Source organism: Arachis hypogaea, chromosome 3 (assembly GCF_003086295.3).
Source record: "Arachis hypogaea cultivar Tifrunner chromosome 3, arahy.Tifrunner.gnm2.J5K5, whole genome shotgun sequence".
Classification (NCBI taxonomy): domain Eukaryota; kingdom Viridiplantae; phylum Streptophyta; class Magnoliopsida; order Fabales; family Fabaceae; genus Arachis; species Arachis hypogaea.
Genome location: NC_092038.1, coordinates 107,459,454 through 107,528,084, shown reverse-complemented (window position 1 = coordinate 107,528,084; position 68,631 = coordinate 107,459,454). Strand labels below are relative to the sequence as shown.

The 68,631-nt window shown below is 38.6% G+C and overlaps 4 protein-coding genes and 2 non-coding genes across 10 annotated transcripts; 4 read left to right on the top strand and 2 right to left on the bottom strand.

The window, feature by feature from the left end:
- The first annotated feature begins 8,738 nt into the window (after nt 1–8,738).
- LOC112792935 (small nucleolar RNA R71) lies at nt 8,739–8,846 on the top strand. The gene has a single exon (XR_003197652.1). It is a non-coding gene; the product is annotated as a small nucleolar RNA R71 (small nucleolar RNA).
- Nucleotides 8,847–16,659: 7,813 nt separating this feature from the next.
- Nucleotides 16,660–16,766, top strand: LOC112793810 (small nucleolar RNA R71). The gene has a single exon (XR_003198502.1). It is a non-coding gene; the product is annotated as a small nucleolar RNA R71 (small nucleolar RNA).
- Nucleotides 16,767–28,926: 12,160 nt separating this feature from the next.
- Nucleotides 28,927–32,259, top strand: LOC112790857 (probable polygalacturonase). Its single transcript, XM_025833453.2, has 6 exons — nt 28,927–30,147; nt 30,274–30,615; nt 30,690–30,810; nt 30,904–31,078; nt 31,216–31,286; nt 31,373–32,259. The coding sequence occupies exons 1-6, from the start codon at nt 30,088–30,090 to the stop codon at nt 32,077–32,079; spliced, it is 1,476 nt and encodes a 491-aa protein (XP_025689238.1). The 5' UTR covers nt 28,927–30,087; the 3' UTR covers nt 32,080–32,259.
- Nucleotides 32,260–32,532: 273 nt separating this feature from the next.
- Nucleotides 32,533–35,538, bottom strand: LOC112790858 (mitogen-activated protein kinase homolog MMK2). 4 transcript variants are annotated; one of them, XM_072233253.1, is made up of 7 exons: nt 35,096–35,538; nt 34,225–34,523; nt 33,982–34,111; nt 33,768–33,905; nt 33,342–33,674; nt 33,071–33,254; nt 32,533–32,981 (listed from the first exon to the last, which is right to left on the bottom strand). In XM_072233253.1, the coding sequence occupies exons 2-7, from the start codon at nt 34,443–34,445 to the stop codon at nt 32,806–32,808; spliced, it is 1,182 nt and encodes a 393-aa protein (XP_072089354.1). In that variant the 5' UTR covers nt 34,446–34,523; nt 35,096–35,538; the 3' UTR covers nt 32,533–32,805. The 4 variants fall into 4 exon arrangements, with proteins under 4 accessions (XP_072089354.1, XP_025689240.1, XP_025689239.1 ...); XM_025833455.3 differs by having other exon boundaries at nt 34,743–35,532; XM_025833454.3 differs by lacking the exon at nt 35,096–35,538 and adding an exon at nt 34,610–34,919.
- A 548-nt stretch (nt 35,539–36,086) lies between these two features.
- Nucleotides 36,087–38,951, top strand: LOC112790856 (heat shock protein 83). The gene is made up of 4 exons (XM_025833452.2): nt 36,087–36,545; nt 36,635–36,776; nt 36,859–37,139; nt 37,225–38,951. The coding sequence occupies exons 1-4, from the start codon at nt 36,408–36,410 to the stop codon at nt 38,779–38,781; spliced, it is 2,118 nt and encodes a 705-aa protein (XP_025689237.1). The 5' UTR covers nt 36,087–36,407; the 3' UTR covers nt 38,782–38,951.
- A 597-nt stretch (nt 38,952–39,548) lies between these two features.
- LOC112790860 (small ribosomal subunit protein eS10z) lies at nt 39,549–41,794 on the bottom strand. Of its 2 annotated transcripts, none has more exons than XM_025833457.3 (6): nt 41,679–41,794; nt 41,072–41,106; nt 40,942–40,990; nt 40,586–40,865; nt 40,350–40,482; nt 39,549–39,775 (listed from the first exon to the last, which is right to left on the bottom strand). In XM_025833457.3, exons 2-6 carry the CDS (start codon nt 41,072–41,074, stop codon nt 39,695–39,697), a joined length of 546 nt encoding a protein of 181 aa, XP_025689242.1. In that variant the 5' UTR covers nt 41,075–41,106; nt 41,679–41,794; the 3' UTR covers nt 39,549–39,694. The 2 variants fall into 2 exon arrangements, with proteins under 2 accessions (XP_025689242.1, XP_072089355.1); XM_072233254.1 differs by having other exon boundaries at nt 41,485–41,749.
- Nucleotides 41,795–68,631: the final 26,837 nt, after the last annotated feature.

Here is a 68,631-nt window from a genome sequence, read left to right as displayed (position 1 = left end):
AAACAAAAAAAAAAAAAAAAAAAAAACCGATAAAGGTGCAGGAACGATACTTATAAGGTGGAAATGAAAATTCAAGATACCCTCACTGATAATGTATGTACGCATCTAATCTCTAGTGTATAGGGTAAACACTCTATTCTTCTCTATCATGCTTTCTACTTTTGTTTTTCTCCTAACCAATCAACAACAGTTATATTCTATGCAAACATCATGAGGTCTTCAGGGTTTAATGGGGCCAAGGTGAGGTAAGATTCATTGGCTAATGAGTTTTAAATTGAATCTTTAATTACTAAGCCCACAATACATTTTCTATATCTTTTAAATTCATGCCTAGTTACCCATAATTCCTTTTTCAACCCATACCATGTTTCAACCTTGTATTTTTTATCATATGTCATTGATCTTGAATTCTGGTTTAAATTGGGGTAATTTGTCCCCTTATTTATTGAATATTTTTTTTTGAATAAATAAGCTTATCAATGCACATGATTTTTCATTTTATATTTCAATGAGCGGTTCAATTTCCTTTAAATTTTCATGGACACACTTCTAACAACTTCTGTTCCACATTTCCATACTTAATAGCACACACAATTCTATCTTAAGTAACCAAAGATCAATTGGAATGCAATTGTTTTCAGCTTAAGGTTAGTAATGTGGTGAAATATAGAACAAATGGGGTTTTAAAAAGCTCAAAGTGGTTAACCAAGGGTAATTGAAAAGGTAGGCTTGATTTGGATAAGTGAGTTAAACAAATAATGGCCTCAATCATGTGCAAGCATGTAAATATAATAAATATTGGACAATAAGATAAACAAAATGTAGATTACAATCATTAGAGAAGTAAACACACAAGAATAAAATAATTATGGTTAAATAGTGTAACCATACATAAAGGCTCAAATCTTTCACAGGTTGTGTGTTCTTTAGCTCAAACATCATGTTCCAAATACACCTCAAGCAGATTTATCATAAAAAACTTTGAAAAAATTTAGTGAAATTTTGTCCAAAGATAGATTTTTTAAAAGAACTTATTGTCTTTTCAATCAAGTAGAACATGCATGCAACTATCCTACCTATGCAATTTATTCTTTCTATAAAGAAAGAAAAAATCTAACTAAAATATCCTAATTATTGGTGTCAGAGAAGAGAATTTACCTCCGGAAGTCAGGTACTGACCAACCTCCCCATACTTAAGGCTTTGCACCGTCCTCGGTGCCATCTGTCAGGAACAGGGGTGGGCTGGTGGCAGTATCTCCACAGTCGGGACCAGTATGGCTCCCGGTGCTGGTAAAAGAAGTGGAGTCCCGGGTGTCTGAGGTTCTCTGAAGTGTCCCTTGAGTAGCTCCTTGGAGGTGTTTGAATCGGCGCTCGTTACGGCGCTCCCTCATCTTCGCTTTCTGTTCATGCCGATCCAACTTTTCAAGTATCTGCTGGAGCAATTTCTCATGGTAGATGCTTTTGGTGTTGAAGAAGGAATATCTTCAACCGGCTCAGTAGGCTGGCTTGTAGTAGTGGCCAAAAATCTGAGGTATTTCCGTTAGAACATATTGATCATCCCGTGGAAGCATGGCTTTGGTGTCCCCAGCTCTACAGGAGACTCCGGCTGTTGAGACAAGATTTGAGACCAAGGCGGGGAAAGGTAAGTTGCCCACGATTTGTACATGCTCCATAGCATTCCGAATGGTGTCTTGAGAGATTCAGAGGTTGGTCGTAAGGATGCACCATAGTAGAACAGCCATGTCCGCAGTGAAGGAGGACTCCTGAGTGCTCAGAAAGATGTAATGGACATGATCTGTGCCCATACGTGAGCTTCCAAGGTAAGTGCGGAAGCCAAGATTCCCTTAGGGCAGTTGCGGTGGTAATCCATAAATCCAACGGCTGCCAGGTAAAGCGATGACTCTGAGAACGGGAGTCCCAGTCAAATTGGTATTTCTGGCGCTGAAGGGTGGCTTCTTGAAAAGCGTCCAATCCTGCTGGAATAGGGGGAAGACTCAGAACTTGCTGAATGGCCTCTTCTGTGATGGGGACTTATTTCTGCCGGACATAAACAGACTGCAGGGTCGGTATGTAGAAGTTGGAGTAGAATCTAACTACCCAAGAAAGATTGACCTGCCTTGGCTGTCTCCGTAGGAAACCCATTGTCTTCGCTCAATTTGTGGCTCAACAAAGTGGCAATATTGGGCGGAGAGGATGAGAAGGTATTCATTGTTATAGTTCCTTTCTGCTAGGATAGGGAACATCTGCTCACAGTAGCGATTGGAAATGCCATGTCCTTGCTGGAAAGCTTTCTCTTTGTCGTCAACTTTATTTTCTTAATTTTTTTTGAGGCTTGACTGCGGTTGAAGAAGGCTCTGCACTAATGCTTTTTAGTGCCCTTTCTTGCTGGTGTTTGAAGTAGCTTTCTCTTTTCCTTTCTTGGTGGCCATCCTGAAAGAAGGAAGAAAGGAAATTAAATTCAAGGGATAGAGCAAGGAAGAGGGTATTATAAGTGATAGTCAATGTACAATAAAGATAAATGGCACTAACACATGGTCCGGAATACATGTGAAAAGCTCATCAATGGAAATATAGCAAGTTCATGTAGGAAAATTAAATGCAAGAGGTGTATTGGCATGCAGGAAAAGGCATGAGTAGCATATATCAAACATTCAATGTCCAAGTTAGGTTACCATTTGTAACAAACTAACTATCACGTTTGTATTGACAATTAAATTTAATTAATAAAATATGAAAGGGAATATGTGAAAGTTAAGCATTGCAGAGTAGAGTAAAGTAATGTAGAAAAGTGCATAGTGCTATATGGGCTTTTTCACAAACACATGGCATGCATGGTAAACAAGATATAAAAAGTAAGAAATTGAACATGCAAGCAATCCCTTAAATAGGAGAAAAATAATTGTCAAACAATTTGCAATAATCCACAAGCATATAATGAGGAATGATGACTCAAAAGGTTTCTAACACCATGTAAAAGAAGAAGAAGGAAAAATAAAGATGTGAAAAGAAAAAGAAAAGAAAAAGAAAATAATAATATATATACATACTATAATAAGAATGATAGAAAAGAGAGAGAGAGAAAGTGAAAGGTGAGGTAGGAGGGGAAAGGGTGAAAGAAGAAAGAAGGGGGGAAAGAAAAAATAGGGTTTGGAGAAGAGAAAGATAAGATAATTGGCTGATTGGGTGGAGCTGTGCGGCGCATGCGACGCGGCCGCGGAAGGCACGCGTTCGCGTGGATGCGCATCAGGAAGGGGGACGCGATCGCGTGACCTGCATTGTGCTGCTGGCGCGAGTGCAGCCTCGCTCCAGCACAACTCTCTGTTCAATATAATTCAATTGCCAAATTAAGGTGACGCGATCGCGTGGGTAATGCAATCGCGTGAGTGTGCATCAGAAGTTAATTGACGCGGCCGCATCGGCGACGCGGTCGCGTGACAAGGATTGTGCTTCCAGCACCAATCCAGCACCACTCTCGCACAATATAGCATTGTGCACCCTTTTACGTCGAAAATGCAGGGCACGCGGCCGCGTGGAGCACGCGGTCGCGTGGGAGGCCATGATTTCCATGCGACGCGGTCGCGTCAGCGACGCGGTTGCGTGGAGTAAATTGTGTCTCTGGCACGACTCCAGCGCTGCTCCTGCGAAACTTTCTGTTCATGTTTATTTTTCTTCACTCCCCCTGCCACGCAGACGCGTCGCTTGTGCGATCGCGTCGCGCGGCGAAATTTTTTTTTTTTAAGAAAGATAAAGACATGTAATTGAAAGAGTACGAAAGCACTAATAAGGAGAAGAGTTATTTAAAGAAGAAAAACTAAAAGTGAAGAAAAGAACGATCATACCGCGGTGGGTTGTCTCCCACCAAGCACTTTGCTTTAACGTCCGTAAGTTGGACGCTCCACTAGCTCAATCTGTTGCTATGTAAGGATCTTCCAGGCGGAAGATCTCAAGCTCGTTGCTCTTCTGCACCTTCTCACCATGGTATAGCTTCAGACGGTGTCCATTGACTTTAATAAGTGCAAAACTTGAAGGATGGCTTAGGTGATAAACTCCGTACGGTTCAGCCTTCTCTATTCTGTATGGACCTTCCCATTTTGATCTCAACTTGCCGGGTATGAGCCTCAGTCGAGATTTGTAAAGGAGAACAAAATCTCCAGGTTGGAACTCTCTCTTCTTGATGTTTTGATCATGCACAGCTTTCATCTTTTCCTTGTATATTCTGGAGTTTTCATAAGCTTCTAGGCGAAGGTTCTCCAGTTCCTGCAGTTGTAACTTTCTTTCAGCTCCAGCATTCTCAATCCCCATGTTGCACTCTTTAACTGCCCAGAAGGCTTTGTGTTCGATTTCAACTGGGAGATGACAAGCTTTTCCATAAACTAAGCGGAAGGGACTCATCCCAATGGGTGTCTTGTATGCTGTTCTATATGCCCACAGTGCATCTTGTAGTCTGGTGCTCCAGTCTTTTCTGTGAGGCTTTACTATCTTTTGCAAGATACGTTCAATTTCTCTGTTTGACACCTCGGCTTGCCCATTAGTTTGGGGATGGTAAGCTGTTGTAACTTTATGGATTATCCCATGCTTCTTCATCAATCCGGTTAGTCTCCTGTTACAAAAATGGGTTCCTTGATCGCTCACGATCGCTCGTGGTGATCCAAAGTGGCATATAATATGGTTTCTCACAAAGGAAACAACAGTGTTAGCATCATCAGTGCGGGTAGGAATTGCTTCCACCCATTTGGAAACATAATCTACAGCTAACAATATATAAAAATATCCACTAGAATTTGGAAATGGACCCATGAAGTCAATGCCCCAAACATCAAAATTTCACAGAAAAGCATATATTGTTGAGTCATCTCATCCCTCTTGGATATGTTACCAAATTTCTGGCATGGGTGACAAGATTTACAAAACTCAGCAGCATCTCTAAAAAGAGTAGGCCACCAGAATCCACAGTCTAAGATTTTTCTAGCTGTTCGTTGAGGGCCAAAATGTCCTCCACTTTCAGATGAGTGACATGCTTCTAAAATAGATTGGAATTCTAATTGAGGTATACAACGTCTAATTATCTGGTCAGCGCCACATCTCCATAAATATGGGTCATCCCATATATAATATTTAGACTCGCTTTTCAGCTTGTCTCTTTGATGTTTAGAAAAAAGTGGAGGAAATGTGCGGCTAACTAAATAATTAGCGACAGGTGCATACCAAGGGACTACTTCAGATACTGGTTGCAGGTTGTCAAAAGGAAAATTATCATCTATAGGAGTAGAATCATCCTTAATATGTTCAAGGCGACTCAAGTGGTCTGCAACTAAATTTTGATTACCACTCCTATCCTTGATTTCTAAATCAAACTCTTGTAACAGCAGTATCCAACGTATAAAGTCTTGGTTTGAATTCCTTTTTAGCCAATAGATACTTTAGAGCTGCATGGTTCGAATACACTACTACTCTAGTACCAAGTAAATAAGCCCGGAATTTATCCAGAGCAAAAACAATAGCGAGTAGCTCTTTCTCAGTAGTGGTATAATTGGACTGGGCAGTGTCTAAAGTCTTAGACGCATAGGCAATAACAAAAGGATTTTTACCTTCACGCTGAGCCAGTGCTGCTCCTACTGCATGGTTGGAAGCATCGCACATGATTTCAAATGGCTGGCTCCAATCGGGTCCTCTCATAATTGGAACTTGAGTTAGAGCAGTCTTTAGCTTATCAAATGTTTGTTTGCAATCCTCACTGAACTCGAACTCAATATCCTTTTGTAGTAATCTGGATAAGGGAAGTGCCACCTTACTAAAGTCCTTAATAAATCTCTTGTAGAAACCTGCATGGCCAAGGAACGAACAGACTTCCCTCACAGAGGAGGGGTAAGGTAAACTAGAAATAACATTCACCTTTGCTGGGTCTACAGAAATGCCATTATTAGATACCACATGTCCCAATACAATCCCTTACTTTACCATAAAGTGGCATTTTTCGAAATTCAATACAAGGTTTGTATTAATACATCTATCTAATACTCTAGATAATCCATCTAAGCAAAGGTTAAAAGAATCACCATAAACGCTAAAATCGACCATAAAAACTTCCATACAGTCCTCAATAAGATCAGAGAAAAGACTCATCATGCACCTTCGGAAAGTAGCTGGTGCATTGCACAAGCCAAAGGGCATTCTTTTATAAGCATAGGTCCCAAAAGGACATGTAAAAGTAGTCTTTTCCTGATCTTCAGGAGCTATATGAATCTGGAAATAACCTGTGTAACCATCTAAAAAGCAATAATGTGATTTACCTGACAGGCGATCCAGCATTTGATCAATGAATGGAAGTGGATAGTGATCCTTACAAGTAGCTTGGTTGAGACGTTTGTAATCAATGCAGACTCTCCAAGCATTCTGAACTCTAGCTGCTATGAGCTCTCCATGCTCATTTTTCACTGTAGTGACTCCGGACTTCTTGGGCACCACTTGCACTAGGCTTACCCATTCACTGTCTGAAATGGGATATATGATACCGGCCTCCAATAGTCTGGTCACTTCCTTTTTGACAACTTCCAAGATGGTGGGATTCAATCTTCTTTGTGGTTGACGGACAGGTCTTGCTCCCTCTTCTAAAAATATTCTGTGCTCACATATTTGAGGGTTGATTCCCACTATGTCTGCCAAACTCCACCCTATTGCCTTCTTATGCTTCCTCAACACATTAAGTAGTTGTTCTTCTTGTTGAGAAGTCAGTTCTCTTGCAATAATAACCAGAAGCTTCTGCTCATCCTCAAGGTAAGCATATTTGAGATGTGGAGGGAGAGGTTTCAATTCTAACTTTTGATCATGGACAGGCTCTGGGTTATCTGGGGCTTGTGAAAATGGCGAAGTGTCCTCATTGTCAGTTAAGAAGGTCCCCACACTTGGACCTTGTCCAGTGTGCCTCTCTTCAAACTCTTCCTTTTGAACTTCAGCCACACTTTCGTCTATGACATCACACTGGAAGATAGAACGATCTTCTGGGGGTTGTCAATGACTCCATTCAAATTGAAGATTACTATGCGGCCATCTATTTCAAAGGAGTATGTCCCTGAAAAAGCATCCAATTTGAATTTTGATGTCTTCAGGAATGGTCTTCCAAGTAGGATTGATGATGGCTTATCTGAATCATTATGGGGCATCTCCAAGATATAAAAATCAGTGGAAAATGTGAGCCCTTTAATGTTCACCAAAACATCTTCAGAAACTCCAGCAACTGTAATAATGCTTTTATCTGCTAACACAAAACGAGCTGCCGGCCTTTTTAAGGGAGGGAGCCTTAAAACATCATATATAGACAAAGGCATTATACTGACACATGCTCCTAAGTCACACATGCAATCATAAATTACTACACCACCAATAGTACAACTAACTATGCAAGGACCTGGATCACTACATTTTTCAGGTAATCCTCCCATTAAAGCAGATATAGAACTACCTAAAGGAATATTTTCTAATTCAGTAATTTTATCTTTATGGATACATAAGTCTTTTAGAAACTTTGCATATTTAGGTACTTGCTGAATAACATCAAAAAGGGGAACAGTTACCTCAACCTTTTTGAATATTTCTACCATTTTAGGATCAGGTTCCAGCTGCTTCCTAGGCTTCCTTGCAAGTTGTGGAAATGGAATGGGAGTAGTGTTTTTTGTGGTGCCTGCACCTTTTTGTGCCTCTTCCTGTGGTTGAGCTATCTCTTCTTCAGCTATGTCCTGTATATCCTCTTCCTCTTTAACATCTTCAATTTTTACCACCTCTTCAGCTGAGGCGTATTCTGGTGAGCTTGGTTCCTTCTGATTCCTCTCCTGCAGTGTGGTTCCGGACCTCAGGGTGATGGCATTAATTCCTCCCTTTGGATTGGGTAATGGTTGAGAGGGGATTCCAGTGGTGCTTGAAGGTTGGTTACTGGAATTTTGTGCTGAACCAAGTTGTGTCATAAAAGCTAGTAGAGTAGAGGTGAAACCATTTAAACTGGCATTAATACTGTTCACGATGGTATTTTCCATGGCCAGTTGTCTTTTCTCAAAAGCTTGTAATAATTCTTCATTAGAAGATACAGAAGAATGAGTAAATTGAGAGGTTTGCTGCTGATTGTTCGGTGGTCCTTGGTTTTGCCTCAGGTGAGGTGCTCGGTATGGTTGATTTTGCTGCCTGTTGTTGTAATTATTCCACCTCTGATTTCCCTGATTATCTCTGCCTCCCCTATTATTGTTATCCCTCCAATTCTGGTTTGAATTGTCCTACCATCCATGGTTATTGTTTCTACTTTGATTGTACCCTTGGTTGGGGCAGTCATAGAAGTTGTGAGTGGATACCACCATGTTGTCTTCTTATTGGAGCTACGGGCATTCATCAGTGTAATGGCTGTAATCAGCACAAATTCCGCAAATTCTTTGTGGAACTAGTTGTTGGTTTTGCTGCGGTTGAGTTTGCTGAGCTTGTTGATTTAACTGCATTTGCTTCAGCAGGTTGGTCATTTCACAGATGCTTCGATTTAGAGTAGCAGTCTCTATGCCAGAAGATACTTCTGCAATGGCCCTTGAACGGCCTTGCTTCTATCTGTGGTTCCGAGTAGATTCAGCTAAATCACTGATTAATTGCCAAGCTTCATCAGTGGTCTTGTACTTCTTCATAGACCCATTGCTGGCACTTTCTAATGTGGTCTTATCTTGGGGTCTCATACCTTGTGTGACATAGCTGAGTAGCACGATCTTGTCAATCATGTGGTGGGGGCATGCTTCCAGAAGATTATTGAAGCGCTCCCAGTATTCAAAGAGAGTCTCATTGTCATCCTGAACAATTGTAGAGATATCCTTCCTCAGTTTATCAGTAACTTCAGATGGGAAGAATTTCTCCAGGAACTCCTTTCTGAGTGTATCCCAGTTGGATACGTTTGCTAGAGGTTGAATGTAGTACCACTCTCTTGCTTTTCCCTCAAAAGAGAACGGAAAAGCTTTCAGTAGAATTGAAGTTTCATCAGCGCCATCACGCCTGACAGTAGAACAGGCTGCCTGGAAATCTCTCAAGTGCTTGATAGGCTCTTGAGCAGGTAGGCCATGAAACTTCGGCATCAAATTTAGCAGTGCGGTCTTTATTTCAAAATCCATAGCTACCGCTGGATGATGCGCTTGAAACGGTTGTAGTGTAAAATCAGGAGCTCCTTCCTCCTGAATGGTAATTCTTCTAGCTGCCATGTTTTCTACACGTAAAACAACCGAATCAGTAGAACGGGGACTGGTTTCTTCCTCAGATTCACTTTCAGATCCGCCCTCAGAGTGGACTAACCTACGCTGTTCTCGCCTTATTCGTGAAATTGTTCTTTCAATTTCAGGATCGAATATTAGCAAGCGCGGATCAGGAAGTGAACGTGTCATTTGACAGAAGAAACACGCAGCTCATAGTAGCAAAATTAAAGAAAATGCAAATAAATAAATTCTAATTAATAAAATAAGCACTCTATTGCAACTTCCCGGCAACGGCGCTAAAAATTGATGAGGTGCAGAAGCTGGTGAATTAAAAATTTATTAAAATAGTTACGTTGCAGGTATAGTTCTTAACTCACCAAAAATCTGCCTATCAATTTAGAAATATGTCACTGAAATTTTAAATTAAAATTACTGGGAGTTTTAAGTCCCAGGTCGTCTCCCACGAGTTGCAGAAAAATGTGCTGTTTTATTAATCAGATATTCCAAAAAGAGTTGAGCTAAGTAAATTGGGATTCAAATTGAGGAATTTTAAATAATAAAAATAAGAGGCCTTGACTGGGAATTGATTGGTTAAAATCTCTATCATTGATGGTGTAATTGTAAGATTAATTTATAATTAATAGTTGTTCTGTTTGGTTATCTCTTACTAGGTAAGAGAAAGTCAAACAAGTGGAAATGCTAGATCTGTTCACAAGTTGCAACCCACTTAGTTCAAAGGGATTGGCGTCGGTGACAGGATAGCAATCCAACTTTTAACCCAATTACAAATTTTTCTTTCAATCCTTCCAACTCAAGAGTTCCTTTTAATCAACTCCCCATCAAGTAATGAAACTACTCACGCATTGTAAATAAAGAATCCATGGCACATGAAAGGGAATTAAAAGAAGACATGATTATTGGAATGGAATTTAAATTAAAAAGAAATAATCCTTGCATTAATTAATCATAAAAATATCTGAATGACAAAATTGAACATAACAAAGAACATGGAAGAATAAAACCAAGTTAAGAGAACAAACTAGAGTGATGAAGTCTTGATGAGGAAAATAACTCTTCTCAATGTTCCAATGCTAAGATCAATTGAAAATTAAAATTCTAAAAACTAGAGAGAAAAACCTAAGAGAGTGAAAAACTAGATCTAAAACTACTCAATGAATGTGTCTCTTGTTTCTGCATATTCCCTGACTCTAGTCTGCTGTTCCGGGCCGAAAACTGGGCCGAAATAGGGTCCAAAGTCGCTGGTTTCAGATTCTGCAGTTTATGCAGATCGCGCATGTCACGCGATCGCGTCGTCCATGCGGACACGTCGCTGGCACTTTTCCTCTTCACGCGTTCGCGTCATCCACACTACCGCGTTGCTTGTGCTTTCCAATCCGCGCGGCCGTGCAAGCCATGCGGCTGCGTCACTGTGATTTACGCTCCTTCGCGCGGTCGCGTGAGCCATGCGACCGCGTCACTTTTCGCTGGTTATCTCCTCAAACTCTTGTGTTCCTTCCATTTTTGCTAGCTTCCTCTCCAATCTCCGTCTCATTCATGCCCTATAAAGCCTGAAATGCTTGACACACAGATTATGGCATCGAATGGAATAAAGGAGAATTAAAATTAAATAATTAAAGTCTCTAGGAAGCAATTCTCAAACATGTAATAAATTCAGGAAGGAAATCTAAATGCATGCTAAATTGATGAATAAGTGGGTAAGGATCACGACAAAACCACACAATTAAACACAATATAAACTATAAAATAGTGGTTTATCAATGGCCGAGAGGCCAGCCCCCAAAACGTTATCAATAGTCTCCTAAGATGAACAATAGATTAAAACTGAGACCAAAGATAAGACGCGGTCATATACTAAACTAGTTACTAGGGTTTACGAAAATAAGTCTTAGTGCAGAAATCCACTTCTGGGGCTCACTTTGGTGTGTGCTTGGGCTGAGTTTGAGCTTTACACGTGCAGAGGCTTCTCTTGGGGTTAAACGCCAAGTTGTAACGTCTGTTTGGCGTTTAACTCTGGTTTGTGACGTGTTTCTGGCGTTTTACTCTAGAATGTAGCATGGAACTGGCATTGAACGCCAGTTTGCGTCATCTAAACTTGAATAAATTATGGACTATTATATATTTCTGGAAAGCCCTGGATGTCTACGTTCCAACGTAGTTAAGAGCGCGCCATTTGGAGTTCTGTAGCTCCAGAAAATCCATTTCGAGTGCAGGGAGGTCAGAATCCAACAACATCAGCAGTCCTTTGTCAGTCTCCTATCAGATTTTTGCTCAGGTCCCTCAATTTCAGCCAGAAAATACCTGAAATCATAGAAAAACATACAAACTCATAGTAAAGTCCAGAAATGTGAATTTTGCATAAAAACTAATAAAAACATCCCTAAAAGTAGCTAGATCCTACTAAAAACTACCTAAAAATAATGCCAAAAAGCGTATAAATTATCCGCTCATCACAACACCAAACTTAAATTGTTGCTTGTCCCCAAGCAACTGAAAATCAAATAGGATAAAAAGAAGAGAATATACTATAAATCTCAAAATATCAATGAATATTAGTCTTAATTAGATGAGCGGGACCTGTAGCTTTTTGCTTCTGAACAGTTTTGGCATCTCACTTTATCCTTTGAAGTTTAGAATGATTGGCATCCATAGGAACTCAGAGTTCGGATAGTGTTATTGATTCTCTTAGTTAAGTATGTTAATTCTTGAACACAGCTACTTTTATGAGTCTTGGCCGTGGCCCTAAGCACTTTGTTTTCCAGTATTACCACCGGATACATAAATGCCACAGACACATGACTGGGTGAACCTTTTCAGATTGTGACTCAGCTTTGCTAGAGTCCCCAATTAGAGGTGTCTAGAGCTCTTAAGCACACTCTTTTTGCTTTGGATCACAACTTTAACCACTCAGTCTCAAGCTTTTCACTTGGACCTGCATGCCACAAACACATGGTTAGGGACAGCTTGATTTAGCTGCTTAGGCCTGGATTTTATTTTCTTGGGCCCTCCTATCCATTGATGCTCAAAGCCTTGGATCCTTTTTACCCTTGCCTTTTGGTTTTAAGGGCTATTGGCTTTTTCTGCTTGCTTTTTCTTTTCTTTTATATTTTTTTTGCCAAATTTTTTTCACAAGCTTTGTTCTTCACTGCTTTTTCTTGCTTCAAGAATCAATTTTATTATTTTCAGATCATCAATAACATTTCTCTTGTTCATCATTCTTTCAAGAGCCAACAATTTTAACATTAATAAACAACAAGATAAAAAATATGCACTGTTCAAGCATTCATTCAGAAAACAAAAAGTATTGTCACCACATCAATATAATTAAACTAATTTCAAGGATGAATTCGAAACTCATGTACTTCTTGTTCTTTTTGTATTAAAAACATTTTTCATTTAAGAAATATGAAAGATTCATGGAATTATTCATAGCCTTAAGACATAGACACGAGACACTAATGATCATGTAATAAAGACACAAACATAGACAAACATGAAGCTCAAAAACCGAAAAATAGAGAGATAAGAACAACGAAGTTAAGGAATGAGTCCACCTTAGTGATGGTGGCACCTTCTCCTTGAAGGACCAATGGTGTTCTTGAGCTCCTCTATGTCTCTTCCTTGCCTTTGTTGCTCCTCCCTCGTAGCTCTTTGATCTTCTCTAATCTCATTGAGAATGATGGAGTACTCTTGGCGTTCCACCCTTAATTGGTTCATGTCATGAATCAATCCTTCTAGAGAAATGTTGAGTTGTTTCCAATAGTTGTTTGGAGGAAAATGCATCCCTTGAGGCATCTCAGGGATTTCTTGATGATGAGCTTCTTCATGTGTCTCTTGAGATCCATGAATGGGCTCTCTTGTTTGCTCCATCCTCTTCTTAGTGATGGGCTTGTCTTCTTCAATGAGGATGTCTCCTTCTATGACAACTCCAGCTAAGTAGCATAGATGGCAAATGAGATGAGGAAAAGCTAGCCTTGCAAAGGTGGAGGGCTTTTCGGCTACTTTGTAGAGTTCTAGAGAGATGACTTCATGAACTTCTACTTCCTCTCCAATCATGATGCTATGGATCATGATGGCCCAATCCACAGTTACTTCGGATCGGTTGCTAGTGGGGATGATGGAGGGTTGGATGAACTCCAACCATCCTCTAGCCACAGGCTTAAGGTCCAGTCTTCTCAATTGAACTGGCTTGCCTTTTAAGTCTCTTTTCCATTGAGCTCCTTCCACACATATGTCCATGAGGACTTGGTCCAACCTTTGATCAAAGTTGACCCCTTCTAGTGTAGGGGCGTGCGTCTTCTTGCATCATGGGCAAGTTGAACGCCAACCTTACATTTTTCGGACTGAAATCTAAGCATTTCCCCCGAACCATTGTAAGCCAATTCTTTGGGTTTGGGTTCATGCTTTGATCATGGTTCCTAGTGATCCATGCGTTTGCATAGAACTCTTGAACCATTAAGATTCTGACTTGTTGAATGGGGTTGGTAAGAACTTCCCAACCTCTTCTTTGGATCTCATGTCGGATCTCTGTATATTCATTTTTCTTGAGCATGAAAGGGACCTCAGGGATCACCTTCTTCTTGGTCACAACTTCATATAAGTGGTCTTGATGGGCTTTTGAGATGAATCTCTCCATCTCCCATGACTCGGAGGTGGAAGCTTTTGTCTTCCCTTTCCTCTTTCTAGAGGTTTCTTCGGCCTTAGGTGCCATCAATGGTTATGGAAAACAAAAAAATTATGCTTTTACCACACCAAACTTAGAGTGTTGCTCGTCCTCGAGCAAAGAAAAGAAAGAATAGAAAAAGAAGAAGAAGATATGGAAGCGAGGGAGAGATGTGTGGGTTTCGGCCAAAGGAGAGAAGAGAGGGTTGTGTTGTGTGAAAATGAAGAAGTATGGAGGGGTTTATATAGTGGAGGGAGAGGGGGTTTATGGTTCCGTCATGTAGGGTGGGTTTGGGTGGGAAAGAAATTTTAAATTTGAAGGTAGGTGGGGTTTAGGGGGAATAGAGGATGGATGTGAGCGGTGAGAGGTGATGGGGAAGAGTGATTAAGGTGATTGGTGAAGGGTATTTGGAGAAGAGTGTTATGAAAAGGTGTGAGAGAGAGGGAGAAGGTAGGTGGGGATCCTGTGGGGTTCATAGATCCTGAGGTGATCCTGTGGAGTCCACAGATCCTGAGGTGATCCTGTGGGGTCCACAGATCCTGAGGTGTCAAGGATTTCTCATCCCTGCACCCTTTAGGCGTGTGAAACACCCTCTGTATGCAATCCTGGCATTTAACGACAGACTGTAGCATGTTTCTGGCATTAAACGCCACTTCCATGCTTGTTTTGGGCATTCAACGCCAATCTGCAGCATGTTTATGTTGTTGAATGCCACTTCCATGCTTGTTTTTGGTGTTTAATGCCAGCTCTCCTCAGGGTGTAATCCTGGCATTTAAATGCCAGACTGCTGCTTGTTTCTGGCATTCAATGACAATTTCATGCTCTGTTTTGGCATTGAACACCAGCCAGATGCTCTTTACTGGCGTTTAAATGCCAGTAAGCTCTCCCTCCAGGGTGTGCTTTTTTTCTGCTGTTTTTTATTCTATTTTTAATTTTTGCAATTGTTTTATGACTCCACATGATCATAAACCTAATATAACATAAAAGAACAATAGAAATATAGATAAGTAGAAATTGGGTTGCCTCCCAATAAGCGCTTCTTTAATGTCAATAGCTTGACAGTGAGCTCTCATGGAGCTTCACAGATGTTCAGAGCATTGTTGGGACCTCCCAACACCAAACTTAGAGTTTGAATTTGGGGGTTCAACACCAAACTTAGAGTTTGGTTGTGGCCTTCCAACACTAAACTTAGAGTTTGACTGTGGGGGCTCTATTTGACTCTGTATTGAGAGAAGCTTATCGTGCCTCTTTTCCAGGTTTACAGAAGGATAACCTTGAGCTTTAAACACAAGGTAGTCCCCATTCAATTGAAGAACTAACTCTCCTCTGTCAATATCAATCACAGCTCCTGCTGTGGCTAGGAAGGGTCTTCCAAGAATGCTGGATTCATTCTCATCCTTCCTAGTGTCTAAGATTATGTAATCAGCAGGGATGTAAAGGCCTTTAACCTTTACCAACACGTCCTCTACCAATCCATAAGCTTGTTTTATTGACTTGTCTGCCATCTCCAATGAGATTCTTGCAGCTTGTACCTCAAAGATCCCCAGCTTCTCCATTATAGAGAGTGGCATAAGATTTATACCTGACCCCAGGTCACACAGAGCCTTCTTAAAGGTCATGGTGCCTATGGTACAGGATATCAAGAATTTACCAGGATCTTGTTTCTTTTGAGGTAGAGTTTGCTAAACCCATGTATCTAGTTCACTAATGAGCAAGGGAGGTTCACCTTCCTAAGTCTCATTACCAAACAACTTGTCATTCAGCTTCATGATGGCTCCTAGATATTGAGCAACTTACTCTTCAGTTACATCTTCATCCTCTTCAGAGGAAGAATAGTTCTCAGAGCTCATGAATGGTAAAAAGAGGTTCAATGTAATCTCTATGGTCTCTAGGTGAGCCTCAGATTCCTTAGGTTCCTCAGTTTGGAACTCCTTTTTGTTCAGAGGACATCCCAGGAGGTCTTCCTCACTGGGATTCACGTCCTTCTCCTCCTCTTTGGATTCGGCCATTGTGATTATGTCAATGGCCTTGCACTCTCTTTTTGGATTCTCTTTTGTATTGCTTGGGAGAGTACTAGGAGGGGTTTCAGTGATTTTCTTACTCAGCTGGCCCACTTGTGCCTCCGAATTTCTAATGGAGGACCTTGTTTCACTCATGAAACTTAAAGTGGCCTTAGATAGATCAGAGACTATGTTTGCTAAGCTAGAGGGGCTCTACTCAGAATTCTCTGTCTGTTGCTGAGAAGATGATGGAAAAGGCTTGCTACTGCTAAGCCTGTTTCTTCCACCATTATTAAAGCCTTGTTGAGGCTTTTGTTTATCCTTCCATGAGAAATTTGGATGATTTCTCCATGAAGAATTATAGGTGTTCCCATAGGGTTCACCCATGTAATTCACCTCTGCCATTGCAGGGTTCTCAGGATCATAAGCTTCTTCTTCAGAAGATGCCTCTTTAGTACTGTTGGATGCATTTTGCCATCCATTCAGACTCTGAGAAATCATGTTGACTTGCTGAGTCAACATTTTGTTCTGAGCCAATATGGCATTTAGAGTATCAATTTCAAGAACTCTCCTCTTCTGAGGCGTCCCATTACTCATAGGATTCCTCTCAGAGGTGTACATGAATTGGTTATTAGCAACCATGTCAATGAGTTCCTGAGCTTCTGCAGGCATTTTCTTCAGGTGAATAGATCCACCCGCAGAATGGTCCAATGACATCTTAGACAATTCAGACAGACCATCATAGAATATATTCAGGATGGTCCATTCTGAAAGCATGTCAGAAGGACACTTTTTGGTCAACTGCTTGTATCTTTCCCAAGCTTCATAGAGGGATTCACCATCTTTTTGCTTAAAGGTTTGAACATCCACTCTAATCTTACTCAGCTTTTGAGTAGGAAAGAACTTGGCCAAGAAGGCCGTGACCAGCTTATCCCAAGAGTTCAGGCTATCTTTAGGTTGAGAGTCCAACCATACTCTAGCTCTGTCTCTTACAGCAAAAGGGAAAAGCATAAGTCTGTAGACTTCGGGATCAACCCCATTGGTCTTAATAGTATCACAAACCTACAAGAATTCAGTTAAGAACCGAAAAGGATCTTCTGATGGATGTCCATGAAACTTGCAATTCTGTTGCATTAGAGAAACTAATTGAGGCTTCAGCTTAAAATTGTTTGCTCCAATGGCAGGGATTGAGATGCTTCTTCCATGTAATTTGGAATTTGGTGCAGTAAAGTCACCAAGCATCTTCCTTGCATTATTGTTGTTATTATTTTCGGCTGCCATCTCCTTTTCTTGTTCAAAAATTTCAGTTGGGTCCTCTTCAGAGTACTGTGCTTTAGCTGCTCTTAGCTTCCACTTCAAGGTCCTTTCAGGTTCAAGGTCAGCTTCAACAAGAATGCCTTTTTCTTTGTTCCTGCTCATATGAAAGAGAAGAAAACAAAGAAAGAAGAGGAATCCTCTATGTCACTGTATAAAGATTCCTTTATGTGAGTAGAAAAAGAGGAGAATAGAGGAAAGAGAAGAAAAAATTCGAACACAGAAGAGAGGAGAGGGTTCGAATTTTTGAGATGAAGAGAAGTGTTAGTAAATGAATAAATAAATAGAAGAAGATGAGAGGGAGAGAATTTTGAAAATTGTTTTTGAAAAATGGTTAGTGATTTTTGAAAATTAAGAGAAGAAATAAAATTAAAATTAAAAATTTGAAACAATTAGTTAATTAAAAAGAGTTTTTAAAAAAGAGAGAGGTAATTTTCAAAAATTAGAAAGAGGAAAGTAGTTAGGTGGTTTTGAAAAAGATAAGAAACAAACAAAAAGTCAATTAGTTAGTTGAAAAAGATTTGAAAATCAATTTTGAAAAGATAAGAAGTTAGAAAAGATTTTTGAAATTGATTTTGAAAAAGATATGATTGAAAAAGATATTTAAAAAAAAGATTTGATTTTTAAAATTAAAATTTATTACTTGACTAACAAGAAACTAAAAGATATGACTCTAGAATTTAAAGATTGAACCTTTCTTAACAAGAAAGTAACAAACTTCAAATTCTTGAATTAGTCACATTAATTGTTAGTAAAGTTTTTGAAATTTTGAAATAAAGATAAGAAAAAGATTTTGAAAATAAATTTTAAAATTTTCGAAAAATAAGAAGAAAAATGAAAAAGATTTGATTTTTGAAAAAGATTTTGAAAAGATAGGAATTTTAAAATTGAAATCTTGACTTGACTAACAAGAAACAACTTATTTTAAAAAAAATTTGACTAAGTCAACCCAAAGATTTTGAATTTTATGAGAGAAATAAGGAAAAGATATTTTTTATTTTTTTTGAATTTTTAATGATGAGAGAGAAAAACACAAATATGACCCAAAACATGAAAATTTTGGATCAAAACCAATGATGCATGCAAGAACACTATGAATGTCAAGATGAACACCAAGAACACTTTGAAGATCAAGATGAACATCAAGACTTATTTTTGAAAAATTTTTAAGAAAGGAAAACATGCAAGACACCAAACTTAAAAATTTTTCATGCTTAGACACTATGAATGCAAAAATGCATATGAAAAATAACAAAAAACACAGAACAAGAAAATATGAAGATCAAACAAGAAGACTTATCAAGAACAACTTGAAGATCATGAAGAACACATGCATGAATTTTTTTTGAAAATTTTTAGAAAAATAAAAATATGCAATTGACACCAAACTTAAAAATTGACACTAGACTCAAACAAGAAACACAAAATATTTTTGGTTTTTATGATTTCATTAATTATTTTGGATTTTTTTTTCAAAAATTATTTTGAAAAAAAATGAAAAAGAGAAAAAAATTTTGAAAGATTTTTGAAAACTTTTTGAAAACAAAATTACCTAATCTGAGCAACAAGATGAACTGTCAGTTGTCCAAACTCGAACAATTCCCGGCAACAGAGCCAAAAACTTGGTCCGCGTAAATTGTGATCATCAACAATGGCGCCAATAGACTTGGAGCTCTCAAACGTGAATCACACTTTGTCACAACTTCGCACAACTAACCAGCAAGTGCACTGGGTCGTCCAAGTAATACCTTACGTGAGTAAGGGTCGATCCCACGGAGATTGTTGGTATGAAGCAAGCTATGGTCATCTTAAAAATCTCAGTCAGGAAGATTCAAATGGTTATAATGGTTTTCGAAAATAAGAATAAACAAAGCATAAAATAGAGATAGAGATACTTATGTAATTCATTGGTGGGAATTTCAGATAAGTGCATAGAGATGATGTGTTCCTGTTGAATCTCTGCTTTCCTACTGCCTTCATCCAATCCTTCATACTCCTTTCCATGGCAAGCTGTATGTAGGTCATCACCGTTGTCAATGGCTACTTCCCATCCTCTCAGTGAAAATGGTCGAAATGCTCTGTCACAGCATGGCTTATCATCTGTCGGTTCTCGATCATGTCGGAATAGAATCCATTGATTCTTTTGCGTCTGTCACTACGCCCAACACTCGCGAGTTTGAAGCTCATCACAGTCATTCGATCTCTGAATCCTACTCGGAATACCACAGATAAGGTTTAGACTTTCTGGATTCTCAAGAATGGCCGCCAATAATTCTAGCTTATACCACGAAGATTTTGATTAAGAAATCCAAGAGATACACGCTCGATCTAAGGTAGAACGGAAGTGGTTGTCAGTCACGCATTCATAGGTGAGAATGATGATGAGTGTCACGGATCATCACATTCATCATGTTGAAGTGCAACGAATATCTTAGAACAAGAATAAGCTAAATTGAATAGAAAATAGTAGTAATTGCATTAATTCTCGAGGTACAGCAGAGCTTCACACCTTAATCTATGGTGTATAGAAACTCCACCGTTGAAAATACATAAGTGATAAAGGTCCAGGCATGGCCAAGAGGCCAGCCCCCAAAACGTGATCAATAGTCTCCTAAGATGAACAATAGATTAAAACTGAGACCAAAGATAAGACGCTGTCAAAAGACACTCAATACAATAGTAAAAAGTTCTATTTATACTAAACTAGTTAGTTACTAGGGTTTACAGAAATAAGTCTTAGTGCAGAAATCCACTTCTGGGGCCCATTTTGGTGTGTGCTTGGGCTGAGCTTGAGCTTTACATGTGCAGAGGCTTCTCTTGGGGTTAAACGCCAAGTTGTAACGTCTGTTTGGCGTTTAACTCTAGTTTGTGACGTGTTTCTGGCGTTTTACTCTAGAATGCAGCATGGAACTGGCGTTGAACGCCAGTTTACGTCATCTAAACTTGAATAAAGTATGGATTATTATATATTGCTGGAAAGCCCTAGATGTTTACTTTCTAACGCAGTTGAGAGTGCGCCATTTGGAGTTCTATAGCTCTAGAAAATCAATTTCTAGTGTAGGGAGGTCAGAATCCTACAGCATCAGCAGTCCTTTGTCAGCCTCCTATCAGATTTTTTGCTCAGGTCCCTCAATTTCAGTCAGAAAATACCTAAAATCACAGAAAAACACACAAACTCATAGTAAAGTTCAGAAATATGAATTTTGCATAAAAACTTATAAAAACATCCATAAAAGTAGCTAGATCCTACTAAAAACTACCTAAAAACAATACCAAAAAGCGTATAAATTATCCGCTCATCAATGACGGTCATCCTGTGTCATTTTGGGGCATCTCCAAGATGTAGAAGTCAATGGGAAATGTGAGCTCCTTAATGCTCACCAGCACGTCCTCAGCAACTCCAACCACTATAATAATGCTTTTATCTGCTAACACAAAACAAGCTGCCGACCTTTTTAAGGGAGGGAGCCTCAAAGCATTATATATAGACAAAGGCATAATACTCACGCACGCTCCTAAATTACACATGCAGTCAGAAAATATTACACCCCCAATAGTACAATTAACCATGCATGGACTTGGGTCACTACATTTTCAGGTATATCCCCCATCAAAGCAGATATGGAATGATGAGCGGATAATTTATACGCTTTTTGGCATTATTTTTAGATAGTTTTTAGTTTGATTTAGTTAGTTTTTAGTATATTTTTATTAGTTTTTAAGAAAAATTCACATTTCTGGACTTTACTATGAGTTTGTGTATTTTTCTGTGATTTTAGGTGTTTTCTGGCTGAAATTGAGGGACCTGAGCAAAAATCTGATTCAGATGCTGAAGAAGGACTGCTGATGTTGTTGGATTCTGACCTTCTTGCACTCGAAATGGAATTTTTAGAGATACAGCAACCCAAATGACGCGTTCTCAATTGTGTTAGAAAGTAGACATCCAGGGCTTTCCAGCAATATATAATAGTCCATACTTTGCTCGAGTTTTGATGATGCAAATTGGCGTCCAAACGCCAATTCCCTGCCCTATTCTAGTGTTAAAAGCCAGAAACAAGTTACAAGCTAGAGTTAAACGTCCAAAACAGGCTACAAACTGGCGTTTAACTCCAAGAGAAGTCTCTGCACATGAAAGCTTCAATGCTCAGCCCATGCACACACCAAGTGGGCCCAGAAGTAGATTTCTGCATCATTTACTTATTTCTGTAACCCTAGTAACTAGTTTAGTATAAATAGAACTTTTTACTATTGTACTCAGATCTTTGGACGATCTTTTGGAATATTTTTGGGATCATTTTTAGTCCTTAGACATTGGGGGCTGGCCATTCGGCCATGCCTGGACCTTCATCACTTATGTATTTTCAACGGTGGAGCTTCTACACACCATAGATTAAGGTGTGGTGCTCTGCTGTTCCTCGAGTATTAATGCAAAGTACTATTGTTCTTCTAATCAATTCAAGCTTATTCTTATTCTAAGATGTTCACTCGCACTTCAACATGATGAATGTGATGATCCGTGACACTAATCACCATTCTCAATTTATGAACGCGTGCCTGACAACCACTTCTGTTCTACTTGCAAAAGCTAGAGTATGTATCTCTTGGGTTTCTAATCAACGATTCACATCGACTCCCCTCTGACAATGGGGCATCTGTATCTGAGATTAGAACCTTCGTGGTATAGGCTAGAATCAATTGACACCATTCCTGAGATCCGGAAAGTCTAAACCTTGTCTGTGGTATTCCGAGTAGGATCTGGGAAGGGATAACTGTGACGACTTTCAAACTCATGACTGTGGGGCATAGTCACAAACGCAAAAGGATCATTGGATCTTGTTCTAACACGATCGAGAACCAACAGCTGATTAGCCATGCGGTAGCTATGCCTGGTATTTTTTATCCGAGACAAGAAATCCGACAGTTGATTAGTCGTACAAAAATCGTAGAGGACCATTTTCACTGAGAGGATGAGAGGTAGCCATTGACAACGGTGATCCCCAACATACAGCTTTCCATGAAAAGGAGTATGAAGAATTGGATGAAGGCAGTAGGAAAGCAGAGATTCAGAAGGAACAACGCATCTCCATACGCTTATCTGAAATTCCCACCAATGAATTACATAAGCATCTCTATCTTTATTTTCTATTTATTTATCTTTTAATTATCAAAACTCCATAACCATTTGAATCCGCCTGACTGAGATTTACAAGATGACCATAGCTTGCTTCAAGCCGACAATCTCCGTGGGATCGACCCTTACTCACGTAAGGTTTATTACTTGGACGACCTAGTGCACTTGCTGGTTAGTTGTGCGAAGTTGTGAAAAAGAGTTGAGATTACAATTGTGCGTACCAAGTTGTTGGCGCCATTGAGATCACAATTTCGTGCAGCATGGAACTACCTAATGGAATAGTTTCTAATTCATTGATCTTATCCTTATGCATGCACAAATCATTTAGAAACTTTGTATATTTAGGTAGTTGCTGAATAGCATCAAAAAGGGGAATAGTTACCTCAACCTTTTTGAAGATTTCTACCATTTTGGGATCGAGTTCCATCTGCTTTCTGGGCTTCCTTGCCAGGTGGGGAAATGGGAGAGGAATGGCGTCTCTGGTAGCTTTAGCTTCTTTTGGTGCGCCATTCTCTGGTTGAGTTGCTTCGTCTTCAACCATGTCTCGTACTTCATCTTCCTCTTCAACATCCTCCACTTCAACCATGTCCTCAACTGGGGCGTGTTCTTGTGGACTTGGCTCCTCCCGATTCCTCTCTGCAGTGTAGTCACGGACCTCAAAGTAATGGCATTGATTCCTCCTTTGGGGTTGGGTAAAGGTTGAGAAGGAAGTGTATTTGAGCTGACTGGCTGATTGTTTGAGGTATTCATTTATCCAATCTGTGAGATGAGAGCTCGTAAAGTAGAGTTCAGACCATTTAAGGTAGAAGTAAGTGTGTTCTCCATGGTCTTCTGTCTTTGATCAATAGAGTATAGCAACTCGTCATTAGAAGAGGAAGAGGGGTAAGTAATCTGAGGGGTCTGCTGAGATGCTTGGGACTGCCTTAGGTGAGGTGCTCTATAAGGCTGGTTCTGGTTTTACTATTGATATGGAGGATTCTACTGATACCGGTTTTGCTTGTTGCTATTATTATTCCACCTCTGATTTTCATGGTTATCTCTGCCTCCTCTGTTATGGTTGTCCCTCCAGCCTTGGTTGGAATTATCTCTCCACCCCTGGTTTGAGTTGTCTTGCCAACCTTGGTTAAATTTCCCATTTTGGTTATAGTTGCCGCCTTATTGATAGTATCCTTGATTCGGGCAGTTATAGAAATTGTGAGTAGCTATCCTCATGTTGGAGCTGTAGATACTCATCAGTGTAATGACTATAATCAGCACATATTCTACATACTCTCTGAGGAACCAGTTGTTGACTATGTTGTGGTGAGGGGGGGTTGAGACTGTTGCTGGCTCAGATGTATCTGCTTCAGTAAGTTGGTCATCTCACATAGTGATTGTGTAAGAGCAGTATTCTCACTGCTAGAGGAAACCTCTGCAACAGTGGTACACAAAATCGTGAGTTCACACTTTTCTCACAACTCCGCACAGCTGACTAGCAAGTGCACTAGGTCGTCCAAGTAATACCTTACGTGAGTAAAGGTTGATCCCACAGAGATTGTCAGCTTGAAGCAAGCTATGGTCATCTTGTAAATCTCAATTAGGTGGATTCAAATGGTTATAAGGCTTTGATGATTAAAAAAGAAATAAAACATAAAATAGGATAGAGATACTTATGCAATTCATTGGTGGGAATTTCATATAAGCGTATGGAGATGCTTTGTTCCCTCTGAGCCTCTACTTTCCTATTGTCCTCATCCAATCATGCGTACTCCCTTCTATGGCAAGCTGTATGTTGGTGGATCACCGTTGTCAATGGCTACCATCCGTCCTCTCAGTGAAAACATATCCGCTACGGTTTCTCGCATGGCTAATCAGCTGTCGGTTCTTGATCGTGTCGGAATAAGATCCATTGATCCTTTTGCACACTGTCACTGCGCCTAACAATCACAAGTTTGAAGCTCGTCACAGTCATCCCATCCCAGATCATACTCGAAATACCACATACAAGGTTTAGACTTTCTAGATCTCAAGAATGCTGCCAATTGATTCTAGCTTCTACCACGAAGACTATGATCTCACGAAATGGAAGGCTCTGTTGTCAGGAGAGGCAACCATGCGTCGTGAATTAGGAGGCCAAGAGATACACACTCAAGCTTTTGCAGATAGAACGGAGGTGGTTGTCAGGCACGTGTTCATAAGGGAGGATGATGATGAGTGTCACGGATCATCACATCCATCAGTTTGAAGTACGAGTGAATATCTTAGAACAAGAATAAGCGTGAATTGAATAGAAAAATAATAGTACTTTGCATTAATTCATGAGGAACAGCAAAGCTCCACACCTTAATCTATGAGGTGTAAAAACTCCACCGTTGAAAATACATAAGTGATGAAGGTCCAGGCATGGCCGATTGGCCAGTCCCCAAAACGTGATCAAGAGATCAAAAGTGATCCAAAGATAGTCTCAAAAATGATCTAAAGATATGAATACAATAGTAAAAAGCGCTATTTATACTAAACTAGTAAATTAAGTTTACAAAAAATGAGTAACTAAGTGTAGATAGTACAGAAATTCACTTCTGGGGCCCACTTGGTGTATGTTTGGGCTGAGCATTGAAACTTTCACGTGCATAGGCTCTTCTTGGAGTTTAAACGCCAGTTTTGATGCCAGTTTGGGTGTTTAACTCCAGCTTTGGTGCCAATTCTGGCATTTTACGCCAGAAAAGGGTCTCTGGTGGGTGTTTGGACGCCAGTTTGGGCCATCAAATCTTGAGCAAAGTATGGACTATTATACATTTCTGGAAAGCCCATGGTGTCTACTTTCCCATGCAATTGAGAGAGCGTTAATTGGGTTTCTATAGCTCGAGAAAATTCACTTCGAGTGCAAAAAGGTCAGAATCCAACAGCATCTTCAGTCCTTTCTCAGCCTCTGAATCAGATTTTTGCTCAGGTCCCTCAATTTCAGCTAGAAAATACCTGAAATCACAGAAAAACACACAAACTCATAGTAAAGTCCAAAAATGTGATTTTTTCATAAAAACTAATAAAAATATACTAAAAAATAACTAAAACATATTAAAAATTATGTAAAAACAATGCCAAAAAGCGTATAAATTATCCGCTCATCAAATAGCTTTGGGGTGGTTGTTCCTGTGCCTAGCGTTCTGAGAGGATTCAACCAGGTCGGCGATCAATTGCCATGCTTCATCTGTGGTCTTGTACTGTTTCAGAGAACCATTACTCGCACCATCTAATGTAGTCTTGTCTTGAGACTTCATGCCCTGTGTGAAGTAGCTGATCAACACTAACTTGTCAATCATGTGGTGGGGACAAGTGTCTAGGAGGTTCTTGAAGCATTCCTAATACTCGTACAGAGTCTCATTGTCGCCTTGAATAATGCAGGAGATTTCTTTCCTCAATCTATTAGTCACTTCAGCTGGAAAGTATTTTTCTAAGAATTCTCTCCTGAGCGTATCCTAGTTAGTAATAAATGCTTCGGGTTGAGTGTGGTACCACTCCCTCGCTTTTTCCTCAAGAGAAAATGGGAAGGCGAGTAGCAGAATAGAAGTCTCGTTTTCACCTTGATGCCTAACAGTAGAACAGGCTGTCTGAAAATTTCTGAGGTGCTCGAGAGGCTCTTGAGCAGGTAAGCCATGAAACTTTGGGAGTAGATTAATTAGTGCAGTCTTCAGTTCAATATCTGCACCCAGATTTGGATGACACGCTTGGAAAGGTGGCAGTGTAAAGTCAGGAGCTCCTGCTTCCTGGAGAGTGACCCTTCGGCGTGCTGCCATGTTATCTGCGCGTAAATCAACAGAGTCAGTAGAAGAGGAGCTTGTTTCCTCCTTAAATGACGCTTCAGATTCGTCCTCAGATAGGATTGGTGAATTGGTAGTGACCACTTCACCACCTTCAGAGGCTAACCGACGCCAAGCTCACCTAATACGTGAAAGAGTTCTTTCAATTTCAGGATCAAATGCGGCTAAGCTCGGATCAGGCAGTGAACGCGTCATTCAATGAAAGAAACATGCAGCTCATGGTAATAGAATAAAATAAAATAAAATAAAATGCAAATAAATAAATTCCAAACAATAAATTAGCACACTGTTGCAACTCCTCGGCAACGGCGCCAAAAATTGACGTGGCAGAAATTGGCCAATTAAGAGTTTATAGAGAAAACCGCGTTGCAAGTACAGTTCTTAACCGACTAAAATCCGTTTATCAATTTAAAAAAAGGTTGTCACAATTTTAGAATAAAAATATTGGGAGTATGAGTCCCAGGTCGTCTCCCAACGAGTTGACAAAAGAGTGCTATTTATTAATCAGAAGTTTTTCGAGAAATTTTTTATTTTGAGAAACAGAAAAATAAATAATAGTAAATTTAAGCAATGGAAATTAATGAGAGTGAATGGGCAATAAAAGAGTAAAGGAATAGTAAAACAAACTAGAATAATGAAGCTTCAACGGAGGTAATAACTCTTCTCAATATCCAAAGCAAAAGCAATAAAACTCTAAACACTATGAACATGAAAAAAAACCTAGAGGAAGTAGTAGAATTCTCTCCAAGATTTAAAAAACTAAAATTATGCGTAATGAAAATGTGTGTTGAGTCTCTACTGTTCCCTGGCTCTAGTCTGTGTTTCTGGGCCAAAAACTGGGTCCAAACTCGGCCCAAAGTCGCCCCCAGCGTTTTCTGTGATTTCTGTAGGTCGCGCATGTTACGCGTACACGTCAGGTACGCGCACGCGTCGCTGTGCAAACTCGCTTTTCGCACACACGCGTCAGGTACGTGCACGCGTCGTTTCTAACCGGTCAGCTCCTTAGTTTCTTGTGTTCCTTCCATTCTTGCAAGCTTTCTCTCCACCCTCTAAGCCATTGCTGCCCTATAAAGCCTGAAAACACTTAACCCACAGATCACGGCATCAAATGGTATAAGGGGAATTAAAAATATATAATTTAGATGTCTAGGAAGCAAGTTTTCAACCATAGAATAAAATTGGGAAGGAATTGTAAAATCATGGAAATCATATGAATAAGTGAGTAAAGTGTTGATAAAAATCACTCAAATTAGCACAAGATAAACCATAAAATAGTGGTTTATCAGGCTACCAGCAGCAGATGGCAATTTTTCTATTAAATCAGCTTATGAAGTATATTTCACAAAAAAAAAAGAAATAACAGCAGCTTACACAAACTACTTTAGAAAATCAAATTACCTCAACGTTTAAAAACCTTCAGTTGGCTCCTCACGCATGAAGCTCTGTTAACCAACCATAAGAGAAAGCTCAGAAACCTCACGAAAGATGGTGACTGTCCAAGATGCTACGAAAAGGAGGAGACTTTGCTCCATGTCCTACGTGATTGCCCCTACATCCGTATGGCATGGATTAGCATAGTAAACAGAGACACATAAGACATTTTTTTCTCTTAATCTTTTCAAGATTGGCTCAGTACTAACCTTTCCTTAGTCTCTCGAAAGCACTATGGGACCCCGTGGCCTATAACTTTTGTTACAGCTTGCAACATAACTTGGAAGTGCAGGAATGACCTCATCTTCAGAAACGAGACTCTGCCAAACAATCAACTTTCCAAATGATAAAAAGATTGGCAGAGAATTACAATGGCACAATGAAAATTATGAAAAAGAGCAATGGCTTGCTAAGCCTTACCAGAGAGGAGTTTATTGGTTAGGAGGCGCCAAATTGAAATTGGACCAAACTTAATGTGGATGGGTCGGTTAACCAACCTGACAGTAAAGGCGCTTGTGGAGGACTCATTAGGGATTGGACAGGTCGCACTATTGCCGGCTTCTTGATGAACATTGGAATTTGTACCATTACCATGGCTAAGATTTGGGGCATGTATGTTGGGGTTAAACTAGCATCTGAGCTGGGTATTAGGAAGCTGGTGGTGGAATCAGACTCAAAGTGCACTATAACACTGACTCAGAAGATGTCACCGGAGATCCATAGTAACTCCTCCCTCATTCATTCTATCAAGGAGCTTTTGGTGAGGATGGAAAATGTTGAAGTTAGACACATCTACAGATAGGCGAATTTCTGTGCTGATGCTCTTGCTAAACTCGGACAAGAACATGAATCGGGAATTAAAGTTTGGGAACAGCCACCTTCATGTTTGTTCCATCATCTTCTTACTGATGCAAGCAAGATGAAGTTCAGCAGAATTGTAGTGCAGTAGGTTTCCTTTCCTTTGGGCCTTGGCCCCGTCACTTATAAAAAAGTTGTAGTCGTTGTTCCAAGAAAAAAAAATACTAAAAGACTAGCAAAATATATTTTTTTTATCAATATTTAGTCAATAATATTTAAAAATATAAATTAAAAATATATTATTGGGTTGCTAAACTAAAATTATTGGGTTGATAGTGTTTTTTGGAAATGAAATTCTTTTTCATTTTGAGGTAGCTAACCTCATCGCTTTATTTTGATTTTTCTTAGTGAATTTTAACTCGCAAAGTCAGTTACCTTTCAAGTTCAACATTATTACTACTTGACCAAAAACAAAAGGGGTTTAAAAGGTTAATTTTTTTTTCTCGCTTTGAAAAGACATGTTAATAATCCTTTCTTTAAGGGGCAAATGCACGGGCTATGCTTCTTTGTTGAGGCGAGAGGTCCAACTAATTTTGTTCCAAGAAATTGAAGAGAGGCTCGTGAAGAGTTAGCCATGGCAACATCAGCATCATGGGGTAGTCTTTGGCTCTTTGCGATTACTTAAATTCACGGGATGGATGTTAATTATTTAAATATTTGATTTGGTGATGTATGTGACTAATAATAATAATGCGTTATGCACATTGCGACAAGGTTCCGTGACAATTCCGGGCCCTCCTTGCCATGGCTAACTAGTAATATTTTAATAAAATAAAATAATCAGTTCTTTTGGATTAAAATTAATTAATTAATGGTACTATTTCGCAGCCAATACCCATAATTGGGCAAGGCCAAGGGAATCTTAATCTATTACTACTTCAAGCATTAGTAAATAAGACAGGAACATACACTAGTGCATCCACAGCATATTTCCACTCAATTTAGCATAATTATATGAAACTTGTGAAGGTTAATGGCGGGTTGGTGTGCTTGGGCACCATTGAAATGGATATAGAGCGAGATAAGTGATGTGTGTCCATTTTTTAATTGGTGGGAAGATAAGGCACCAATTGAAGACACACTAGGACTAGGACTAGGGCATGCCCACTCCACTCTCGTAACAGATCAGAGGCAACACACAAGCTATAGTGAGTGGGGTACAAGGGAACCACAACCACATGTCAAAGAGTACAAAGACTGAAATGGCCTTGTAATAATGCCATTTTTTCTTCTATATCCATTCACACCTAATCCGATGAGCAGATGAAAAATTAGACTTGGATTCTTATAATGTGAATCATAAACAAAATTTTATGACGATGAAATTGTTGTTCACACGAAACATTTCTCAGAATCATAAGAGTCAGACTAGTCAGTTATGAAGCCCAATAATTTTAAAGTCTTCCAAAAAAAAAAAGCTTTCACATGCATTCTATAACTTAGTAATTTCCTACTACGATATGTAACTGTAGATCCAGTAATTCCGTTAAGTATTCCACTCAAACTCTTTTACCCCTATCAATCATGTGCCAACATAAAAGAAAACCATATCAACTGATCACATGAGAAATAAGAAATGTGATTTATGGGACCCGGAAGCATAAATGAAAGTGACATAGTTAATGCCCTATAACAATGTCACTAATATATACACCTAGAATGTCTTTCTATGTTAACATACCAACATCTAAAGTCTAAACTCGGCATCTGTTCTCCGAGAAAACCTCAGGTACAATAACAATAACAATAACAAATTCGTTTCTCTCTTCTTGTTTCTTTCTTAGCATTAGGAATCAAGGCATGTTGATTCGTTTTGTTGAATGCGTATAAACTATTTGAAATGTGAATTTGGCAGGTCATGGATACATTGTTATTGTTACTACTAGTTCTTATGTTTGTTCCACCAAGTCTAAACATGGTAGAGAGTCGCAAGGCTCCAATTTCGGACTACTTTGAGTACAGTGCTGTTAACTGCAGAGCTTACAGTGCATCGCTCACAGATTTTGGTGGTGTTGGGGATGGAACAACTTTGAACACAAAGGCTTTTCAATCAGCCATAGATCATATGAGCCAGTTCTCATCAACTGGAGGCTCTCAACTCTTTGTTCCTCCCGGAAGATGGTTAACCGGTAGCTTCAATCTCACTAGCCACTTCACTCTATTCCTACACCAAGATGCTGTCATCCTTGCCTCTCAGGTATATGATATGCAAATGTTTTTCTTTTTAACTGTTTCAATTTTATGTTTGTACTATTGAAACTTTGGTATTAGGATGAGAGTGACTGGCCACTCATTGATCCCTTGCCGTCTTACGGCCGAGGGAGGGATGCGCAAGGTGGAAGGTATAGCAGTCTAATTTTTGGAACCAACCTTACAGATGTGATCATCACTGGTAATGAACTCAAAAGATGTTCTAGGAATTTAAAGTCTAGTCCAACTTAAAGAATTTCCTTCTTCTAATGATTGATTTCAAATTTATTTGCAGGGGACAATGGTACAATAGATGGACAAGGCGATGTTTGGTGGAAAAAATTCCACAAGGGTGATCTCAGTTATACTAGGCCTTACCTTATTGAAATAATGTATTCAGAGAATGTTCAGATATCTCATCTAACTTTGGTCAATTCTCCTTCATGGAATGTTCATCCTGTATATAGCAGGTTCATCATTTCGCCTCTTCTCCTTTTTCTGTTTTCAATATTGAATTAATAATCACCATTCACCAACACTGGAAACATCAGGCAGGGAAAGCTCACTATAATTTCTAATGAATATTAATATATGAATTTGAATGCAGCAATATTGTTGTTCAAGGCATCACAATACTTGCTCCAGTTAATTCACCAAATACTGATGGAATCAACCCTGGTATGTTCAGCTAACACCTGCATAACTTCCTCAATATGACAATATTAACACACTAAAACTAAGGTTTCAGAATGCTTATGATGCAGACTCATGCACAAACACAAGAATTGAGGACTGCTACATTGTTTCTGGGGATGATTGTGTGGCGGTTAAGAGTGGTTGGGATGAGTATGGTATAGCATATGGAATGCCAACGAAACAACTAGCAATCCGGCGCCTGACGTGCATTTCACCAACCAGCGCTGTGATAGCGTTGGGGAGTGAAATGTCCGGTGGGATTGAGGATGTGAGGGCTGAGGACATTGTAGCCATCAACTCAGAATCAGGTGTTAGGATCAAAACTGCTGTAGGAAGAGGAGGCTATGTTAAGGACATATATGTGAGAAGGATGACTATGAGTACCATGAGATGGGCATTTTGGATGACAGGAAATTATGGTTCTCATGCTGACAACAACTATGATCCCAATGCACTTCCTCTCATTCAGAACATCAATTACCGGGACATGGTTGCTCAGAATGTGACTATGGCAGCAAGATTGGAGGGTATATCCAATGCTCCATTCACTGGCATATGTATATCCAATGTGACTATTCAACTATCAAAGAAACCTTACAAAGTTCAATGGAATTGCACCAATGTGGCTGGGATTTCTAGTGGTGTGACTCCAGAGCCATGTATGCTGTTGCCAGATCAGGGACCGGAGAAGATTGGGGTATGTACCTTCCCAGAAGATGGTTTGCCCATCGATGATGTCAAGTTCCAAACTTGCACTTATGCAAGGCATTTATGACTTATGACAGTGTAAAAGGAATCACCATACTTTATCAGAACAATGCAAATTGACAAACACAACAATGAAAATTTACATGTTTTTATTTTCTGCTTCTTAAACTCACTGATTGTATCCACTCACTTCGCAGAATAAAAAAACCGGTAAAAGCTTAAATAACATATGATCCTTTTCATTGTAGTGCTGCATTCAGTATTGTTTATGTAGGCTACTAGGATAGTTTCATTTTGCAGAGTTTAGTATTGTTTGCCATGGCGTTGGGATAGAATTCAAGCCATGTTCAACAAGACATGCAAAATAATTTTTTGCTCATTTTAACATAAATGCCGATATCACAATTTATTTTCATTTAATTCGTCAACTGTGAAAGAAGAAAAATCCTCATCAATGACCATAAGTGAAAGGCAGGTTCATAAGCGTGTAAGAAAATGCTGGTAAATCTAAAAATCGAAATTCGGAAAGATAATTGTTAGGTATTAATAAGAAAGAGAGTCCATAAGCTTGCAATGATAATGGGTCCCCAGAGAGTGTCCTAAAGCAAAGTCGAGCATAATACAACAGATTTAATTATTATTTGTCTAAATGCTTGTAACATCCACGAGAAATTTTGTTTATACCCTGATTGGTGACATTTAGGTCTAAGATTACAAAGGAAGAGAAGTTTGTTGTCCCTAGCAAATCATCTGCATAGGATGATGATGGTATTTATGTGGTAACAGAAATCAATTAGTGAGAAGGTGGATCTGGATTGAACTTGACAGATTCCCTCCATATGAGCTCCTTGACATCCTCTTCAGTGCATGTTGGATGCTCAAAGTCAAAACTGAATGGCCTCGGACAAACCGGCTCATCATTGATGTTGTGAAGTGATGCTAGATATGGATGACAAAGTGCCTCATCAACTGCATCATATTCAAATTATGTTTGATAACATCATTTAAGTAATTAAGCCATGATGAGTTCGAGAATGGCGCATATATAATATACAAACCTGTGATGCGCTTGTTAGGATCAAACATGAGCATCTTTTCTAGGAGATCAAGTGCCTCAGGCATGACATTGGGGAACCTAGCAGCAAATTTTTGCTTGCGGTACTGCGGAAGCTGCTTGATGTATCTTCTTGCATTATCACTTCGGAGAAACCCAAGGCTGGCATCGTCAGGTGAACCTATCAACTTTTATATATGAAAAGGGAACACAGAATAGAATTGTCAAGTGGTTGATCTAATCATGAAATGAATGTATTAAGTAAGTCTATATACCTCAGTAATGAGCCTAAGTTGATGAACATAGTCCTTGCCAGGGAACAAGGGCTCTCGGGTCATAATCTCACCAAGAATGCATCCCACAGACCAGACATCAATGGCAGAGGTGTACTCAGAACAGTTAAGGAGCAGCTCGGGGGCACGGTACCATCGGGTGACAACATACTCTGTCATGAAATCCTGCTCAGAAGTAGTCCTTGCCAATCCAAAGTCGCCAATCTTGAGGTCGCAGTTGGCATTCATGAGCAGGTTACTCGGCTTCAGATCGCGGTGCAACACATTCGCTGAATGCACATATTTCAGTCCCCGTAACAGCTGGTACAAGAAGTACTGCACCCCAACCCAACCCAACCCAACCCAATCAATCAATTCGAAAATAATGATAACAAGAATTCAAATATCAGAGGAAGCAGCAGAGTGTACCTGACAGTGGCCATCAGTGAGAGGTTGGTCAGAATGAATGATGTGATGAAGATCAGTGTCCATCAATTCATAAACAATGTATACATCGTTGAATGTCTCCCTTTTCGGTGGTCGTATTATATCCTTTATCGCAATGATCTGTCAAAACATTATTATATACCAATTTCAGACTCTCTATCTAACTAAACACCTTAACACAGATACTCATACATACATTTTCATGATCCATGTGACGAAGGAGCTTGATTTCTCTGAGTGTCCTTCTAGCATCAATAATGTTGTCAAATGCGTTACCAATCTTCTTGATGGCAACTTGTTCGTGCGTCTCTAAGTTCACAGCAGCACTGATACCAAACGCACATCATGAATCAACTTGGTTCATGTAATAATAATAATAATAATAAGAAGAAGAAGAAGAAGAAGAAGAAGAAGAAGAAGAAGAAGAAGATTAAGTTACCAGATGATGCCATAAGCACCTCTGCCAATGGGGCGAATGGGAGGGACATACTTTGAAGTCACCTCGAACAAGTTGCCATACACATTGTACTGTGCATATCTGCCTCCATGGGTCACTACCCTCTTGATTTTAGCGTCCCCTGTTGCCGAACCAGAACCAGAACCAGAACCAGAACCAGAACCAGAACCAGAACCAGCAGAGCTTGACTCTTTCGTTGCCATCTTCAGCTTGCCTTCAAGTTTCCTCTATCTCTTGTGTCTCTGATTCCTTTTTGTTTCTCTCTACTCAAATCCTATCATCTGTAGAGTCGTCCAATTCAGGTGACCAGTAGGATAACATAACAATAATAAAAAAAAAATGAAAATAGAAATTAGAAGATAGATACTTATGGTCTTGGACCAAACATTTGTTGCAAGCTAAGCTAATCTTGACACGTTGTAGCTAGAACCCATGAAAAGCTAAGCAAAAGAGTAGTTGGAGTAATTGAAATGTTTAAATAAAAATCTTTTTCGCGGTACCTGTAAAATAAAAGGCCTGAGAAGTAACGTGATCTCTAGCTGCTAACAAAAGCATTGCATGTAGCTAGTTTGTCACGAGATGTATAACCCCAACATGGTTAGTTGAGGCTCTAGAACCTGGGTTTGTTTCTCTTTTTAGGGTTGGTGTACAGAACCATGCCCCATTCTGAGTTTCACGAATTGCATATGATGTGGGTTGGTTGCTTTGAGTATTAAAAGTGGGGTGTCCGTGGTTTACAAATTCCCACGTATAGCAGTCGTTATGATATCAAAAGAGAAAAAAAGATGAAATGAACATGACTCGAAAAGGATTTGTTGGAAAGAAAGCAATTATATTGTGCAGGTGAACGTACGTTCGTTCGTATGATCAGTATGTTGGCCAAAGCAATTAATTAGCGTCAACACATCTATATAGCTCTCAATTGTTGTGAGAGATGCTATGAAATATGAGATACAGAGTTGATCATTTTTGGGGTCGAAGTGGAAGTGGAACCATCACATTCGCATGTCTCATGTCTTGCTCTTCGTTTGAATAATCGTTATCAACAAATAAACGCTTGTGAAAAGTATGCTTCAAAGATTGTCAACAACGTCCTCAATAAGCATTACAGCAGTATATGCAAAACAAAGTAGTAACCATGTTAGGATAAGACATTAGGTGAATCTCAAACAAGCTCTAAACTAGTAAACTACATGCAAACAACAGAAACTAAGTTCCTCTTCAAACTTCAAATATAAGAAATGAAAATTTTGCCTTTTTCACCTGCATATTGTTATTAACTTATTATACAGTTCTTCTGGGGATATGATGAGAATAACAATTTAAACCGATTTGGGCGTTTTCTTTTTTGGACTTTATGCTGACAAATAACTGCCAAAAATTTAACTAAACAGTAGCCCAATACAGCCCACAGTTGGTTTTGTGAAAAATCGTATGCCCACGGTTGGTTTATAGGAATGGGCCTATTCCAATCGATAGGTCTTTTGGACTAAGTAAAGCAAAAACAATACCTAAATGAAACTGAAACAAGTTCGGCTGTTGGATCGAATAAAAAAGCCGACCCAAGTATACCAAAAAAAAATGTTCAAATCAGAAACAAAAAGATAGCGTGGGGGTAGTGTGCGAACTGCGAACCAACATTCCACACGTAACATCTATAAAGCAACTATTTAAAATTTTAAATGAATATGGCAAAAACACATTTTTTAACAACATAAAAATTAAAAATAACACTTTTATAAAAATAGCACTTTTATAATATATTAAAATCTAACCATATAATCTATTATCTAAAGATAAAAAAAATATTTTTATATAAAGACATTCTCACCTTTATTAAATCTAAATATAAAAAAACCCAAAACTAACCGCTAAATGTATGCATCCAAGTTTGTGTGTTAAGTAGGAGCGTGTTCTAGTAGTATATAATAGAGAAATCTATTGATGAAAAAGGGCAGGTAGCGTGGCAAAATACGGAAGTGAAAGCAAAGCGGAGAAAAGTCCAGAAGCTTTGATATTTGTCTATGTTCTTCCCAGATGTAATATGTGATGCCCCAGAAGCATGTCCTCACCTTATATATATATATCACCTTACAAATTAGGCATATACATTTGCATCATTCACTGCCGTTGTACACTGCAAATAACAATAACCGAGTTTGAGTATGGCTGAGGTTCACATGGGAGAGTCTGAGACTTTTGCATTCCAGGCTGAGATCAACCAACTGCTTAGCTTGATCATCAACACCTTCTACAGCAACAAGGAGATCTTCCTTCGTGAGCTCATTAGCAATGCTTCCGACGTATGTGTTATTGTTGTTATTATTATTATATTAGCAATCGTGATTTTGTGAGTTAATATCTTAATTGTGTGATATATAATGGCATGCAGGCACTGGACAAAATCAGATTCGAGAGCTTGACAGAGAAATCGAAGCTTGATGCTCAGCCTGAGCTCTTCATTAGGATTGTTCCTGACAAGACAAATAAGACCCTCTCTGTTATAGACAGTGGCTCTGGCATGACCAAAGCTGGTTAGTTATTAGTAACAGCATACATAGAAAGTATTATTCTATTCTATACTTTACTATAAGCATAACATTTAATTGTGTGTAGAGTTGGTGAATAATCTGGGGACAATAGCGAGGTCTGGCACGAAGGAGTTCATGGAAGCACTGCAGGCGGGTGCAGATGTTAGCATGATTGGGCAATTCGGTGTTGGCTTCTACTCTGCCTATCTTGTTGCCGACAAGGTCATTGTCACCACCAAGCACAACGACGACGAGCAATATGTCTGGGAGTCTCAGGCCGGTGGATCCTTCACCGTCACTAGAGACCTCCAAGGTGAACCCCTCGGTAGAGGCACCAAGATCACCCTCTTCCTCAAAGATGATCAGGTTCAACTCTCACTTATTACTGCATCCTGTCACTTCATATGTTTTGGTGATCCAATGATTCACGTGAATCTTGTGTTTGTCGCAGTTGGAATACTTGGAGGAGAGGAGAATCAAGGATTTGGTGAAGAAGCACTCGGAATTCATCAGCTATCCTATATATCTATGGACGGATAAGACCACGGAGAGGGAGGTGAGCGACGACGAGGAGGAAGAATCCTCCAAGAAGGAGAAGGAAGAGGAAGGGGATGTGGAGGAGGTGGATGAGGACAAATCAAAAGAGAAGAAGAGGAAGAAAGTGAAGGAAGTGAGGCATGAGTGGCAGCAGATTAACAAGCAGAGACCGATTTGGCTGAGGAAGCCAGAGGAGGTAACGAGGGAGGAATATGCAGCATTCTACAAGAGCCTCACCAATGACTGGGAGGACCATCTCGCAGTGAAGCACTTCTCCGTGGAAGGCCAGCTGGAGTTCAAGGCTATTCTCTTCGTTCCAAGAAGAGCACCCTTTGATCTCTTTGACACCAGAAAGAAGCTCAACAATATCAAACTCTATGTGAGGAGGGTCTTCATCATGGACAATTGTGAGGAACTCATCCCTGAGTACCTCGGTTTCGTGAAGGGCGTCGTGGACTCCGATGATCTCCCACTCAACATCTCCCGCGAGACGCTTCAGCAGAACAAGATTCTCAAAGTCATCAGGAAGAATTTGGTGAAGAAATGCATTGAGATGTTCTTTGAGATTGCGGAGAACAAGGATGACTACAACAAATTTTACGATGCATTCTCCAAGAACATCAAGCTTGGGATTCATGAGGATAGCCAGAACAGAGCCAAACTGGCAGAGCTTCTTAGGTACCATTCAACCAAGAGTGGTGATGAGATGACAAGCCTCAAGGACTACGTTACCAGGATGAAGGAGGGGCAGCAGTCTATATACTACATCACCGGTGAGAGCAAGAAGGCTGTGGAGAATTCACCGTTCCTCGAGAGGCTTAAGAAGAGGGGCTATGAGGTGTTGTTCATGGTGGACGCAATTGATGAGTATGCTGTTACTCAGCTCAAGGAGTATGACGGGAAGAAGCTTGTCTCTGCAACCAAGGAAGGGCTGAAGCTGGAAGACGAGACGGAAGAAGAGAAGCAAAAGAGGGAGGAGAAGAACAAGTCATTCGAGAATCTGTGCAAGACAATGAAGGAGATTCTTGGGGACAGGGTGGAGAAGGTGGTTGTGTCTGATAGGATTGTGGACTCGCCGTGTTGCTTGGTGACGGGGGAATATGGATGGAGTGCAAACATGGAGAGGATCATGAAGGCGCAGGCTCTCAGGGACAACACAATGAGCTCGTACATGAGCAGCAAGAAGACTATGGAGATCAACACTGAGAATGGGATCATGGAGGAGCTCAGGAAAAGAGCTGAGACTGACAAGAACGACAAGTCCGTCAAGGATTTGGTACTGCTCCTCTATGAGACGGCGCTGTTAACATCCGGTTTCAGCCTCGACGATCCCAACTTGTTTGCGTCGAGGATCCACAGGATGCTCAAGTTGGGTTTGAACATTGAGGAGGGTGAGGCTGCTGAAGATGCAAACATGCCGCCCCTTGAAGAGGAAGCAAACGAGGAGAGCAAGATGGAAGAGGTTGACTAAACTAGACACCATCATGTAATAGTTTTGTATATGGTATCATGTAGCTTCGGTGCTTGCTTTGGATTTGTTTCGGGTTAAACTAATACTATTACACTATAGTGAATTAGTGATACCAGCCAAGACTTTCTAATAATAAATCAGAGATATCACCCGTTATGTTCCATAATAAATTGCATGTTGCTTTGTTTGGAAAACTATATATATACAGACTAGGATCGTTCGTCTGGTGTTATAATACATTCAACTCAGATTTCACCAACAAATATTGCCAAATGCCATGTAATAATTTGGACTATATTGTTAATTCACCATTTTAAAGCTTACAAAGTAAATGATTAAATTATTGATACCCATAGCCCAGATTAGCTGGACAATAAATTAAAAACATACTAGTTCTCATTCTGATTCTCATTTCGACCAAAACAAATAAGATCTTTTATTCTGTTTTGAAAACGGAATTTTATATATATTCAATAGTTGGCCCGATCAAAATAAGTTTACTATCTGTTTGGCTCATGATTTTGTACGATTAGGGGGCGTCACCCTAGCACAAACCTCACATGGCATGGATACGAAGTATCAATTGGTATCACTTCAACCCAACGGTGGCTAAACGCTAGACTTATACAGTTTTTTATTCTCTCGTATCTGGATCGCATTAATACTACCAAAAAGCTGGGAGAATAAACCTGAAGCGAACACCATAGTAAACGAAAATACTATAGATTTGGTGGAGGGGAAGTAACCACATGCAAATGGCGGACAAGTTACCAAGAACGTCTCAATTCAAAATTTCTTTGCATGAGTAGGGAACCGATCATCAAAAGTGTAAGTATAGAGTTCTTCAATTTCTAGGTAAGGATAACTAAACAGAGCCAGAAAATTAAGCAAAATCTAAGGTTGACCATTACACTCATGGAAGATTTGAGCTAGATGGTGGTGCCCCACCAAAACTGCCAGAACCTCGGCCAAAGCCTGGTCTTCCACCAGCACCCTGCAATATAGCAAACCAACTTACTCAGTTAGAATCGAAAAGATTACAGAACATATGGAGCACAAACAAGTGCCAATGCAGTTTTGAGCACTAGAATACTGCTATGATAAAGAGCTACGTTACAACAACCGAACTGTTTCACTAACTCCAATAAAAGAGCCTACTGAGACAATCATATAGTAAATGACAATAATAGTGCTTAAGTCATCCAAACAAATTAGACATCTCAGATGGGAGAGTCAGTATTGACATAGGATGAAAAGTGAGTTGCAGAAAGCCCAAAACTTCAGCTTCTAGGTTGCAAACTTGATATTGAACCTAAAATTAGAGTTCCTAAGAAAAAGAAAGTGTAGTTGTGTTTCTAGCAAATAAATGTTAAACATGAAGTACAGATTTAAAATGTTAGGCAGAAATAGACAGAAATTGCACCTCCACAAACAAGGCATTTATGCACATGTTAATCTTGTTCAATGAAAGATAATGACAAAGTAACATTACAACTAACAGCAAATTATAAAATAAATTTTAAAACAAATGAAAGAAATATGGAAAATTGCAATCGCAGAAGCATTACCCCAAAAGAAGGCTTGTAATCTGCAGGTGCCCCTCCCTTATCACCTCCAAAATCACCACCAGGACCACGGGGACCTCCACGGTATCCATCACGGTCACCAAACCTACGCTCTCCTTCAAAGCGTGGAGGACCCCTGTTCAACATTCATACACATCAAATTTACAATCGATCGCAAAATCCAAAAAAACAACCAACGGAACAGAATATGACGGTGAGATAGGTTACTAGAAGTATACCTAGGGCGATCGCCAGGTGGACCACCAAATGGACGACCTGGAGCCTTTGCTTGTTTCTTTAGAGTGGCAGGTACAATTTCCGAAGGAAGATTGAGGTAGGTTCTGAGGTGTTCAATGCCATCATTGGTGAGAAACCAATAATAGTGCATCCAAGCAAATGTCTCCCTCACATACTCCTTTGACTTGAAACTCTGCATCAGCTTAATCACCTGTAGATTTGGCACCTCAATCTCAGGGTGCTTCGCCAGGTTGAAGTCCTTCTTTGCATAGCAAACTCCCTCTGAACCCACACAATTTTCACATGACAATGTAACTTCAAAACCATCCATTTATGACTTATGAGACAAAACAGTTACCTTGGAAGAGATATTTGCAGATCTCTTTGCGGTTCTTCTCCGGAATGATCTAAGCAAGCAAAAATTCATTTGAGCAAATTGAAGCAAACATTTAAGTAACTGACATAAGAAGGGGACACAGGAAACATACCATGATTTCAAGGTTGGGGTTGGCAGAAGAGGACTCTGCAAACAAATCCACACCATTAGCATTTAGACACGTGAACATAACACATCATATGCAGCAGATAGTATCTAGGACAATCCAACACAAATAGTTCTAAGTTCTACCATAATTACAGGATTGACAAAAAAATAACCTCATCAATCATACTTTAACCGTGCACTTGATCAACTTAGTCATTGACAGGCTTTAAATAATTAACCACAACTTTAAAATTTCAATTATAAGCAAATCCAGGGTTTCAAACATGATGGCATATAATTACTGACGAAATGCTAAAGGTAATACAGAGCACAGAAAGTTTATTAACGGCAAGCATTCACCTAAGAATATAAGGCTTTAATGAAACAAAAAAAATGAAGATAAGAAATAATCACGACCTAATTAGTAACACCAGTAAACCCAAACGCAACGGAACCAAACAATCAGGATTTCAATCAACGGAAAGATGAAGGTTCATTGGCTGCAGATAAATTATTAAAAACAGAGAAGTTTCACTGAACCTTTCACCGATTTTAGTAAATATATTGCTGAATTCGCGAGAGGCTAAGAGGATAAGAGATTCATAGCTCACCTAAAGATGATGCAAGCTCTTCGGGGATCGGCTGCTAAGATTGAGAAAAAGAAGAAAACCCTAGGTTTGGGAGTTGAGAATTCATTTTATATTTGGTTTATAAAGATTACGTGGACGACTAAGATTGGCACTTATACTTCCATAAATTCAACGGTTTGGATTTGTGTAACGCAGATCCCCCTCCAACGTCTAAGTGGCATCCGGCCATCGGATCATGTTGTTACTTCTATTTTTTTTTTTTTTTTACTTAAAAAGTATTAAAAACTTTTTTCTCCTTAAAAGTAAATTTCTGTGCTCTTTTTTTCTGATGCATGTTTTTATGCAAAAAAAATTATATTTTCTGACTCAAAAAAATTCACTGAATACGAATATTATATTTAAATTATTAAATTTTAATTGTTAAATTTATTTAATTTATTATTTAATTAATTATAATTTGACCAAATTTTATATTTTATCCACTTTATTTAAAATTTTGTCCTCAAAATTTGTTCTACTATTTTTATATAGGTTTCGTCAAGTTCAACCATCTTCATACCATTCATTTCACCTTTCTCCAATATCATTTTCAATACCAAATCACGTTCTTCACCCTCATACACAAGATCATGAACTTGATCAAATTCAAACCTAAGCTATATTCATCTGTTTCACTTTTAGCTTTTTTTAGATTTCTCCCAATAACTAACCAATGTCAAGTTCACCTCACCCTTCATAAAACTTTCTAAGCTAAAACTCCCGATTGAAATCATAACTTAAGATCTCTAAACTATTCAAGTTCTTTTAGAATTCCGACAGAACCTCCCTTATAAATCTGGGTTTACCACCCTTCACGGGTTCTCGCAAACCAATCTCAGTAAAACATCGGCATTTGAATGTAATGTTTTCCAAATTCATCTTTCAAATGTAATCATTATACATTTCAATCTAAATCCAAGGTCATCATGATCAAATATTGTAATACTTATCTCTCAAACATGACAATTGGTACTCATTTATTACCTAAATCTAATGACACACCAACAATCTTTTCCGTATCCAGTTCAGAATCAGTCAAAGTTCACAGTCACAATCAAATTCAATTATCTAGGAATCATTACTTGCATTAACCCACTAAACCCTTTGAGTATTTTAAGCTTAAGATATTCTAGTCAACTTTACACCTCCTATTCGTAACTATCCTGTGTTACTGCTTCCACAAGCTTCCGCTGCGTCACTCTGATTTGTAACCACCAAGAATCCAATCATGCATTCACGTCATATTCTCATATCGGATCACAAAACCTAGGCCCACTCCTAAGCTTTCTTAACCTGACCGTAATAATGCTTATGCTTATCCTAAGACTCAATCAAAATCTCTTAAAAATTCTTGATCTCCATACTCACATTACGTAATTGTTCAAAATCTATGATATCAATTGCCTAGCAATTAGTCATTCTCCAATTTCTACACAAGTGCTCAATTTCACAAACTTTTATTCTAATTCAAATCCAAACTATACTAATGCAAATTACAAGCCCCCTCTACTCTAAATTATCAAGTTCCAATCAATTCAAGCCTAATTAAATAAATCATCTAACCAATTATTCGCCTCCAAGTATTTCACTCAACAATCCAAACCAACACACCAATCTCAAATATACCACTGCCAAGATTCCTATATCGGTGTTCCCTCATCAATTTGTTCTTGGGAATTCCTCCCCGAGTACCTCAATCATGTACATGAGATGCCATTCGGGTACTGTCCACACCAAACAAACGATATCCAGGTGATCAATCCCAATATCTCAAGTTAAGTTCTTCAAATTACCAAAGGTACACTCATGAACTTCATGCTAGACGTATCAGTTAGATACCCTAACTAGCACAGGCACAGACTCAGAGTATGCATTGAACTATAAGTAGTCCCTCCCTCAGGCTCACGAGGATGAACTGCTCTGATACTATAATATAACACCTAATATTAAAATCCTTATGCTCGAGATATAAGTCAATGATAATAAGGTGGTACTGATGAGCGGATAATTTATACGCTTTTTGACATTGTTTTTAGGTAGTTTTTAGTAGGTTCTAGCTACTTTTTAGTATGCTTTTATTAGTTTTCATGCAAAATTCATATTTCTGGACTTTACTATGAGTTTGTGTATTTTTCTATAATTTCAGGTATTTTCTGGGTGAAATTTAAGGATCTGAGCAAAAATCTAATTCAGGCTGAAAAAGGACTCCTGATGTTGTTGGATTTTGACCTCCCTGCACTTGAAATGAATTTTCTAGAGCTACAGAAGTCCAATTGGCGCTCTCTCAATTGCGTTAGAAAGTAGACATCCAGGGCATTCCAGCAATATATGATAGTCCATACTTTGCTCGAAGATAAATAACGTAAATTGGCGTTTAACGCCAGTTCCATGTTCCATTCTGGCGTTAAACGCCAGAAACAGGTTACAAGTTGGAGTTAAATGCCCAAAACAGGTTACAGCCTGGCATTTAACTCCAAAAACAGCCTATGCATGTGTAAAGCTCAAAGCTCAGCCCCAGCACACACCAAATGGGCCCTAGAAGTGGATTTCTGCACTATCTATCTCAGTTTACTCATTTTCTGTAAACCTAGGTTACTAGTTTAGTATTTAAACAACTTTTAGAGATTTATTTTGTACCTCATGACATTTTTAGATCTGAACTTTGTACTCTTTGACGGCATGAGTCTCTGAACTCCATTGTTGGGGGTGAGGAGCTCTGCTGTGTCTCGATGAATTAATGCAATTATTTCTATTTTCTTTTATTCAAACACGCTTGTTTCTATCTAAGATATTCATTCGCACTTCAATATGATGAATGTGATGATCCATGACACTCATCACCATTCTCAACCTATGAACGCGTACCTGACAACCACCTCTGTTCTACATTAGATTGAATGAGTATCTCTTGGATTCCTTAATCAGAGTCTTCGTGGTATAAGCTAGAATCCATTGGCAGCATTCTTGAGAATCCGGAAAGTCTAAACCTTGTCTGTGGTATTCCGAGTAGGATTCAGGGATTGAATGACTGTGACGAGCTTCAAACTCACAAGGGTTGGGCGTAGTGACAAACGCAAAAGGATCAACAGATCATATTCCAGCATGAGTGAGAACCGACAGATGATTAGCCGTGCGGTGACAGCGCACCTGGACCATTTTCACTGAGAGGACGGATGGTAGCCATTGACAACGGTGATCCACCAACACACAGCTTGCCATAGGAGGAACCTTGCGGCGTGAAGAAGAAGACAGGGGAAAGCAGAGATTCAGAAGACAAAGCATCTCCAAAACTCCAGCAAATTTTCCATTACTGCATAACAAGTATTATTTAATCCATGGTTTTTATTTACTACCAATCAAAACTGAGAATTATTATCCTGACGAAGAGTTACAAGATAACCATAGCTTGTTTCAAGCCAACAATCTCCGTGGGATTTGACCCTTACTCACATAAGGTATTACTTGGACGACCCAGTGCACTTGCTGGTTAGTGGTACAAGTTGTGAAAAGTGTGATTTACAATTTCGTGCACCAAGTTTTTGGCGCTGTTGCCGGGGATTGTTTGAGTTTGAACAACTAACGGTTTATTTTGTTGCTTAGATTAGGAATAATTTATTTTGTTAGAGTCACTAGGATTGCATCTTATATTTTTCCTTTCAAAAATCCTTTAAAAATATCATTTTTCCTTATTAATTTTTTAATTTTTCTTTGAGTTTAGTTTTATATTTTAAGTTTGGTGTCCATTGCATGTTTTTATTTTTCTTCATAATTTTCGAATTGCATGCTTTTTGTTTTCCTTCAATTTTTCAAAAAGACTTCTCTTTTGTTTAATCCCTGCATTTGTTGAATGTGTCTATGTTCTTGTGTATTTTCTTGTTTGATCTTTAGTTTTTCTTGTTCCGTGTCTTTTCTTGTTTTTCTTGTGTCTTTTTCAAATTATCAGTATTCAAAAATTTATTTATTAAATACCCTATTAAAACACGTTAAATTTGTAGCTCAATTGGCTAGAGTGTGTGCTTATGTTCTTGGTAATTGGGTATCTTCCTTTTAAAACTTTTTCAAAAATAATTTTTCTTTGATTAAATCTTGTGCCAATTTTTAAGTTTGGCATTCTCTTGTTAATTTTCCTTTAGTTTTCGAAAATTTTATTTTGATTTTCTAAAAATTTTAAGTTTGGTGTTCTATCTTCATGTTCTTGTTGTTCTTGTGATTCTTCAAAGTGTTCTTGAGTCTTCCTTGTGTTTTGATCTTAAAATTTTTAAGTTTGGTGTTCCTTGGTGTTTTCCCTCCAAATTTTCGAAAACAAGGAGCATTAGATCTAAAAATTTTAAGTTGTGTGTCTTTTGTGTGCTTTTCTCTTTCATCATAAAATTCAAAAATAAAAAATATCTTCTCTAACTATTTTTGAGCAAATATTTCGAAATTTTTCAAAAAAATTCAGATTTCAATTTCAAAAGTTTATCTTATCATATCTTAGTTGTCAAGTTTTTAAAAATCATATCTTTTTCAAATCATATCCTTTTAAAAAAAATTTTAAAAAAATCATATCTTTTTCAAAAATTCCTAACCACTTTTTCTCTTTCTTTATTTTTCGAAAATCCTCACCCATCTTTCAATTATTTTATTATTTTATTTCATTTTTTTATTTCCGTTTTCATAAAAAAAACATTTTAATACTATTTGAATCTCCAATTCACAACATCTCCTTTCTCCATCATGGACCTAAGTCGAAATGAACAGTCCAGAAGGACTCTGGGGTCATATGCTAACCCCACTACTACTTCATATGGGAGTAGTATCTGTATACCCTCCATCGGAGTCAGTAGTTTTGAGTTGAATCCTCAGCTCGTTATCATGGTGCAACAAAGTTGCCAGTATTCCGGTCTTCCACAGGAAGAACCTATAGAGTTTCTGGCACAGTTTTTACAAATTGCTGACACAGTACATGATAAGGAAGTAGATCAGGATGTCTACAGATTATTACTGTTTCCATTTACTGTAAACGACCAAGCTAAGAGGTGGTTAAATAACCAACCTAAGGCTAGCATAAGGACATGGAAACAGCTGTCAGGAAAATTTCTGAATCAATTTGTCCCTCCAAAACGGATGACACAGCTAAGGCTGAACATCCAAGGCTTTAAACAAGGAGATAATGAATCTCTTTATGATGCCTGGGAGAGATACAGAGAGATGCTAAGAAAATACCCCTCTGAAATGTTTTCAGAGTGGGTGCAGTTAGACATCTTCTATTATGGGCTTACAGAGAAAGCTCAGATGTCTTTGGACCACTCAGCTGGTGGATCTATACACATGAGAAAGACAATTGAAGAAGCTCAAGAGTTCATTGATACAGTTGCCATAAATCAGCATCTGTACCTATGTAGTGAGTCTTCCATGAAAGAAGAGGCTAAAACAGTAACAACGGTGATCCACCAACATTTGCCATAGGAGGAACCTTGCATGCGTGAAGAAGAAGACAGTGGGAAAGCAGAGATTCAGAAGACAAAGCATCTCCAAAACTCTAACATATTCTCCATTACTGCATAACAAGTATTATTTAATCCATGCTTTTTATTTACTACCAATCAAAACTGAGAATTATTATTATCCTGACTAAGAGTTACAAGATAACCATAGCTTGCTTCAAGCCAACAATCTCCGTGGGATTCGACCCTTACTCACGTAAGATATTACTTGGATGACCCAGTGCACTTGCTGGTTAGTGGTACGAGTTGTGAAAAGTGTGATTTACAATTTCTTGCACCAGTACGACTCAAGGTGGATTATAATACATACATATATACATATATATATATATATATATATATATATATGTATATATATATATATATATTGATGAGCAGATAATTTATACGCTTTTTGGCATTGTTTTTAGGTAGTTTTTAGTAGGATCTAGCTACTTTTAGGGATGTTTTCATTAGTTTTTATGTAAAATTCACATTTCTGGACTTTACTATGAGTTTGTGTGTTTTTCTGTGATTTCAGGTATTTTCTAGCTGAAATTGAGGGACCTGAGCAAAACTCTGATAAGAAGGCTAACAAAGGACTGTTGATATTGTTGGATTCTGACCTCCCTGCACTCTAAATGAATTTTCTGGAGCTACAGAACTTCAAATAGAGCGCTCTCAACGGCGTTCAATTACTTACTTCTGTAAACCCTAGTAGCTAGTCTAGTATAAATAGGACTTTTTACTATTGTATTAGATATCTTTGGTCTTAGTTTTATTTTATTATTCATCTTAGGAGACTATTGATCATGTTTTGGGGGGGCTAGCCATTCGGCCATGCCTGAACCTTCATCACTTATGTATTTTTAATGGTGGAGATTCTACACACCATAGATTAAGGGTGTGGAGCTCTGTTGTACCTCAAGTTTCAATGCAATTACTACTATTTTTTATTCAATTCCGCTTGTTCTTATTCAAAGATATTCGTTGCACTTCAACATGATGAATGTGATGATCCATGACACTCATCCTCATTCTCACCTATGAACGCGTGACTGACAACCATTTCCATTCTACCTCAAACCGGGTGCATATCTCTTGGATTCCTTAATCAGAATCTTCGTGGAATAAGCTAGATTGATGGCGGCATTCATGAGAATCCAGAAAGTCTAAACCTTGTCTGTGGTATTCCAAGTAGGATTTAGGAATTGAATGACTGTGACGAGCTTCAAACTCGCGATTGTTGGGCATGATGACAAACGCAAAAGAATCAAGGGATTCTATTCCAACATGATCGAGAACCGACAGATGATTAGCCGTGCCGTGACAGAGCATTTGGACCTTTTTCACTGAGAGGATGGGATGTAGCCATTGACAACGGTGATGCCCTACATACAACTTGCCATGGAAAGGAATAAGAAGGATTGAAGGAAGACAGTAGGAAAGCAGAAATCCAACAGGGACGAGCACCTCCACACACTTATCTGAAATTCCCACCATTGAATTACATGAGTAACTCTATCTTTATTTTCTGCTTTATTTATTATTCGAAAACTCCATAACATTTACTATCCGCCTAACTGAGATTTACAAGATGACCATAGCTTGCTTCATACCAACAATCTCCGTGGGATCGACCCTTACTCACGTAAGGTATTACTTGGACGACCCAGTACACTTGCTGGTTAGTTGAGCGAAGTTGTGAAGTTATGTTTAGACCATGGTATTGAGCACCAAGCTTTTGGAGCCATTACTGGGACAATCAATTTCGAACAACAATTTAAGTATGAATCATAATTTTGTCCACCAAGTTTTTGGCGCCGTTGCCGGGGATTGTTCGAGTTTGGACAACTAACGGTTCATCTTGTTGCTCAAATTAGGTAATTTTCTTTTTGTTTTATTTTCAAAAAAAATATTTCCCATCTGTTTTCGAAAAATTATTCTAAATTTTTAAGAATGAATTCTAGTGTTTCATGAAGCATGTTGAAGCCTGGCTGGCTGTAAAGCCATATCCAAATTCTTTTGGATTGAGGCTTCCAACCATCAGCATAGAGGCAAGTTAATTGAAATATCAGCTGTTGTATGACTAATTTATATCCTAAAGCTGGCTGGCTATTAAGCCATGTCCAACCCTTGGATTGGAGCTTTAGGCTAACATTAAAAGATTCCTGGAATTCTTCTTAAAAATTTTGAATTTCTTATTTTCCTTTTCGTATATGTTTTTCGAAAAATATAAAATAAAATCCAAAAAAATAATAAAATTACAAAAATCAAAAATTTTTTTGTTTCTTGTTTGAGTCTTGTATCATGTTTTAAGTTTGGTGTCAATTGCATATTCATATTGTTCTTGCATTTTTCGAAAAATTCATACATTCATAGTGTTCTTCATGATCTTCAAGTTGTTCTTGGTAAGTCTACTTGTTTGATCTTGATAATTTCTTGTTTTGTGTTTTTTGTTGTTTTTCATATGCATTTTTGCATTCATAGTGTCTAAGCATTGCAAATTTCTAAGTTTGGTGTCTTGCATATTTTCTTTGCATAAAAAATTTTTCAAAAATATGTTCTTGATGTTCATCATAATCTTCAAAGTGTTCTTGGTGATCATCTTGACATTCATAGTATTCTTGCATGCATCATGTGTTTTGATTCATAATTTTCATGTTGTGAGTCATTTTTTATGTTTTTCTCTCTCATAATTAAAAATTCAAAAATAAAAAAATATATTTTCTTTTTTTTCCTCAAAATTTTGAAAATTTGGGTTGACTTAGTCAAAAAAATTTTAAAATTAGTTGTTTCTTATAAGTCAAGTCAAATTTTCAAATTTAAAAATCTTATCTTTTCAAAAACTTTTTCAAAAATCAAATCTTTTTCATTTTTTTCATTGATTTTCGAAAATTTGAAAAAAAAATATTTTTCAAAATCTTTTTCTTAATTTTATTTCAAATTTTCGAAACTTAACTAACAAGTAATGTGATTGATTCAAAAATTTGAAGTTTATTACTTTCTTATTAAGAAAGGTTCAATCTTTAAATAATAGGATCATATCTTTTAGTTTCTTGTTAGTCAAGTAATCAATTTTAAAAATTAAATCTTTTTAATCACATCTTTTTATCATATCTTTTTCAAAATTTTATCTTTTTCAAAAATTTGATTTCAAAATATCTTCTTATCTTCTTATCTTTTCAAATTTGACTTTCAAATCTTTTTCAACTAACTATTTGACTTTTTGTTTATTTCTTATCTTTTTTAAAACCACCTAACAACTTTTCTCTCTCTAATTTTCGAAAATACCTCCCTCTTTTTCAAAAATTCTTTTTAATTAATTAATTGTTTTAAATTTAAATTTTAATTTTATTTCTTATCTTAATTTTCAAAAATCATTAACTCTTTTCAAAATTATTTTCGAAAACTTCTGTCTCTTATCTTATTCTATTTATTTATTCATTCACTAACACTTCTCTTCATCTCAAATTACTGCCCCTATCCTCACCTTTGTGTTTGGATTCTACTTTCTTTATTCCCTTTCTTCTTCTACTAATAATAAGGAACCTCTTTACTATAACATAGAGGATTCCTCTTCTCTTCTTTTCTTGTTCTCTTCTCTTTCATATGAGCAGGAATAAGGAAAAAGGCATTCTTATTGAAGCTGATCCAGAACCTGAAAGGATTCTGAAGAGAAAACTAAGAGAAGCTAAATTACAACAATCCAGAGACAACCTTACTGAAATTTTCGAACAAGAGAAGGAGATGGCAGCCGAACCTAACAACAATAATGCAAGGAGGATGCTTGGTGATTATACTACACCTACTTCCAAGTTTGATGGAAGAAGCATCTCAATTCCTGCCATTGGAGTAAACAATTTTGAGCTAAAACCTCAACTAGTTGCTCTAATGCAACAGAACTGCAAGTTTTATGGACTTCCATCAGAAGATCCCTACCAGTTTTTAACTGAGTTCTTGCAGCTCTGTGAGACTGTTAAGACTAATGGAGTAGATCCTGAAGTCTACAGGCTTATGCTTTTTCCTTTTGCTGTAAGAGACAAAGCTAGAACATGGTTGGATTCACAACCTAAGGATAGCCTGGACTCCTGGGATAAGCTGGTCACGACCTTCTTGGCTAAATTCTTTCCTCCTCAAAAGCTGAGCAAGCTTAAAGTGGATGTTAAGACCTTCAAACAAAAAGATGGTGAATCCCTCTATGAAGCTTGGGAAAGATACAAACAGATTACCAAAAGATATCCTTCTGACGTGTTTTCAGAATGGACCATGATAGATATATTCTATTATGGTCTATCTGAGTTCTCTAAGATGTCATTGGACCATTCTGCAGGTGGATCCATTCACCTAAAGAAAACGCCTACAGAAGCTCAAGAACTTATTGACATGGTTGTAAATAACCAGTTCATGTACACTTCTGAGAGGAATTCCGTGAATAATGGAACACCTCAAAGGAAGGGAATTCTTGAGATTGATGCTCTGAATGCCATATTGGCTAAGAACAAAATGTTGACTCAGCAAGTCAACATGATTTTCTAAAGTCTGAATGGATGGCAAAATGCATCCAACAGTACTAAAGAGGCATCTTCTGAAGAAGAAGCTTATGATCCTGAGAACCCTGCAATGGCAGAGGTAAATTACATGGGTGAATCTTATGGAAACACCTATAACTCATCATGGAGAAATCACCAAAATTTCTCATGGAAGGATCAACAAAGGCCTCAACTAGGCTTTAATAATGGTGGAAGAAATAGGTTTAGCAATAGCAAGTCTTTTCCATCATCTTCTCAGCAACAGACAGAGAATTCTGAACAGAGCACCTCTAACTTATCAAACATAGTCTCTGATCTGTCTAAAGCCACTTTAAGTTTCATGAGTGAAACAAGGTCCTCCATTAGAAATTTGGAGGCACAAGTGGGCCAGCTGAGTAAGAAAGTCACCGAAACTCCTCCTAGTACTCTTCCAAGCAATACAGAAGAGAATCCAAAGAGAGAGTGCAAGGCTATTGACATAGTAAACATGGCCGAACCTAGAGAGGAAGGAGAGGACGTGAATCCCAATGAGGAAGACCTCATGGGACATCTCCCAACCAAGAAGGAGTTCCCTATTGAGGACCCAAAGGAATCTGAGGCTCATATAGAGACCATAGAGATTCCATTAAACCTCCTTCTGCCATTCATGAGCTCTGAAGAATATTCTTCCTCTGAAGAGGATGAAGATGTAACTGGAGAGCAAGTTGCTCAATATCTAGGAGCCATCATGAAGCTAAATGCCAAGTTATTTAGTAATGAGAGGAAGTATGAACAACTTCTCTCAATGCAGAGTTAAACAGAGCCCCCATAGTCAAACTCTAAGTTTGGTGTTGGGAGGCCACAACCAAACTCTAAGTTTGGTGTTGAACCCGCACATTCAAACTCTAAGTTTGGTGTTGGGAGGTCCCAACAATGCTCTGAACATCTGTGAAGCTCCATGAGAACTCACTGTCAAGCTATTGACATTAAAGAAACGCTTATTAGGAGGCAACCCAATTTTTATTTATCTAATTTTGTTTTTCTTTTTATTGTTCTTTTATGTTTTATTAGGTTTATGATCATGTGGAGTCACGAAAAAAATACTAAAATTAAAAACAGAATCAAAAACAGCAGAAGAAAAAATCACACCCTAGAGGAAGGACTTACTGGCGTTTAAACGCCAGTAAGGAGCATCTGGCTGGCGTTCAACGCCAGAACAGAGTATGGATCTGGCATTGAACGCCAGAAACAAGCAACACCCTGGAGTTCAAACGCCAGGAATGCACCCTGAGGAGAGCTGGCGCAGAACGCCAGAAACAAGCATGGAACTGGCGTTCAACGCCAGAAACATGCTGCAGTTGGGCGTTGAACGCCCAAAACATGCATCACCTCGGCGTTTAAACGCCAGAATTGCATGCAAAGGCATTTTACATGCCTAATTGGTGCAGGGATGTAAATCCTTGACACCTCAGGATCTGTGGACCCCACAGGATCATCTCAGAATCTGTGGATCCCACAGGATCCCCACTTACCTCAACTCACCTTCTCTCTTCTTCACCAATCACCTCAATCCCTCTTCCCCATTACCTCTTCACCATTCACATCCATCATCTTTTTCCCACCCAAACCTACCCTACATAGCCGAATACACACCTCTCTCCCTCTCCTCCATATCTTCTTCTTCTATTCTTTCTTCTTTTGCTCGAGGGCGAGCAACATTCTAAGTTTGGTGTGGTAAAAGCATAGCTTTTTTGCATTTCCATAACCATTGATGGCACCTAAGGCCAGAGAAACCTCAAAAAAAAAAGAGAGAAGAAGAAAAAGGGAAGACAATTGCTTCCACCTCTGAGTCATGGAAGATGGAGAGATTCATCTCAAGGGTCCATAGCTCAGTAATAGAGCATTTGACTACACATCAAGAGAGCATGAGGAATTTCCTCATCAAGAAGTCCCTGAGATACCTCAGTGGATACATGTTCCTCCACATAATTATTGGAAGCAACTAAGGATAGGAACACCAAAATCACTAGGGATCATGCAACAGAAGCAAGGAAAAGACATAAAGGAGCTCAAAAAGCACCATTGGACCTTCAAAAGGCGCCACCCTCACTAAGGTGGACTCATTCCTTAACTTTCTTGTTCTTATCTCTCTATTTTTCGGTTTTTTATGTTACATGTTTATCTATGTTTTGTGTCTCTACTTCATGATCATTAGTATTTAGTAACTATGTCTTAAGGCTATGAATAATTCCATAAATCCTTCACCTCTCTTAAATGAAAAATGTTTCTAATTCAAAAGAACAAGAAGTACATGAGTTTCGAAATTATCCTTGAATTTAGTTCAATTATATTGATGTGGTGACAATACTTTTTGTTTTCTGAATGAATGCTTGAACAGTGCATAATTTTGATCTTGTTGTTTATGAATGTTAAAATTGTTGGCTCTTGAAAGAATGATGAACAAAGAGAATGATATTGACAATCTGAAAAATCATGAAAATTGATTCTTGAAGCAAAAAAAAAGTAGTGAAAAAGCAAAAGCTTGCGGAAATTTTTTTTTTGCGAAAAAAATTAGAAAAAAAAGAAAAAGCAAGCAGAAAAAGCCAATAGCCCTTAAAACCAAAAGGCAAGGGTAAGGATCTAAGACTTTGAGCATCAATGGATAGAAGGGCCCAAGGAAATAAAATCCAGGCCTAAGTGGCTAAAATCAAGTTGTCCCTATCCATGTGCTTGTGGCATGCAGGTCCAAGTGAAAAGCTTGAGACTGAGTGGTTAAAGTCGTGATCCAAAGCAAAAAGAGTGTGCTTAAGAGCTCTGGACACCTCTAACTGGAGACTTTAGCAAAGCTAAGTCACAATCTGAAAAGGTTCACCCAGTTATGTGTTTGTGGCATTTATGTATCCGGTGGTAATATTGGAAAACAAAATGCTTAGGGTCACGGCCAAGACTCATAAAAGTAGCTGTATTCAAGAATCAACAAACTTAACTAGGAAAATCAATAACACTATCTGAAATTATAAGTTCCTATAGATGCCAATCATTCTAAACTTCAAAGGAAAATGTGAGATGCCAAAACTGTTCAGAGGCAAAAAGCTACAAGTCCCGCTCATCTAATTAGGACTAATACTCATTGATATTCTGGAATTTATAGTATATTCTCTTCTTTTTATCCTAATTGATTTTCAGTTGCTTGGGGACAAGCAACAATTTAAGTTTGGTGTTGTGATGAACGGATAATTTATACGCTTTTTGGCATTATTTTTAGGTAGTTTTTAGTAGGATCTAGCTACTTTTAAGGATGTTTTCATTAGTTTTTATGTAAAATTCATATTTCTAGACTTTACTATGAGTTTGTGTGTTTTTTTGTGATTTCAAGTATTTTCTAGCTGAAATTGAGGGACCTGAGCAAAACTCTGATAAGAAGGCTGACAAAGGACTGCTGATGCTGTTGGATTCTGACCTCCCTGCACTTGAAATGAATTTTCTAGAGATATAGAACTCCAAATGGCGCGCTCTCAACGGCGTTGAAAATTAGACATCCAGAGCTTTCCAGCAATATATAATAGTCCATACTTTATTTGAGATTTGATGATGTAAACTGGCGCTCAACGCCAGTTCCATGCTGCATTCTGGAGTCAAACGCCAAAAACACTTCACGAACCAAAGTTGAACGCCAAAAACACGTTACAACTTGGCGTTCAACTCCAAGATAAGCCTCAAATCGTGTAAAGATCAAGCTCAGCCCAAGCACACACCAAGTGGGCCCCGGAAGTGGATTTTTGCATCAATTACTTACTTCTGTAAACCCTAGTAGCTAGTCTAGTATAAATAGGACTTTTTACTATTGTGTTAGATATCTTTGGTCTCAGTTTTATTTTATTATTCATCTTAGGAGACTATTGATCACGTTTTGGAGGGGCTGGCCATTCGGCCATGCCTAAACCTTCATCACTTATGTATTTTTAACAGTGGAGTTTCTACACACCATAGATTAAGGGTGTGGAGCTCTGCTGTACCTCAAGCTTCAATGCAATTACTACTATTTTTTATTCAATTCCGCTTGTTCTTATTCTAAGATATATGTTGCACTTCAACATGATGAATGTGATGATCCGTGACACTCATCATCATTCTCACCTATGAACACGTGACTGACAACCACTTTCGTTCTACCTCAGACCGGGCGCATATCTCTTGGATTCCTTAGTCAGAATCTTCGTGGTATAAGCTAGATTGATGGCGGCATTCATGAGAATCCGGAAAGTCTAAACCTTGTCTATGGTATTCCGAGTAGGATTCAGGGATTGAATGACTGTGAAGAGCTTCAAACTCGCGATTGTTGGGCATGATGACAAACGCAAAAGAATCATGGGATCCTATTCCAACATGATAGAGAACCGACAGATGATTAGTCGTGCCGTGACAAAGCATTTGGACCTTTTTCACTGAGAGGATGGGATGTAGCCATTGACAATGGTGATGCCCTACATACAGCTTGCCATGGAAAGGAATAAGAAGGATTGAAGGAAGACAGTAGGAAAGCAGAAATCCAACAGGGACAAGCACCTCCACACACTTATCTGAAATTTCCACCATTGAATTACATGAGTAACTCTATCTTTATTTTCTGCTTTATTTATTATTCGAAAACTCCATAACATTTACTATCCGCCTAACTGAGATTTACAAGATGACCATAGCTTGCTTCATACCAACAATCTCCGTGGGATCGACCCTTACTCACGTAAGGTATTACTTGGACGACCTAGTGCACTTGCTGGTTAGTTGAGCGAAGTTGTGAAGTTATGTTTAGACCATGGTATTGAGCACCAAGCTTTTGGAGCCATTACTGGGACAATCAATTTCGAACAACAATTTAAGTATGAATTAAAATTTCGTCTGCCATACATACATATACATATATATATATATATATATATATATATATATATATATAAGTTGAAAGAAAGTATTAAACAAGAAGCCTAAAAAGAGTAAAAATAAAATCGCAAAGTCGTATCACTCACGTATTGACAAGTAGAAGACAAAGCGTGAACCGAAAACTATACAAAGATAAATCCATAAAGAAGAGTATGAATAAGACAAAGTATAGATATATAACATAAGTAAATAGCCACTAATTGTGACCTGCTAAGTTTAGGCCGGTTAGGGTACAGTATAAAAGTAGTTGACAACAGTATCTCCTAATCTCTCTCAAATGATACATAAAGGCCTCTATAGGCAAGTCCCAAAGGAGATCAATACAAAATATAAGTTTTTCAAAATAAAGGTAGAGAGATTCTAAGCAAAATATAAAGCAAAGAATATAAAGGTCTTTGCCATCTCTCAGATGAACCACAACTCACTTCTGAGCACCTAGACTTGCATTTGAAAAACAAGATATATATACGGAATGAGAACCCCCAACCCATGGGTTTCCAGTACGGTAAAAGTGCCAAATAAATACAATGCACTATAATAAAAACTCACTAAGCACCATAAATTTTCTTTATTTATTTATTCATCTTAGGTTCTCACTAATCCATAAATTAGGCAACTGTTTTAGGGGATACTAAGTCTAGTCAACTCCTCATTTTTCCCTTCTTTCCAAACCTCTTAACACTCAATTCTGAATTAAACCATAGCCAGTAACTTTGAACTCAGCGTTTAAATATCAATTATCTCATTCTCTACATGGAGTAAGTGAAATCTCTTCACTGCATCTACCTAGGGAGCTCAAGTTACCTCATTCAATAATCATCATTTTAAATTAATCATTTCATTATTTCATTTCAACAAGAACAACCCTCAGCGTTAACCAACACCAGCATGAGGGACCTCTCAATTATTCAAACACAAGCAATACAGACAAATAATACACAATTAAGGTATAAGTAGAATAAGTAGCATCTAATCAGGTAACATAGCATATATGATTTAGCAATCCAAAATAAACAGGCAAACCCAAACAAGTCAAACATATGCATATGATGTATGTCTGTCCTACTGACCATGAGCTCACGTGTCGGTTACTTGCCAGAACCCGACATATTCGGTAGCTAACCCGAACATAATTCTCAATGCTGTTTACTCGCTATATAGCATAGCCTCGCGGGGTGAGTGCCATGTACACCTCGTAGAGTTAATACTCTGCATATATAACTCGCAGGAAGAGTGTATCTCTCACATGGTTAGTACCCTGTCATATCATCATTCTACCATTCACAATTTCATTATCACTTTTCTTATCTCGCAGGCAGCACAGCCTGTATCTCTCCTTAAACTCATTATTCGTCTCGTAGGGTGAGTGTCATGTATACCTCGCAAGCTTTAAACCTGTATCTCTTTATTTATAACCATAATAACTAAGGGGAATTCTAAACCCTGACTCATCTATTCATCTTGGGATATAGTGCCCGTCACACTTCTCAAACCTCATCTCATCAGAACCTCGACTTATGTCATTTTCATCATAATTTCAACCAACACTTAGTGCGTTCATCATAAGTTCAAGCCACACTTAGTTCCCTTTCACTTCAATTCATTAACTCACTCTTTAGGTCTTGTTCTTACCTCCTCTATACTTAATTTTACCGGCTCTAGAAACTTATCGACATTTATAAAGGTTTGGGAGAACAAAAGATTGGTTAAAAGTCATAAAAATACTTTTATTCCAAATTCTGGAAAGTGTGCATACGCATGCATGTAGTGTGCGTACGCACAAGCTGAAAATCTGGGTGTCCGCATATGCATGCAAAAGGTCCGTGTATGCATACATCGATTTTGGACCATATCGCGTACACAAGCAGTATCCGCATAGGCAAAGGCACTTGGCAAAGTCGAATGTCCGCGTACACATGTCCAGAGCCGCGTACGCATCCATATCAGAAAACCGAAAGTCTGATATGTTGCAGAAATAAGTTTTTCAGTCCAATTTTCAAAAACTCATAACTTTTTCCACAAAATTCCTTCTTCAACCATTCTTGAACCGTTGGAAAGATCGTTAAATAAACTTTCATAAAAATCTAGTTTTGAATAATTTCCAACTCTGAGGACCAAGTTAGGGACCACCGAAGTTGACCAAAAATATGTTTTTAACCAAAAATGACTTTTACCAATCTTTTCAAATGCCCACAAGCCAAAACAGTTTTTATTCATCAAATTGAGCCCAAACCAATCAAATTCACCTATTTACTCTCAACCACATTCAAACCCATCTCATCTACATAATCCAACCCAAATTCATCACATTCCACTCCTAAATTCCTAAATTCTCATTATTCAACAGTCATTCCATATATTCTCACATTTAATATTCAAAATCCATTCAATCTCCTATGATATCACACAATACATACATCAACTCACCTTTCTTACCTTTTCCGGCCTCCGGCCCAAAATTCATCAAATATATATATATATATATATATATATATATATATATATATATATATATATATATATATATATTATATGTGTGTGTATGTATGTATGTATAACTCACAAATCGCACAATTCATTATTCAATACTAATTCCGACAATATATCAATTTTGTACTATTACATTAATCTCATCCAAACCCTCAAATACCACAACATGTTATCTACGCATATCGAATTCATCCAAATACATAATTCAAACCTAATCCTAGGGGCATTTAACCTAGGAATTCTCATCACACCACACGGTACTTAAATAAAACTTAAACTGTACCTTTTGGAAGTCAAATTTAAGCTCTCACTTGGGAGTCTCCACCAAAACTCAGCTCCAAGTTCCAGTAAACACTTTCACAAGCAAGATTCAAGTTCTAAAAGTGTACTCAATACTCTAATACACACATTACATACATACATCAACTTAGGTCTCACACATAAATTACAAGGGTTAGAGGGTTCTTTAACTTAACCCACAAAATCGGTTGATAAAACTCACCAATGGCTCATACTAAAGCACCCCTAAACAATCAAAACCACAAAATTTTTTAAAACACAAATCCAAAATGTATTTTCAGAGAAAAATCTAAATTGGGTAGAGGAGAATAAAATACTCAACAAAATACTTAAATAAACTTGAAGAGCTCGTCGAGGGCGACGCATGGCCACAAACGGCTCATCGATTAGAGCTTCGTAGAGAAAGTTATGGTGATTTGAAGTTGGGTGGCGTTAGGGTTTTGCTTTTCTCTTCACACTCTCTTCTTCTCAGCCGTGCCTTACACCAAATGGGAGTTGTGGCTGCTGAAATGCCCTAGTAAGGGTTTATATATGTTGGGTCTTGGACCCACTTGGGTCTGGTTTATTTGGTTTAGTCCGTTGGCCCAATTTTGGGCCAAAATCTTTAAGAGTAGCGTTTTAATGTGCGCTTTAATTATGTTTACCATTTCAACAACAAATATTTAACTTTCTAATCCTTCTCACTCATAATTAATTTTTTCAGCTGCAGTACCGGACAGATCTCAGTTGGTACTGTCAGTCAAATTTTCAATGCACGTTTTTATGCAGAAAACTATATTTTCTGACTCAGAAAATCCACTAAGTCCGAATATCATATTTAAATCATCAAATTTCAATTGCTAAATTTTCTAACCATGTTCGCTCATATTTAATTTATTATTTAATTAATTACAATTTGATCAAATTTTACACCCAGACTCCTTATGAGGTAGTGTCGACTTGTTCTTGCATCGAGGTGCTACCATCCGATTTTCTCGTGAGGAGTTGGGGGTGGTACATGCAAGAGACTGCGATGCTTAAGTTAGCAAGGGCTTTAGGTAGGTTTTTAGTAGATTAGAATGTGAATATACTTGAGGGGTATGAGTGTATTTATAGTAAAGTCGATAACCACCTTTTGGAGTAGTTCTACCTTTATTTGCGGATGACTGTTCCCTTTATCTTGAAAGTTTGTTGGAGTCTATCTTAAGTGGAGATAGAGATATTAAGAGAGATTCGTGGAGGCAATTACTTACTTAGATAAGTGATGCGGGTGCATCATTGCCTATTTTTGGTAGTTATTTTAGTAGATTTTAGTTTAATTTTCATACAAATTTTGTTAATAAATGAGTAAAAGCATGAAAAATCTCTGCATTAAGAAAAATCTCAAGCATAGGTGAATTTTAGCTAATATACAAGGGAAATGTGATAAAATAGATCACACTAAGTGAAGATTTAATTTTGAGTATTATTAACACACTTAGTATATAAAGATCATCTTGTATATTACTTTGATACACTTATTTGCTTGATGATAGGTAAAATAGAAGCAGAGGAAAGCAAGGAGGTGAACCAACGTTGGTGTGCAATTATCAAAGATCCAACGTTGAAAGAAATATTGATGATGATTCAATATTGGTATGAAGAAAGATTGAACCAACATTGGTGGCAAAGTTGGTGAAAGTTGGACTTCAAGCGTGCCAAGAAAAAGGTCCATAGTTGGAGTTGTAGTTAGAGGTGTAGTTGGACTCCAACTATGCCTTAAACTACTAGTGCAACGTTGGAGCCAAAGTTGGTGGCCCAATGTTGCACTCTAACATACGTGACTTGGCCAAGAGGAATTCAAGGTGCCATAGTTGGAGTTGTAGTTGGACCTCCAACTACAACTCCAACTATGCTCCTGACAGCCTGATAGGGTCTTCTTCAAACAGAAATAACTTGATGTATAGAGCTCCAAATGAGGTGATTTCAAAAGCATTAGAAAGTAAACATTCAGGGCTTTCCAAACATATATGGAACTACATGGTGGACACTAAATTGCGGGATAAAACTTCCCCGAAAAGTGCAAAGATGAACATTTCAACCTGTAGTAAGGCCAGCTGACCTCTACATGTTCGATCGAGTATAATTTGAGCTGCAGAGCTCCAAATGATGCGCTTCTAATGGCATTGGAAAGTAGACATTCAAGGCTTTTCAACAATATATAATAGTATAAGGTGAATGATGAGCGGATAATTTGTACGCTTTTTGGCATTGTTTTTCGTATGTTTTTAGTATGTTCTAGTTAGTTTTTAGTATATTTTTATTAGTTTTTAGTTAAAATTCACTTTTCTGGACTTTACTATGAGTTTGTGTGTTTTTCTGTGATTTCAGGTATTTTCTGGCTGAAATTGAGGGTCCTGAGCAAAAATCTGATTCAGAGGCTGAAAAGGACTGCAGATGCTGTTGGATTCTGACCTCTCTGCACTCGAAGTGGATTTTCTGGAGCTACAGAAGTTCAATTCGCGCGCTCTCAACGGCGTTGGAAAATAGACATCCTGGGCTTTCCAGCAATGTATAATAGTCCATACTTTGCCCGAGATTTGATGGCCCAAACCGGCGTTGCAAATCAGCTTTAGAATTCCCAGCGTTTAACGCTGGAACTGGCATAAAAATTGGAGTTAAACGCCCAAACTGGCATAAAAGCTGGCGTTTAACTCCAGAAAAAGTCTCTACACATGAAAGCTTCAATGCTCAGCCCAAGCACACACTAAGTAGACCCAGAAGTGGATTTTTACGTCATTTACTCATTTCTGTATACCCTAGGTTACTAGTTCACTATTAATAGGATATTTTGACATTGTATCTATACCTCATGACACTTTACACGCTTCTCATTGTATCTTCTACGGCATGAGTCTCTAAACCCCATGGTTGGGGGTGAGGAGCTCTACTGTGTCTTGATGGATTAATGCAATTACTACTGTTTTTCATTCAATCATGCTTGCCTCCATTCTAAGATATCACTTGTTCCTAAACCTGATGAATGTGATGATCCATGAAACTCATCACCATTCTCACCTATGAACGTGTGCCTGACAACCACCTCTGTTCTACTTTAGATTGAGTGAATATCTCTTGGATTCCTTAATCAGAATCTTCGTGGTATAAGCTAGAATTGATGGCGGCATTCAAGAGAATCCGGAAGGTCTAAATCTTGTCTGTGGTATTCTGAGTAGGATTCAATGATTGAATGACTGTGATGAGCTTCAAACTCCTAAAGGTTGGGCGTTAGTGACAGACGCAAAAGAATCACTGGATTCTATTCCAACCCAATTGAGAACCGACAGATGATTAGTCGTGCTGTGACAGAGCGCGTTGAACATTTTCACTGAGAGGATGGGAGGTAGCCACTGACAACGGTGAAACCCTACATATAGCTTGCCATGGAAGGAGCCTTGCGTGCTTGAAGAAGAAGACAGTAGGAAAGCAGGGGTTCAGAAGATAGAGCATCTCCAAAACCTCAACCTTTTCCCCATTACTGCAAAACAAGTACTTATTTCATGTTCTTCTGCTTTTCACAATCAAACCTGATAATTATTGATATCCTGACTAAGAGTTACAAGATAACCATAGCTTGCTTCAAGCCGACAATCTCCGTGGGATCGACCCTTACTCACGTAAGGTATTACTTGGACGACCCAGTGCACTTGCTGGTTAATTGTGCGGGATTGCAAAAGTGTGATTGCAATTTCCTGCACCAAGTTTTTGGCGCCGTTGTCGGGGATTGTTCGAGTTTGGACAACTGACGGTTTATCTTGTTGCTTAGATTAGGACTGTTTTATTTTTGTTAGTTTAGAGTCTTTTATTTGAGTTTAGTTTCATATTTTAAGTTTGGTGTCAATTGCATGCTTTTGTTTTCTTTTGATTTTTCGAATTTGCATGCCCCTAGTCCCTTTTTGATCTTTAAAAATTTTAAGTTTGGTGTCATTTTGTTGTTTTTCTCTTTCCTCATTTCAAAAAATCAAATCTTCTTCAAAATAATTTTCAATCATATCTTTTCACTTGCTAATTCCCAAATCTTCTTAATTGACTAATTGATTTAGTTTTCAATTTACCTTGATCTTATTTTAGTTTTCGAAAATTTATTTTGTTTTCCTTTTGTTTTATTTTAATTTTTTTCGGTCAAAAAAAAATAAAAAAATATTTTACTTTACTTGTGAATTCATATCATATTCCCTTTCTCCATCATGGACCTAAGTGGAATTGAACAGTCCAGAAGGACTCTGGGGTCATATGCTAACCCCATTACAGCTACATATGGGAGTAGCATCTGTATACCTCCCATTAAAGCAAGCAGCTTTGAGCTAAATCCTTAACTCATTATCATGGTGCAGCAAAATTGCCAGTATTCCGGTCTTCCACAGGAAGAACCTACTGAGTTTCTGGCACAATTCTTACAAATTGCTGACACAGTACGTGATAAAGAGGTGAATCAGGATGTCTACAGACTATTACTGTTTCCATTTGCTGTAAAAGATCAAGCTAAGAGGTGGTTGAATAACCAACCTACAGCAAGCATAAAGACATGGAAACAGTTATCAGACAAATTCCTGAATCAGTTTTACCCTCCAAAAAGGATGACACAGCTAAGGCTGGACATCCAAGGCTTTAAACAAGAGGATAATGAATCCCTTTATAATGCCTGGGAGAGGTATAGAGGTATGCTAAGAAAATGCCCCTCTGAAATGTTTTCAGAGTGGGTACAGCTGGACATCTTCTACTATGGGCTTACAGAAAAAGCTCAGATGTCTTTAGACCACTCAGCTGGTGGATCTATACATATGAGAAAGACGATTGAAGAGGCTCAAGAGCTTATAAATACTGTTGCTAGAAATCAATATTTGTACTCTAGCAATGAGTTCTCTGCAAAAAAAAAGAAGTTATGGCAGTAGCCACTGATCCTAATCCTCAAGAACAGATGGTTGAGCTTAATCAGCAATTACAACTGATGACAAAACAGTTAGCAGAATTTAAAGAAATGCTCCAAGAAACTAAAATTGCTAACAGGAACATAGAATCACAGTTGAATCAGGCAAAACAGCAGCTATCTAAACAGATAACAGAAGAATTCCAAGCAGTTCAACTGAGGAGTAGGAAGACATTGAATAACACTGCTCAAAGTAGCAAAAAGCCAATTAAGGAACAATTGACAGAGGATAACCAAACCACTGTCCAAAATCCCTCTGAGGACACTAAGAGCCCAGAGAGGAATACTTTTGGCGTTCAAACGCCAGAAAAGGGGGGAAAGCTGGCGTTAAACGCCCATTCCCTGCCCAGTTCTGGCGTTCAAACGCCAGAAAGGGGAGAAAAGTTGGCGTTAAACACCCAATCTTCACCCAATCCTGGCGTTCAAACGCTAATGGGGAATCAGACACCTGAGAGTGCTGATAGTAACCCCTCTAAAAAGGCTTCTCCAACCACTTCTGTAAGGAATAAACCTGCGGCAACTAAGGTTGAAGAATATAAAGCCAAGATGCCTTATCCTCAGAAACTCCGCCAAGCGGAGCAGGATAAGCAATTTGCCCGCTTTGCAGACTACCTAAGGACTCTTGAAATAAAGATTCCATTTGCAGAGGCACTTGAGCAAATACCTTCATATGCTAAGTTCATGAAAGAGATCTTAAGTCATAAGAAGGATTGGAGAGAAACTGAAAAAGTATTTCTCACTGAAGAATGCAGTGCAGTCATTCTGAAAAGCTTACCAGAAAAGCTTCAAGATCCAGGAAGCTTTATGATACCATGCACATTAGAAGGTGCTTGCACCGACAGCCCTGTGTGACCTTGGAGCAAGCATCAATCTAATACCTGCATCCACTATCAGAAAGCTTGGGTTGACTGAAGAAGTCAAACCAACCCGGATATGCCTCCAACTTGCTGATGGCTCCATTAAATATCCATCAGGCATAATAGAGGACATGATTGTCAAGGTTGGGCCATTCGCCTTTCCAACTGACTTTGTGGTGCTGGAAATGGAGGAGCACAAGAGTGCAACTCTCATTCTAGGAAGACCTTTTCTAGCAACTAGACGAACTCTCATTGATGTACAAAAAGGGGAAGTAACCCTGAGAGTCAATGAGGATGAGTTCAAGTTGAATGCTGTAAAAGCTATGCAGCATCCAGACACACCAAATGACTGCATGGGCGCTGACATTATTGACTCTTTGGTGGAAGAGGTCAATATGACTGAAAGTCTAGAATCAGAGCTAGAGGACATCTTCAAGGATGTTCAGCCTGATCAGGAAGAACCAGAGGCAACAAAGGAATTTTGAAAATTCCTCAGGAGGAGGATAAGCCTCCCAAACCTGAACTCAAACCATTACCACCATCCCTGAAGTATGTATTTCTGGGAGAAGGTGACACTTTTCCAGTGATTATAAGCTCTGCTTTAAATCCACAGGAAGATGAAGCACTGATTCAAGTGCTAAGGACACACAAGACAGCTCTTGGGTGGTCCATAAGTGATCTTAAGGGCATTAGCCCAGCAAGATGCATGCACAAGATCCTATTGGAGGATAATGCCAAACCAGTGGTTCAACCACAAAGGCGGCTAAATCCAGCCATGAAGGAGGTGGTGCAGAAAGAGGTCACTAAATTACTAGAGGCTGGGATTATTTATCCTATTTATGATAGCCCCTGGGTGAGCCCTGTCCAAGTTGTCCCCAAAAAAGGAGGCATGACAGTAGTTCATAATGAAAAAAATGAACTGGTTCCTACAAGAACAGTCACAGGGTGGCGTATGTGTATTGACTACAGAAGGCTCAATACAGCCACCAGAAAGGATCATTTTCCTTTACCATTCATAGGTCAAATGCTAGAAAGACTAGCTGGTCATGATTATTACTGCTTTTTGGATGGCTATTCAGGTTACAACCAAATTGCAGTAGATCCTCAAGACCAAGAGAAAACAACATTTACTTGCCCTTTTGGTGTGTTTGCCTATAGAAGGATGCCTTTTGGTCTGTGTAATGCTCCTGCAACCTTTCAGAGATGAATGCTATCCATCTTCTCTGATATGGTGGAGAAATTCCTGGAAGTCTTCATGGATGACTTCTCAGTATATGGAGACTCATTTAGCTCATGCCTTAACCACCTAGCACTTGTCCTGAAAAGGTGCCAAGAGACTAACTTGGTTTTAAACTGGGAGAAATGTCACTTTATGGTGACTGAAGGAATTGTCCTTGGGCACAAAATTTCAAGCAAGGGAATAGAGGTGGATAAGGCAAAGGTAGAAGTAATTGAAAAATTACCACCACCTGCCAATGTTAAGGCAATCAGAAGCTTTCTGGGGCATGCAGGATTCTACAGAAGGTTTATAAAGGATTTTTCAAAAATTGCAAAACCTCTGAGCAACCTGCTAGCTGCTGACACACCATTTGTGTTTGACACACAGTGTCTGCAGGCATTTGAGACCCTGAAAGCCAAGCTGGTCACAGCACCAGTCATCTCTGCACCAGACTGGACATTGCCATTCGAACTAATGTGTGATGCTAGTGACCATGCCATTGGTGCAGTGTTGGGACAGAGGCATAACAAGCTTCTGCACGTCATTTATTATGCCAGCCGTGTTCTAAATGATGCACAGAAGAATTACACAACCACAGAAAAAGAGTTACTTGCAGTGGTCTATGCCATTGACAAGTTTAGATCCTATCTAGTGGGATCAAATGTGATTGTGTACACTGACCATGCTGCTCTTAAGTACTTACTCACAAAGCAGGATTCAAAACCCAGGCTTATAAGATGGGTGTTGCTTCTGCAAGAGTTTGATATAGAAATAAGAGACAGAAAAGGGACAGAGAACCAAGTAGCTGATCATCTGTCCCGAATAGAACCAGTAGCTGGGGCGTCCCTCCCTTCTACTGAGATCTCTGAGACTTTCCCAGATGAGCAACTCTTTGCCATTCAGGAAGCCCCATGGTTTGCAGATATTGCAAATTATAAAGCTGTGAAGTTCATACCACAGGAGTACAGCAGAGTGCAAAGAAAGAAATTAATTTCAGATGCCAAGTACTACCTATGGGATGAGCCATATCTCTTTAAGAGATGTGCAGACGGAATGATCCACAGATGTGTACCCAGAGAAGAAGCACAAAGGATCCTGTGGCATTGCCATGGATCACAGTATGGGGGACATTTTGGAAGTGAGCGAACAGCCACTAAGGTCCTCCAATGTGGCTTCTACTGGCCTACTCTCTATAGAGATGCCCGAGAGTTTGTGCGTAACTGTGACAGTTGCCAAAGAGCTGGCAACTTGCCTCACAGATACGCCATGCCTCAACAAGGGATCTTAGAGATTGAGTTGTTTGATGTATGGGGAATTGACTTTATGGGTCCATTCCCACCATCATACTCAAACACTTACATTCTGGTGGCAGTGGACTATGTATCTAAATGGGTAGAAGCAATTGCTACACCCACCAATGATACTAAAATCGTGCTGAAATTCCTCCAGAAACACATCTTCAGCAGATTTGGTGTTCCCAGAGTCATAATCAGTGATGGGGTACTCATTTCTGCAATAAACAGCTTTACTCTGCTATGGTCCGATATGGAATTATCCACAAAGTGGCAACCCCGTATCATCCACAGACAAATGGGCAAGCTGAAGTCTCTAACAGAGAGCTAAAAAGAATCCTAGAACGGACTGTAATAGCCCGAAGAAAGGATTGGGCAAAGAGCTTGGATGATGCTCTGTGGGCATACAGAACAGCATTCAAGACTCCAATAGGAACCTCACCATACCAACTTGTGTATGGCAAGGCTGTCATCTGCCCGTGGAACTGGAACATAAAGCCTACTGGGCAACCAGATTCCTAAACCTGGATGCTAAGTTAGCTGGTGAAAAGAGAATACTCCAGCTAAATGAGCTAGATGAATTTAGACTCAGTGCCTTTGAAAATGCAAAGATTTATAAGGAAAAGGCAAAGAAGTGGCATGACAAGAAGTAGTCATCCAGAGTCTTTGAGCCAGGATAAAAAGTTCTGTTCTTCAACTCTAGGCTCAGATTGTTCCCAGGAAAACTTAAATCCCGCTGGAGGGGTCCGTATGTGATTACAGGAGTATCACCATATGGATATGTTGAGCTTCAGGATAATGATTCTGACAAGAAGTTCATTGTTAATGGACAAAGGATCAAGCATTATCTTGAAAGCAATTTTGAGCAAGAATGCTCAAAACTGAGACTTGAGTGATTCTCAGTGAAGGTCCAGC

Coding starts and splice junctions, on each gene's coding strand:
- LOC112790858 (XM_072233253.1), bottom strand. CDS start 34,445: ATGGCAACGAAAGAGTCAAGCTCTGCTGGTTCTGGTTCTGGTTCTGGT. Junction 34,112..34,224: donor GGTGCTTATGGCATCATCTG/GTAACTTAATCT, acceptor GTTTGGTATCAG/TGCTGCTGTGAACTTAGAGA. Junction 33,675..33,767: donor TCACTGATGGCCACTGTCAG/GTACACTCTGCT, acceptor GTTGGGGTGCAG/TACTTCTTGTACCAGCTGTT.
- LOC112790860 (XM_025833457.3), bottom strand. Junction 40,866..40,941: donor CTGCAAATATCTCTTCCAAG/GTAACTGTTTTG, acceptor GTGTGGGTTCAG/AGGGAGTTTGCTATGCAAAG. Junction 39,776..40,349: donor ATTACAAGCCTTCTTTTGGG/GTAATGCTTCTG, acceptor GCTATATTGCAG/GGTGCTGGTGGAAGACCAGG.
- LOC112790857 (XM_025833453.2), top strand. CDS start 30,088: ATGTTAACATACCAACATCTAAAGTCTAAACTCGGCATCTGTTCTCCG. Junction 30,148..30,273: donor GTTCTCCGAGAAAACCTCAG/GTACAATAACAA, acceptor TGAATTTGGCAG/GTCATGGATACATTGTTATT. Junction 30,616..30,689: donor CTGTCATCCTTGCCTCTCAG/GTATATGATATG, acceptor CTTTGGTATTAG/GATGAGAGTGACTGGCCACT.
- LOC112790856 (XM_025833452.2), top strand. CDS start 36,408: ATGGCTGAGGTTCACATGGGAGAGTCTGAGACTTTTGCATTCCAGGCT. Junction 36,546..36,634: donor TCATTAGCAATGCTTCCGAC/GTATGTGTTATT, acceptor AATGGCATGCAG/GCACTGGACAAAATCAGATT. Junction 37,140..37,224: donor TCTTCCTCAAAGATGATCAG/GTTCAACTCTCA, acceptor TGTTTGTCGCAG/TTGGAATACTTGGAGGAGAG.